The sequence below is a fragment of the Tiliqua scincoides genome, chromosome 3 (genome assembly GCF_035046505.1).
Source record: "Tiliqua scincoides isolate rTilSci1 chromosome 3, rTilSci1.hap2, whole genome shotgun sequence".
NCBI lineage: Eukaryota > Metazoa > Chordata > Lepidosauria > Squamata > Scincidae > Tiliqua > Tiliqua scincoides.
The window spans coordinates 220,165,278-220,237,366 of NC_089823.1; the positions used below are offsets into that span (position 1 = coordinate 220,165,278).

The window sequence follows — 72,089 nt, forward strand, 5'->3', positions numbered from 1 at the left end:
TCCGTAATCTTGGGGCTGCATCAGCGATGGAAAGTTGGATAGGATTGGATCCTCAGGAAATAAGAGGATGATGTATTTAATGTGGTTCCCTTGTTCTTCCTTTTGACTCTTTTGCAGAGGCTGACATTTTATATGGAGGGCCAGTCTTGTGTGTTTGTATTAATGTGCACATGTGCTACATAATTCTTTCCCTTCCTTTGGTAAGCCGAACAGCTGTAGGGTGGGTCTTGTGATTTTGGTTGATAAACAGCAAGAAGGAAGAGGGTTAAGCTGCTCTTTCCCTCACAGCCCTCTTCTCCCAACTGCAATTTCCTGGGTGCTTTTCATTTAAAGAAAGAAATCACACATCAGGAAGAACCCAAAAATTGCCTGTCGTGTGTTGTTTGACTTTAGCAGTAGCAAGACATAGCAGATACAACCTTTGCCTGTGTTTGCCTCTCATAATACAAGGCCTGGAATTGCTTTTGTGAAGAAGGCTGGCCTACTTATGCTGGAACCAATACTCTAGCAATGTACAAGAAGGCGTTCAGAAGCACTTAGATGGAGGATTTGATGTTTTGGCTTTCCTCACATTCCACATCAATAAAGGTTCAGACACCCCCAAGGCATTTTTCATAACAAGAATGGTCTGTATGCCATTCCTGAGTACATTAACTCAAGACTGAAAAACTGATGTCAGAAGAGGTATTTGTAGAAGTTTTGTTGGTTTTAATTTTGTAGAAAAAAATTATTGGCCAAACCTCTCTGGTGAAAAGTGGGGGTTGAATTCAAAACAATTAAGAGAATACTGAACTCCTTTGTTGACAGCATAATACAGTATAGTAAGGTTAGCTTTCAATGAATGATAATTCACTTCGTCAGACATGCAAACCATGTGCACATATATGTATACACACACTTAGAAGTACTAGAGCATAGAGGGGGAAAAATATAAACAGAAAGAGTAAAAGGCCATGAATGCAACAGCTTTGGCAATTCAAGTGTCTCAGAGTCTGGCCTGAAGGCATGTTGGGCAATAACCTGACTGAACCTAAACAGATCTGGGTGTAGCCAAGGGAATGAGGCTGAAGTCATGAGAATCCTCCATCACTGCGGCTTATATCATTTCCATACAGCCTCTTTAATAATAATAATAATAATAATAATAATAATAATAATAATAATAATAATAATATTTATATACCACCTTTCTGGTCATCTGATTACTCCTCTGACTTTATTCAAGGTAGTTCACATAGGCAGGCTATCTCTAAATCCCCAAGGGGATTTTTACAATAACAGAAAGATTCTATCTTTCAAGAACTGCACAACATTTCAGATGGATCTTTCAGGGTCTGGTATCACTTCTGGCCCCGTTGCCTCCCACGCTGGCAGCCAGGCAGCTCCTCCATCTCTTAATTACTTGAAGGGCAGCCAAGACACTTCTTTGCTCACACCAAAGAGCAGGTGGAATAACTCAGCTCAGCTTGTCAGCAGCTTCAAGGTCTCGCCATTCACGGAGCTGCTGGTGGCCTCGAACTGGTGTCCTTCAGATGTTATTTTCAGGCTAACTGAGGCTCTACCCTCTAGACCAGGCCTCCTGCTCTTAAGCTGCATAATATGTTTCCTTATGGAGAAGCTGCTGTCAAATAGCTGGGATTGCATCAGAAGGGTATCAATGACATCATCCAGCCATCAAGATACAGTCATGGCTATCTAAAAATTTGATCATGGGTAGCTCCACTCATTTTCTACTTGGAAGGCTGAATTACAGGTGCAGCCTATTTATCCATGGATTTTTTATCCGAGATTTGTCTCAACGCAAATGGGGTGGGGTACTGAATGTCACACACAGGGTTGCCTTCTCTGCCCTGCGCTGGCTGCCCTGCGCTTTCCAGGCAGCCCAAAACACTGCAAAAAGGCTCCGCCTTGCCCAGCCGGGGAATAGCCCTGGAAGAGGTTCCCCTTGCAAAGAAGCAGTAACATTCCTGGAGCCCCTAAGCCAGCCGAGGCTGAAGAGGGGAAGGGGGGGCAAGAACCTCTGTAACCAGAACATGTGTGGAGGTGGAGGGCGCTCGCTCGTGCTCTCTCTCTCTCTCTCTCACACACACACACACAGGGGGAGGTGCCTTAGTAACGGAATTGCTTTAAAAGAGAAGAGGGGGTTGCTTTAAAGAACCCCGGGAGTGTTTGCTGAATTTCCCCCCCCCCCCATGGTGCAGACTATCACAAAGCCTTCCCACCAAGCAAAGCATGCTATTTACAGCCAAATATTCTCCACACTTTCCTGGGAGTAAGCCCCATTGACTGGAATGGGGCTTACTTCCCAGTAGAAACGCATATGGCTGGACTCTTAAAAGATCAGCATCCCATCTGTGAAAGAAGCCGGGAAGCTAGCAACCAAATTCCCTCCCCCCCCCCTCCCCATGATGCAGGCTCTTGGGAAGCCTTGGAGAGACAGGTGATGGTGAGCAGAACCGGACTACAAGTCCCAGAATGCTCCAGGGCAGAGGAGTTTCCATGATGGTGGTTGGGAGGGTTTCCCCTGGGGGCTGGGGATAAGAATAGGCCCTCAGTTTGGCTGTACTTGTCGTAAGGGGCGACTAAACAGCCACCGGGTAGATGGGACTCGTCAGCCTGGGAAGGCAGCTCATCTGAGAGAAGGAAAACTCTGATCCCAAACCTCCACTGCCTTGTGGCTACATCCAGTTGTGGAAAAGGCTTCAGGAGACAACCTTGAGGCAAAATCCGGAGCCGGAGTCCCTGAGGCAGTTTACGGCTGAACACAGTCACATTCTGGCAACTGCTGCAACACCGCTGGAACCAACCGTATTGGCTTCTGCCTTTCCATTGGACCATTTCAGCGACGTGGAGAGGGGGGATTTGCTGCAAGGGTAACAGCCTATCCTTCATACCTACTTTACCCAGGCTTCGCGCACTGGAGAGGACACTCTGTTCCAGAACACTATTCGGAGCACGATACCATGGTCTTCCGAGACTGAAGGATGCCAACAATGGTTGGGAGGGTTGCAGGAGCAGCAGCAGCAAAGAGGAGGAGGAGAAGAATCTGCAGTGCTGTTGGAAGGCCGCCTAGGAAACAGAGGCTTCCCAAGCAAGCTCACCATTCCAACTGTGAAAGAAGCAGGACAGCTGGCAACAGGAGGGCTGAGTACGGAGGGGAGGGAATTGAGAACAGCTGCCTTAGTTTCCTTCCAACTCAAAGTGTCAGGCTGCAGCCTATTTGCTCTATGGACTCAGCACAATGCTGAGTCATGGAACAGAACTAATGTGGATAAATAGGTTCTACCTGTATTCAGTTTTCAGAACCACGCTGGGCAAGCGCTGGAGCTCCACCACTCGGCCGTTGCACGGACTCAGAGCAGCGGTTAGGCGTTCTGGGGCAGGGGGAGCCAGAGGGGAGACAGGGAGAGAAGGAGGCGTTTCGGGGGAGGGAGCGGAGTGAGAGGGAGGCGGAACTGATGGAGCTTAACCCACCAGATCCAGAGCCTCCATGGTGGGCTCACTGCCTGATTCTCTACCAACCTTTGGAACAGTGGAGAATTGAGTAGCCCCACTGTGGGGCTACTTGCTTTACCCTAGGGAAGTGGATGGAAGTCCCCTTCTCCTGAGGAGCTGCCAGCAGCTGCCTGGAGCACACTGGATGTGGTGGCCGCTGCAGCCCTGTGCCCCGGGCAGCTCAGGATTGGACTGTGAGGCAGATATCCATAGCCAGCAAATTTAGCAGTGACGTCGAATCAGCATGCCAGGCACCACACACCAGGAATAGGCAGTAGACCATGGACCACCTCAAGTCAAATTCACTTAATATCTGCTGGTTGCTAGAACTGCTACAAAAAAGGATGAAATCAGTGGAACTTGGTCTGATCCTGCAACTTCTTAGTATTCAGCAAAGAGCACATAACCAGAACTAAGGGATAACTGAGTTAAAAGGTGGTAAATATGCACTCTTGCTCTATGTTTCACACACTGGTAGATTACACTGATTCTAATAAAAATAAAGCAGACCTGAAGGCAACTGCCCCCACTGTTCATGAACGTCTACTCTACAAGATGGAGTAAACAGAATTGTCAGTCTGAACAATGGAGATGGGAAAGGAGGCGTTCCGGGAGAGGGAGTGGAGTGAGCGGGAGGCGGAACTGATGGAGCAGCAGTGTTCCAACTAGCAGTAGTGCTGCAGGTAAATTGAACACTGGGCCATCTTGTAAAGGCTTTGCTGGAGAACTGCCTTATATGAAGACCAGGGAAATTGCTTGATAAATGAAGAACAGACTATTCCTAAAACTGCATAGTGGGAAATGAAAAGGGGGGGAAGATATAAAAGGGGTCTTAATAGGATATCGGCCAACCTTGGGCAAAGAAAGTTGTCCACGTCAAGATGGATACTGGCCTGATTTGTGTGTTATGGGAGGATTGTAGTTGCTGCCAGTTCTTCATGGCTTTATCCTTCACTGCTCTGCGAATACAGGAACAACATGGGAGGGGTTGGATTCAAGGGCAAAGAACTGAATACTGATGTCAGAGGCTAGATCAGCAACCATGGGAGTGTGGTAACTGCATTGTTCCCATAATGCAAGTAGCAGTCAGGTCCATAAAAGTTGAATAAACCTGTTCTAATAAAATCAAAAGATGAGCAACTAGTTTTAAGCAACATGCTAGATATGGCATGGGCGTTCCAGTTTCAATGTTCCATAATTTTTTTTCTTTTCTGAAAAGCAACAACCTAGGTCCCTGATGTGGTGCAGGGAGGGGGTTGACCTTTTGCTTCCAAGTACATGCCCTGGCTTAAAAATCCCCCAGCGGCTATTATAGCTATGAAAGGAAATTTACAGCAACTCATGGAGGAGATTCAAGCTGGGGAAGCAACTTGGGTTCTACCCTTTCTCCCTGCATTGTAGATTTATCCTAATTAGGATCTTGTGCAGTTGCTCTTGAGAGCAAAATTCAGTGGGAGTTCCAACCACAGAACTTCTAAGTCATGTCTAGTTTGGCCCCAAGCCTTCCTATACTGCCTTCACTCACACCACCCTATATCAGTGTTATATCTTTTACCTGCACAATACTGCATTGTAAATAAGCATTGTGACATCTCATTGCTTAATTTATAGCTAGCCTACACAAACATTTCAATAGTTGTGCTTCTGTACAAGGTAATTCAATAAGGAGGACAAGACTGCAGTGGCTGAAATACCAGCTGGGAAAAAGAAAAGTGGGAAGGCACAACAGGAATGCTTCCTGACAGTTTCTATACTATAACGCAAACATAAGTTGTCTCTATGGCATCTGTCCATTCCATTATTATGGATTCTTTTCAACTGTTACGGCCCGAGGATGTGGATAGGGTCCTCTGGAGTTTGAGACCATCATCATGCCTGCTTGACCCTTGCCCAGCATGGCTAATTCAATCTGCTAGGGCTGGACTGGCCACTTGGGTGGAACACATTGTAATTTCAGCCTTGCAGAAGGGAGTGACGCCTAGCATCCTGAAGATTGCAATTGTGCGCCCTGTCCTGAAAAAAAACTTCTTTTGACTCCACCAATCTAAACAACTACCAACTAGTATCTAACCTTTTCTTGGGTAAGGTGATTGAGTGGGTGGTGGCATCTCAGCTCGAGGGTCCTAGGTGAGATGGATTATCTACACCCCTTCTAGTCCAGCTTCAGACCAGGCTTTGGGACAGACAGCCTTGGTTGCCTTGTTGGATGATCTTCACCAAGGACTAGCTGGAGAAGTGTGTCCTTGTTGGTTCTCTTGGACCTCTCAGCGGCTTCTGATACTATTGACCATGGTATCCTTCTGAGTTGTCTGGTGGAGCTAGGGATTGGGGGCACTGCTTTGCAGTGGTTCTGCTCCTTTTTGGCTGACAAGTCCCAGGTGGGTAATGCTGCGGGACTCCTGTTCAGCATCTTGGCCTTTACAATGTGGGGTGCCACAGGGTTCTATTCTGTCCCCCATGGTTTTTAACATCTACATGAGACCGCTGAGGGGGATCAAATGGGGATTTGGAGTGGGGTGTCACCAACATGCTGATGATACCCAGCTCTATCTCTCCTTACCATCTCATTCCAGGGAGGCTGTGGAAGGCTGTGGAAATCAGTGACAAATGGAGGCAGCTGGGGTCTGGATGAGGGCCAATAGGTTAAGATTGAATCCAGAAAAGACAGAAGTCCTTTTGGTCAGGAAATCATCAATGCAGGTACTGAGTCATGCGCCTGCTCTGAGTGGGATTGCACCCCCCCTGCAGGAGCAGGTGTGCAGTTTCGGTGTGCTCCTGGATTCACAGCTTTCAGAGAGCCAAGTGACAGTGGTGGCCAGGGGTGTGTTTGCTCAGCTCCGGCAGGTGCGCTAGCTGTGACCCTACTTGAGTTGATCGGACCTGACCACAGTAGTCTGTGCCCTTGAGTTCAAGATTGGATTACTGTAATGTGCTCTACATGGAGCTGCTCCTGAAAATGGTTCGCAAGCTGCAACTAGTGTAGAATGCAGCAGCCAGCTTGGTTACTGGAGCTAGGCGGTTTGATTCTGTAGAACTGGTGCTTTGGCGACTGCATTGGCTGCCCATTCGTTTCCTGGCCCAATTCAAGGCTAGTTTTGACCTTTAAATCCCTTCACAGTTTGGGGCTAGATTATCTAAGGGACTGGCCTTCACCCACATATTCCGGCCTGCCCTCTTAGGTCATGAGGGGGCTTTTCTGCAAGTGCCACCTTTCTCCCAAGTTCGGGGGATGGTGACAAAAGCCTTCTCAGGAGTGGTGCCACAGTTATGGATCTGCAGATCAAGGTAGCACTCTCTTAAGTCTAAATTTATCTCCAAGAAAACAGGGCTGCTGTGAAGATGAAGAAGGCAGAACCCAGGGAACGGTGTGACCAATATTTGATCCATTAATAATAACCATTTCACATTCTTTCCTGCTTAGATTAATATAGTTTCACACCGTTTCAGAACTCTTGTTTAATATTTGTACCTCTGTCATAGCAGTAGTGTAAACCGCTTTGTGAACTTTTAGTTGAAAAGCGGTATATAAATACTGTTAATAATAATAATAATAGTGTTATGTCAGAAGATTTTTTAGCCTTATCAGGTGTGGCCTTGAATACACAGGCCCAGTGCTTAATCTTGCACTGACAGAGTGTTTTATAGTGATGAATAAAGATATTGCTATTGCCAAAGCATAAATTAGACAGCAAGTGACTTAACTTTGGAAAAATCTTGAAACACAAACTTAGACATGAGTTTAAATTTTCAAAAAAGTCACAAAATATTCTAAACACCATTAGGGTTTGATACTTTTTCCAATTACTTATCATCATTAATTGTACTTTCCAGTCAAATATATTTTCAGAACTTTAAATCAATCTCCAGTCTGCATAATTGCCTCTCACAGATTTCTGCAGTGACTATCTTTCTTTTAGGAAGAAAAATAATCCTATTAACAAAATCAGTTCATTCCGTCAACATATCAGCTCCTTCTCCACCAGTAGCATCTTGAGATATCTGTAGATCCTCCAACATCTCAGCAAGACTGATCCGGGGAATGCCCTCATCATCTGTATCACTCTCCACTGGAATGACTGTATCTAACACACGAAAAGATGATGTAAGAGCTTCAAATATATCGCCACAATAAACATACAATGACAAAATGCTGCATCTTTCATGAACTATATATTGTATAAACTGCATATTTTATAGAATGTATAGACTTTCTATACTTTCTAATAGACTTGTATATTAATATATAGGGGGAGCCCACAACAAAATACTGTGGGGGTTCCCCCCACACATTTGTTTCTCCCTCCTCCACTTGGCTAGAAAACTTTTATCTCACCCTACAGCAAAATAGCTTCACTCCTCAGAGTTGGGACTAGGTGAGCAGCTTGCTGTAAAGCTTTAACCTTAGCCAAGTATCCTCAAAAGATCCTTTATATAGTGTACAAGTATACCCTGACAGTGAGCACCTATTACCTCAATTTCCACTAACGCCCAGGTACACTAACAGCACAAACTTATGCACACTTACCTAGGAACAAGACCCACTGAACTCAGTGGAAATTACTTCCGAATAAGCATGCACAGGATTGTGCTGCAAGTGCTCTGCATTCATGTTGCCTGTGTGGCATGAAAACAGTGCATACGTATAAGCCCTCCACCTTCTAATATTCGGGTTACCACCCATCTTTTTTGTTTTAAAGATTCTAGAACTTTTTCCAGCATACTAGGAATGTCTAGGAAGAAACCATGCCATTTTCTCTGAGGAACACCATTTCACTGCTGTGCTGGCTGGCAAGGGGCACTCTACTTTCTAATAAGAAGAACAAGATGGAAACCTGTAAGAAATTGTGTGCATGAGGGAAAGAATTGGAAAATCCTTCTTTCTATAGTGCAAATCTACTGAACTCTGACTGCTGAAGTAAACAGGAAACTTCAGTGGTAAACAGGATACTGTTATCTCAACCGGAAAAGGAGCAGTACTCTGCAAGGAATAAGACTTCCTGCCCTTCCTGCAGTGTATGGGGGTGGGAGAGGATGCTCTACACACACACACACACACACAATTGGGGTAAGGATGCTCAACACACAGCATGCATACCACAACCCTACTTTTGTCCCTCTTTCAGTGTGGAGGGGTGATTAATTAGGTTCAGGTAATCACAGAATTAGAGATTAATTAGGTGAGGATAATTCATTCTAAATTATGACCCTACCTCCACCCCTTGGCAGGTTAAAGTGCCAAAGCCCTTAGAATCTGAAAGCATTCTGGAGGACAGAGAGCACACCACCTTCTTTCCAGAATACTATAAAGGCTGCAAGGAACTAACAGCTGCTGAGCTGCTTGGTGCACAAGGCTGCAGCAGCACCGAAAATGGCTGCTGCTACATCCAGCACACCTCAGGCAGCCACTGCTGCCGCCTCCTCCGGAGAATGGGACTTCTGACCCCTTCCCTGCAATGGGGCTACTAAATTCTATGACAACCCAAAGGTCGGTGTAAAGTGAAGAGCCTCCATGTGGACATCCTGACACAGAGGCTCAGGATTCAGTGGAGTGAAGCTCCACCTGTCCCGCCTCCCTCACACTCCAATCTCCCTGGCATGCCTCCGCCCAACCTCCCCCACCCCAGCATGCCTCCCCCTCACCTCCCCCCACCTACCTCTCTGCTGCCTGGCAGTCTGTGCGAATGGCAGAGCTCTGGTGCTCCACCAGCACTAGGGCCTGCAAACATACCTTATGTCATGTTTGCAACAGTGCGTGCTGGCAGTAGGCCAGTGTGCACTTGTTAGGATTGGGCCCTAAATCATTTTTTCCTCCCTGCTCACAACTGGTGTTCAGCTGCCCCCAACATTCTTTGCCTGTCTGAGGGCAATGCTCAGACCTCATAGGACTGCATTTGCTTTGCATTTTGTGTATTAAATTAACAAACTACATTGTGGGGGGGGGGGGGCATACCAAGAACATCCTTTGAGTGTGTAGAAACTCCTACCTTGTATGTGCATGGCTCTGTCCTGCTGGATTTGCATGGGACACTCCTCCTCTATTAAAATAACCCCATGCGAATCCAGTAGGGCTGTGGGATTGGAGGTTTTGTCTACTGACTCCACAGCCCTGCTTTTTCAGATTATCATCTGCTCAATAATGGTATGCCAACTATTATAAACTAGTAAAGTTGTCGAGTTGATACACAAAACCTCTGACTCCACCCAAAATTGCTTTAGACTGACTCCACAGTACTGGAATCTATGCTGCATGCCAAACACCACTACAGAAGTGCTATATTTCTGGGTATTACAATATGTAAAAAAAAAAAAAAGAGTTCAGCTGTTTCAGGCTGTTTTTAACTTACTTTTATAAATATTGATATTTTTCCTAATTGCTTCATCTTCTTCAAGATCTTCCAAGAAGTCCTGATATTGTCTATAAAAGAATCACATTGGAAATAAAATCAGTGATTCAACTATGTGCCTAGGAATTATTTAAATTTTAAGTACTATATCCATATAACGTGTAAACAAGAGTACACACAAACCAAAATTTTTTTTTTCCTGAAAGTCAGTCCTACAACTACTACATAAACTAAGATTCAACTCCAATTGAAGATGAACACTTACAGGATGCAAAAGGACAATCAATCTTGAGAATTCTCTGGAAACCCAAAACAGATGTGATACAGGAGATCTGTGACTGCATCTCTTGACAGTTTTTAGTCTGCACAATTTTCCTGATTGAATTCCCCACCATACCCTCTGTCACTATTAGGCCACAATCCTAACCAACTTTCTAGCACTGACATAAGGGCAATGCAACTCCAAGTTAAGGGAACAAACATTGCCTTACCTTGAGGAGACCTCTGTGACTGCCCCCCAACTGCAGGATGCAAGCACATGCCCCACTGGCACATCTACACCAGTGCTTGAAAGTTGGTTAGGATTGCGCCCTTAGACACACAGCAAAAAGAAGATTGGCAACTGTGACCCGTCTTTAAGTGGAGAGGAAAATCTTCACAGCCCAATCTTAAATCTTGGTGCGATGATTTGGCAGTGCTGGTGCAGCTACCGCTATATCCTGCAGGGAATTTTTGGCTGCTGGATGTCTACTCAGGGTAAGGAGACAAATCTTTGGAGTAGGCTTTGGAGTAAGCCCCAGCAGCTGCATCAGAACTAAGACCAGTGCCAGTTATATCGCTAGTATGAGTCCATGTTGATCCATGCAGTCTCATCAGGTCTGGGAAGGGGGTTTGGATACGGTGCAATATATTTGTTTCATGGTCTCAGCATTTTTAAGAGGTATGCACCACTATCAACCTGTAGCTGAGAACAAATGAACCAAAGCAGCAACAGCAGGCAGGACCATTTAGGTGCACAGAAAATACACTATTTATTGAAAACCCAATGCATTCTGAGAAAAAAACCTCTTCAGGGCACACCTACCAGGAACCTCATAGCCACTGCAAAAGCGCAAACGTCTATCAGGCATGACTTTCAGTGCTGGTGTGAACTATATACATAAAATCCAAATGATAGTTATTTTCTCTGCAACCTTATTTGCTCACAAAAGCATAAACCAATTAAAGAAGGGTGGAACAAACAAGATACAGAAAGAACCTGCACCTTTCATCGCCAGTGTCCATGCCTTCTCTGTCTCTTTCTAATTCTTTCAGTTTCCAGTTCCTGCGACGCTGGCGTTTTGTGCGGTCATAGCATTTCTTGATCAAAACCTACAGAAGAGGGAGGGTACAGGTAGCAGGTCAGACATACTACCCACAGAGTACCTGAAGTATGCATGTATGCCCTGAAGCATTCGCAACTGCAAATACAGAATTATAACTGATCATATGAAAGCAGCATAGAAACTGCCACTGATAATCTCCAGTGCAGAATGAAGGGGGCATGCCTTCCACTGCTACTAAATATTTATGTCCCACTTTTAAAAATGCTTCATACACAGTACCTTACAGAAGTTCTATATGGCAGACCAGCATTATTGATCCAGGGGCGGTCCTGGGCTTTTCTCCACCCAAGGCCACCTCTGCCGCACCCAGCCCGATCTGGAAATAATTGTGGCGATGTCATCATCACCGCAATAACTTCCATGAGGTTGCCTTCCCCTTTGAAAATAGGGAGAAGGAAGGAGGCAGCCCAGGCTCCAATGGAAGTAGTGCCCAGGAGGCATGCACCACCCACGTCCTGGAAGCAGCACTCACCTCTACCTTGGGTGCCACTTCCAGCATCAAAAAGCTCTGATGAAGTGTTTTGCACTGCTTAGAAGTGGTGAAAAAGGCTCCATCGGAGCAAGAAGTGGGCGTGCCTCCTCCAAAATTGGAAGGAAATGTGCATCACTTTCCACTGCTTTGAGGGCTGCCCTCCTCTCCTCCCCTTTCCTTAAAGGGGAGGAAATGGGGGACAGCCCTCAGACTCAGCTGGGAACCATGCAGAGAATGGCTGCAGGCACACAGCCACTCTCGGTGTGTGGTTCCTTGCTGACCTGAGAAAGAAAGGGAAGGAGAGGAGACCGGAGAAGGAGAGGAGAGTGGACCTCAGAGCGGCATGGAACCACACCAACAGTGGCTGTGCTCCTGCAGCCACTGTCGGCACAGTTCTTGGCGTACTCCAGGGGGGAGCGGGTCACAGAGCCACTCCTCCAAGCTCCAGTCAGTGCAGCACCTGGGGCATTTGCACCCCTTGTCCCCCCCAGGTACGCCACTGTATTGGTCCCACATAGCTGACTAGGAAGAGGAGATGGAGGTTGTCACACAGTCAGTTCATGAAGCATGTTTTGAACCAGGAACTGCAAGATTCATTGCCCATACTCTTAACTACCGCATAATCTCTGTATCTATTTGGGTAACAAGTGGCATTTAAGTGGTACTAAATTTCACATGACAAAAAAGGGGGGGCTGGAAAACCATCTGGCCTCAGAAAAAAAGGTATCAAAGAAATATTATGGAGTTGAGTAATCCTATTTTTAAAAAAGTGAATAAAGACAAATCCATGAAAAGCAGGAGAGTGAAAAGGAAAATAGCAGACATTTAATTTAGCAGTATCAATGAAACGGAATACCACCACACTATGAATCCCAGTTTGTTTCTAAATTGTGACTTGTTTCTAAATTGTGGTTAGTACTAGGATTTGCCACAACAAAAATCCTGGTTTGTTTTAAACCACAAATGGAAGTTGAACATCTCCCCTCATGTGTGACATGGGAGACAAACACCCTATAAGCCTGAGGGCTGTGCTAGTAATAGTAATACGAAATTACTATTACTAATTACACGAAAACCCAGCCTAACTGTGATTCTGAACACACCAGTTGAATTAAGATACAACAGCTATTTATTCTAAATGCTGGGGGGGGGGGGCTTTCAACCTCTTTCCAAAGCACATTCAAAGACTTTTGCTTCTAATACTAAACCATGGTTTAGTTCTATCTCTGAACCTGGCCATGATCTCATTTAAGTAAATATTCTTGATCTGTAAAGTTGCTTGTACAGAGGTGTCAGAAACTTACCACATCAGGAAGATTATGAGGGTTCATCTTATTTGCAAATTCATCATTTAGGTTGCAATTGGCCAAGTCAAAACTAGAACAAAGATATGAAGAACACAGTTAGTATTAATTGCATCATTTTCTGTGAGTGACAGCAAAGCAGAACAGGACATAAAATAGCTTTTAGAAATGTCACAAAACCTTCCTAGATGGACGAGCATGAAGCTAGTACCAGGTGAATTTTATCTTTAGTTTACTATGGTGTTCACTGTAAAGACTCACAGCCTGGTTCTAACCTGCACTGGAACAGGCAAGCCAACTGGCCTGTGCTGAATTCAGCAGAGGTTAAGAGGTGATGGAGATCACCTCAGGGTAAGGGGATACATTTCCCCTTACCCCCGAGTAAAGGCCCAGCCACCCCAATGGGACTACTGGATCTGTGCCAGCAATTTCACTGGCACAAATCTGAGTAGTAATCAGTATAAGGCTGATTGGGCTGGGAGCAGGGTTTAGGATTTGTCCTGCACTGCTGCAGGTGATCCCGCTTCCTCCCAAGTGTGATCTAACTCTTGGTCCACTCTCCCCCTGCCTGCCTCTGTTCTGCCCTCCTGCCACTCTCTCCCTCCTCCATGCTAGCCTTGCCTTAGCCAGTGCAAACTTACCCCATCTGGGGCTGGATCTAGCCTCCAGGAGCTGGTGCGGGCCCACATACAGGCGTGCCCAGCTCTTGAGCAGCTGCAAATGTGCTTTATGGCACTTTTGCAACACTGCTGGGTTGGCACAGGGGTCTGTGTTGGCAGAATGAGTGTTGTGGCTTGTGCTCTCAGTTTAAGATCCTCTGTCACCCACCAAGATACTCTGTGCTTGTGACAATATATCAGAGTTCCATACATTTAAACTTCTTACTAAACAGCCTTTATTTGGGATTGGTACCTCCTTCCCATCATGTCTTCTGTACGTAACATTAGATTAGGGGAATGATGGGCATAAATATTCCTCACTGCTCTATGAAATTCTGAATGACCACCCAAGATCTCCTTAAGCTTCTCCTCTTCCTTTTAAATTCCAGTCCCATCCATATAACTAGAACTGCAGAATAAATCAAGAAATCCCACCTGCCCTGTACAGCAGCTCTCACATTTCCTCAGAAAGGCTTCCCACGTCTCTCAGGACTTAAGTTGATCTCATTTGGGAAAATCTGTTACATGTAGAATGTGACACATTCATAACCCACCCACCCATATAGAAGCACTGAACAAACGGAACCAGCGGATAACACTACAAACCCCAGTACAAGATCTCCAGGATTCAGAAGATGCCCCAGGTGAGTGCGACAGAAATACTGATGGTCTGTATTTAGTTCCGATGTTTTCTGAACCCAGGCTTCAGAAAGTGTATGCTTTGAAAAAAAGAAGGAAAAAAAACATTAAAAACTGAAAGGTATGTCATGGTGGAGTTAAATAATTCTAAGACAGGAAGTAAGATTTGCTAAGACTTTCAGAATAGGTGCAGATAAAGGTGCAGAAAAAGATAAATAATGCTTACTTTGTTGGATTTCATGCCTGCACCAGCACCTTGTTTTCTCTCCTGGATCCTGCTGATATCCATTACAATAAATTCCTCCAGTTGCTTTGGATGGAACAAGCTGTTGAAAGGATGACGCCAGTAAGTGTTTCCATCAATTTCAGCAACTGAAAAGGCAAGAACAGAACTCAGGAATTAGTATCTTACAGGATTCACTCAGCAAGGATTTTGTGAAACCAGATATCACATGGGATAGCTTAATAGCATTGATGCTGCTGCTACGATGTTTCAGCGGGAACTTGTTTTATAACATGGCTGTTGACAATATGCAGAGAGAGAGAGAGAGAGAGAGAGAGAGAGAGATGCCTTAAGAAAAGAATCCTTTTCCTTCAGCTTTTACAAGGATAGACTCCTCTCTCGGAAGGTCTAAATTACCCATTACTAAGGGTGGTTTTACATGTTACATGCCAAAAGAAGGGCAAGTTTCCTTCTATACAATTCTTACATTCCAGAGTGGCAATGGATGAAGCCAAGAAAAGGGGTTTTCACACCACTGCTGGTCAATACCGTAATGTTGATTATGTGCACCCATGTGGAATTCAATCAGTGAGGTTTGAGCAAATACAAGTGTTTTGTCATTTATGTTTCCTGCAGATAAATGATACCAAACTTCAGTAGCAGTCCATAAAAGCCATCACTTAAATTCTGGGAAAACCATCCTCCTTTATTCCAAGGAGGGCCCCTACAATACCAGTAGTAGCCATTGGAAAGTTACACAGAAACAGTTTGCACCCCAATCACCTGTCCTCATCATAAGAGACATATAACCACACCAAAGATACAGGAATTGAGAGTGAACCTTCATAGTTTCTTACAGTTTACATTTTTAAAAACGGATATCTTGACATCTTACCTAAAGGGCACATTCGTTTATTTTAAAACATTTATATCCCACCTGTCCCTTTGCTTCCATATCACCCAACACGCTACACAATAATTAAAGACATAAAATATACAATACATAATAGCATGAAGATACAACAAACTCAAAACAAAAACAATAAAACACAGCAAAATAATACAGAAAGTTTATTATTTACATTACTGGACTGAATTTAAGAAGAAAAAAACAGCAAAGAACTTACTCTGCAGTGTGTTGGGATCAATGATGTGAATGGAACTGGTTACTCTAATGCACACACAGATCTGGCTCATGTTCCCAAGGCTCTGAGCCAGTTTTGGAGACAGGCATAAAACATTGTCCTGCAAAGTGAAGACAAAAAGATTTCTGCCAATTCTCTAAACCAGTGGTTCTCACACATTTAGCACCAGGAACCACCGGGACAGAATGAGAATCTGTCGGGACCCACCGGAAGTGATGCCATGACCGGAAGTGAAGTCATCAAGCAGGAAAATTTTTAACTATCCTAGGCTGCAATCCTACCCACGTTTACCTAGGAGTAAGTTTCCTTTACTATCATTGTTAAAAGAATATACATAGTAGTTTGTTAAAAGTACAGGTCTATAACATTTCCCCAAATGCAGTCACATGTCATGGTAGCATCAAGTCTAATATATTAAAAATAAAATATTGAAATGAATGGGGACCCACCTGAAATTGTCTCACAACCCACCTAGTGGGTCCCAACCCACAGTTTGAGAAACACTGCTCTAAACCTTTTGGTAGTAAAATTATTAGAAATTACCTGAGTTAGCTCCTGCCTTCTCTTTTCCGATTGAAAAAAAAGAAGTGAATTCCTATGGCTTTTAAAAAAACAAAACTTTTTTAGAGGCTTCAGAAGCCTCTGCAGAATTCCTCACACCCCGAGGAGACGGCTCAGGTAAGTGGAAATCAGCCCCGGCGGTGGCACGATCCTGGTGATTGTGCTGCTGCCTTTGACCCACCTCCACACACACTTACCTCAGTTCTCAAACTCCTGAGGAGTTTAAGAACCAAGGGCTTACAGCTTAAATTGCCCCTCTAGCTTGAAGGGTTTGAAAGTTTACAAAAATGCTAAAAAGAGAAAGGCTATTTTATATTCAATATATTTTAAATAATATATTCAATATATGCAAATGTTTTTCCTGCACAAAGGGCTGAACTCAAAAGATCTGAAGACATACAATAAATGTTTTGTGACTGAAATTCCAAGAGAATTTAATCTGTTTTGACTCCACAACACTAAACTGCCAGCAGGTAGGAAGGAGGAGCCGGATAAATATTTACTTTGCAAACTGACTAAACTCTCAAAATCTCTGGCCCATTTTCCCAATCTTTGCCAAACATAACCTAGCTTTCATCTTAAAAATATGACAGAATGCAACACAGTTTTTGGAAAAAATCTCAACATATATTTAATGAGTAGACAGAAATGACATACAGCTACCAACAGAGTACAGTAATAAAAAAATTATATCAGGCGATACAAAGAGTTCTATTGGATTGTTTATTCACACAGACAAGCAAGTGCTATAGCGAATAAGTGATGAATATGCAAACTGAAAGATTACATTTTATAATTATACTTCCAATGCAGAGCTGATTACTACTTTCTTGTACAGTAACGGATCTGGGAATATGTAAGTAAACAATCCACGTAATAGGCAAGAACATTTTATTTGTGATTCCTAACCCCAAAAGTTAAGAAGTACCTTGCATATTGGAACGATCTCCACAGAGAAAGTGCTTTTGTAGTTGTAAGTGTTGCTATGAATATCATGAGAGATTAAACGCTGAGATGATTTAGACCTAAAGTAAAAAAAAATCCTAAATCAGAACGAAGTGTAAAAATCTCTGGGAGACTAAAAAGAATTCCATCTGTTCAAAACAATAAAAAGTTTGCAAATGTCCTAATGGTAAAGGAAAAAAACCCCACATGAAAAGCCGGAACTTTTGGGCTACATTTCATAAACCAGTCCTCAGTTCTCAAAATGTGTGAGACAGCTGGGGGAGGATGAACTGCTGCTTTGTCCTAATGATATCTCTCTGTAGTGGTTTCTGAGCAAGCCAGATTTATTCCTCCTACATATGTTCTATCACAGTTTTCTATCTATATCAAACCACAGATCTTCACATGTAGCAACACACCTTCATGTGTTAAGATCTCTGTATAATAGCTGCAGACGATTGGTACAGGCTTGGAAAGTCCCTTAAGGGGGCCTAACAGCACAATTCTAAACATGTTTACTTAGAAGGAAGTCTCACTGCATTCCACAGGTTTACTGCTTAAATAAGTATACTTAGGACTACAGTCTTAGGGCAGTGGAAGGGGGTTTATGGAGAAAATGTCAAGCTATTTCTGTCTCATTAGCCACAGAGGCCACAAAACATGCAGTTTCATCAAGAAAATCCTTACCTACAAGGACAAGAACAATCCTTACCTACAAGGCACTGTACACTGAAGGAAGTCCACCATCTTCTGAGCATGTTGTTTTGAAGCATAATAGAAATCCAGGCCATCTAAAAGCACATGCATAGGATTAGAGTTCACAGTAGTTCATGAGATACTTTAACAAAAGGCTCCATCTTCTTCAGAGTCTTCCTGCAAACCCCAAGCTTCTTGCATTTCCCTTGCATTAGCAACTTACTGGGTTGCATCCTAACCTTTAGTGCTGCTGCTTCTGTGCTGCAGGTCAGAAGTAACTTCCATGAATGTGAGGGGATCCTTCTGTTCACAGAAGGCACTTCCAACCATGGAACACTCCAGTGGGAAAGGTTAGGACACAATTGATTACGTTTATCATCAAACTTTTCCTGTTGTATAAATGTGTAATGAAAGGCAGCTTTTTCCATCATTAAAAACATAATTGTATTATTAAATGTGTAGTCCTCTCTTTGGACCCAGCAAATAGGCTGGAAGCACATAAAGCTACAGCACTGCTGAAGCTAAGCAGGTGTAGCTTTGATCAGTTCCTCAGATACAAAGAGGCTTATTTAAGAGCAAGAAAGAACTACCATGAATATTTTAAGATGTAGTTCTCAATGAAAATTACAAACATGCATGCACCCCCCCATCATTTATACCAGTGGTCTCCAAACTGGAGACTGCTGTGTCCTGAAAAAGCCCTCCCCTTCCCGACTGGCGCTTACAGTGCCACTGCTGCGTTTCTTTCTAGCTAATCTGGGCACAGGGACGCTCTGGGCAGTCGTATTTATGAGTCCCAGAAGGCTATGCAGCAGGATGTCCAGGCAGATGTGACTGTCCAGAGCATCTCTGTGCCTGGATCAGCTTGAAAGTAACAGGGCAGAATGGTAAGCATTGCTCACACGGGGAGGGGGAGAGCTATTCCCAAACCCCAGATCCAGCCCATGGGCTGGGGTTTGGAGAGCCCTGATCTATACCATATGGAGAGCCCTGATCTATACCATATGTCAAAGCATCATTGGCAAAACCTGGTATTTCTTTCATGCTTGCAAGTAAGTATTTTGTCAACATTTAATGCTTCAAAAACAACCCAACATAACTGTTAGTAAACAGTATCGCTTACCATGTATTTCTTTGATTCGGAGAGTGTTCTGGTGAAGCCTATGCTTTAAAATAATTTGTTCCAAGTAGTAAAAAGTTTTCTTATGCGGCGTCTATAAATGTAAAAAATCCAAACAAAACTTGAATGTAAGTATCATTTTTACATACACATAAAGGCCCCCAGGCATTGGAAAATGTAATCAATAAAGCTTGCATTAAAATATTTAGTTTCATTCAAAGTCCAACAGTCCATGAACACGGCACACTATACTACTAAAACAGGAATACATACATTTGAAGCATATGAAGCAATTCTGAGCTCAGCGCGCTGGCTCACCACAGGCATGCATTGTCACAAACATGCCATAAGGCATGTTTGTGGGCTGTAGCACTGGTGCTCTGCGGAGGGAGGACAGGGAGAGCGCAGGGGGGAGGGAGTGGGGTGGGACTGGTGGAGCTTCGCTGGCCAACCAACACGGAGGCTCTTGATTCTACACTGACCTTTGGGTTACTGTAGAATTGAGTAGCTCCACTGCGAATGTTCCCTTCTCCTAAGGAACAGCTGGTGGCTGCCTGGAGTGTGCTGGATGCAGCGGCAGCTATTTTCTGTGCCACTGCAGCTCTGCACAACAGGCAGCTCAGGATTGGGCTGTCACCACCCAGCAAGCACACCGCAGACACTTGCCTATAAGTCGACCCCACAGACAAGCTGAGGGCAGGTTTTGAGTCAAAATAATGGAATTTTCTATGACCCTCGGATAAGTCAGGGGTTGAACTTAGGGGGGTGTCTGATTATAATTTTGTCTGATTTTACCTGAGGCCAGATCCTGAAAAATAACCTACCATTAATTGTTACCTAAGAACTGTAGTCTCTAATTTATTAAAAACACAGTAAAAGATCATAAGATACATTTTTATTCTTTTTAACTTCTGGTCTTCACCACCTTTTTGTAAACACTATCAGAGTAAGTGCACTGTAAACAACATACCAGTAAAACAGTGGTTCCCAACCTGGGATACATGTACCCCCAGGGGTACTCAACAGGACCTTTAGGGGTACTTGAAAAAGAATGGCATAATGCAGGTCATGCTCCAGAAGGGCCAGCAAGGCAGAAAGAGAGGTAGCTAGTCGGCTGTGAAAGCCCCACCAATAGCTAGTTTTTTTTAATTTTTAATTTTTTATTTACTTACTTTAAGACATGGGTACAGGAAAAATCACAAACATATATGTACAGGGTAATACACAAGGGAAAAAACACCAGGAAATCGCAGAACTATAGCCGATACTATTATGTTTCCCTACCTATCATCCTTGAATAACTTATTGTTTATCTAACCACTCATACAATGGTTTCCACAATTTCTGTATTCTCTCTATTTCACCATCTCCCAATCTTTCCGTCAACACATCTATTTCGACCATCTCATATAATTTCTCAATCCACATCTCTACAGTGGGAGTATCAGGGTTCTTCCACAATCTAGCATACACCAATCTCGCTGCAATAATTGCATACAACAAAATATGTCTAAGATCATTATTATAACTTTCAGGAAAAATGCTCAAGAGAAACAGTTCTGGTTGGAAATGTATTTCACAATTAAAAATAATTTGAATAGTTCTATATATTTTTTCCCAAAATTTTTTGGCCTTAGGGCAAAGCCACCACATATGATAAAAAAAACCTTTCACCTCTTTGCATTTCCAACACTTATCGCATGTGCCGGGATACATTTTTGCTAATCTATCTGGAGACAGGTACCATCTATAAAACATTTTGTATATGTTTTCTTTCATTGTTACTGCCTTAATTATCTTCATATTTCTCTTCCAAAGCTGGTCCCAATTATTCATTGTTATATTATGTCCAATATTTTTTGCCCATATAATCATTATCTCTTTTACCGATTCGTCTTCCATTTCCATACCCAACAGATATTGATCATCCAAAAAAATGATATAATTTTGCTCATTTGATAAAAATATTTTATCAAATTCCGTCTCCTCTGGGTAGATTAGTTCTTTCTTATCTTTCAACCATCTTGTTTTAATCTGTAACTCCGTCAACCAATCCAGTTCAATCCCTTTCTCCCACAATACCTCTTTTGAGTACATATCTGCTTTCTCATCTAATAATTCATCATATCTCCTATTCCGTGAACCTCGCAACCACATTGGCCTAGTATCAATTTCTAACGGTGTCACCCATCTTGGAATCTTCTCGTAAACTTTATATCTGATTTGTTCCCAGACAAACAACAATGCTCTTCTTATCAGATGTTGTTTAAATAACTATGATATTTGGCTTTATCATAAATCAAAAAGGCATGTGGACCAACCTGCAAATCGTGTAGTTCTAATTTTAACTCTCTAGATTTTTCAGCTTCTGCCCAATCCTTTATCCAATTTAATGCCGCCGCATAGTAATAAATTTCCCAATTTGGCATTCCAAAACCAGCTCATTCTTTAACATCTTGTAATAATTTCATCTTTATTCTAGCTTTTTTCCCTTGCCAAATGAAATTAGCCATCATTTTATTCAAATCTTGAAAGAAAACCTTTTTTAATAAAATTGGGATTGTCTGAAATAAGAATAATATTCTTGGCAGCACATTTGACTTAACTGTTGCTATTCTACCCAACAATGATATATTTAATCCATTCCATCTTTTTATGTCTTTCTTAATCTCCATCATTAACTTTAGATAATTATTTTCCATCAACTCACTACATTTATCTGATACAGTAATTCCCAAATATTTAACTTTCTTTGTGATATTAATACCAAATTCCTGTAGTTGCTGTTTCTCTTGTTTTCTCATATTTTTCACTAATATTTTCGTTTTATCATAATTTATCTTCAATCCTGCCATTTCACCGCATTCTGTCAGATTCTCTATCAAATATTTTAAAGACTGGTTTGGATTCTCCAAGATAAAAGTAAGATCATCTGCATAAGCTCGAATTTTAAATTCTTCATTTTGGACCTTCACTCCCACAATTCTTCCATCTCTTCTTACTATATTATTTAATATTTCCAGAGTTAAAATAAACAGTAATGGAGATAAAGGACATCCTTGTCTTGTTCCCTGCTGGATTTCTATCATTCTTGTTATGTCACCATTTATCTTTATTCTTGCAGTTTGTTTGGTATATATCTTCTCTATAACCCTTATAAACTTTGGCCCAAAGTTCATCTGGTACATTTGTTGAATCATAAAGTTCCAATTTACTCTATCAAATGCTTTATGCGCATCTACGAAAATTAATCCTAATTTTTTCTCTGAGTGTGCCTCAAAATATTCTATTATATTAATAATAACTCTCACATTATCTTTTAAGTGTCGTTTTGGCAAAAAGCCCGTTTGATCTTGGTGTATTATTTGCAGCAGAACTCTCTTTAATCTTCCAGCCAATATTGATGCAAAAACCTTGTAGTCTGTATTCAAAAGAGAAATTGGCCTGTAATTTCTAATTTCTTTCTTTTCTATTCCTTGTTTATGTATTAACGTAATTAAAGCTTCTGTCCACGAGTCTGGAATATTTCCCGTTTCCCATATATCATTAACCAGATTCTTAAATGGTAATTGTATCGTCTCTTCAAATAATTTATAATATTCCGCTGGAATTGCATCTGGTCTGGGGGATTTCTGATTTTTCTGTCTTTTGATTGCTTCTGATAGTTCTTGCATGGAAATTTTTTGATCTAAAATTTGTTTCTGTTCTGATGTCAATTTTAGCATATTGTTTTTTTAATAAATAATCCATTTGCAGGTCCAGATCTGTATTATATTTCTTGTGTAATTGTTGAAAAAAAATTTCAATAATAAGTTTAACTTCTTTTGTATTTCTCAATTCCATTTTCATCTATCAAACTATTTATAAAGTTCCTCTGTCGTTCTTTTTTCAGTCTGTGTGCCAGCCATCTTCCAGGTTTATTAGCATTTTCAAAATAATTCTGTTTAATTAATCTTAATTTTCTCTCCATTTCTTCCGTTTGTATGATTCTGATCTCATGTTGAAGTTTCTGTATATTCGCAACTAATTCCTCTCTAGATGGATTCTCTTGGAACTCCTGCTCTTTCTTCTTTAATTTTAAGGTTAGTTCTTTGATAAGTTGAATTTCCTTCCTTTTTTTCCTTACTGAAAATTTCATCATAATTCCTCTAAAGTACGCTTTACTTGTATCCCAAATAATTTGTGGTTTCATTTCTGGATGATTATTTATTTTAAAGAACCAGCTCATTTCTTCTTTAGCTAAGTTCACAAAGTCTTTATCTTTCATATCAATAACATTCAATCTCCAGAGCCCTTTCCTCCGAGATCTATTAAATTTTAAACTAATTGGATTATGATCCGCGAAGGTATTTGGTAATATTTCTGCTTCAAATGCTTCTGTTGTTGCTGTAATCCAACACATATCTATTCTTGACCATACTTTATGTTGTGTTGAAAAATAAGTATATTGCCTTTTCTCTGGATTTTGGACTCTCCATGTATCAATCAAATTAAATTCTTCTGCCATTTGTAAGAATGATTTGGGTAGATTACCTCCTTTTTTTTCCCTTTTAACCGATCTGTCTAGCTTTATGTCAAACGTTGAGTTAAAATCACCTAACAAGATCAAGTCAAATTCATTTAGAGTAGCCAATTTTCTATGTAATTTTTCAAAATATTTTTCACGAGTGTCATTAGGAGCGTATATATTTACCACCAATAATTTCTTTTCAGCATATGTGATTTCTATATAAATATTCTGGCATCTTCATCTGTATAAATCAATTTTGGACTCAACCAAGGTTTAACATATAAGGCTAAGCCTTTTTTCTTCCTTTTCGTTTCTGCTGTATAGAATAGTTCACCTAACTTCTTATTTTGTAAAAATTTCCAATCTTTTTTCAATATATGTGTTTCTTGAATTGCTATTAGATCTTTATGCTCTTTTTCTAACTGATGAAAAATCGTTTTTCTCTTTCGTGGTGCGTTTAATCCATTAATATTTATGGATAAAATATCAAGTTGGGTATCTGAAGCTATCATTCTATACTTTTCCTTTTTATTTTCACTTCTCTTCTTGGTTGACATCTTTGTTGTTTAATTTAATGGGAGGAGCTACAGACCAGGCAACAAGACGCAGCTTTTAGAGCTCCATCGGTCCCTCTGATTTGTAAACTCCTCCAAGGATTTGGAGGGGCTTTTTCTGGCTAGGAGAGGCCAGGAAAGTGCTTGAGACTGGAGGCTAGCTAACTCTTGGGGAAAGCAACCCCAGGAGCGGGGCAAAGCCTGTCTTCATAGCAACAAATCGAAGGAACTCTGTCAGCCATTTCTGGCAGAGGCAGCCTGGTTTCTCCCCTCCTTCTTCCCCTATCGCTGGGACTGCAGCTCCGAAGGAAGAGAAAAAACGTTTGGGGCCGTTTCTCAATTCTTCAGTCAAGGAGTGAGTAATCTCCCAGTTTGATGTCTTTGAAGACCGGGTTATTTAGAAGATACAGTTGCTTAATAGACTGAGGGAATTTGTTCTTGGTGGAGAGAGGAGGAGCTGAACAGATATGCTTGGCGTTCCCTCAGAAACCCGCATCAAAGACGCTGTGATTTACAATTTGAAAGACTAAAGATAAGACTAATTAAGGAAATAATAACTTTGGGAAATTCAGAGCGACCTGCTGAGATGGCCTTGCTGCCTTTTTAAGCTGCAATCAACAAGTAAGGAAAAATAATCTACAGACTGTAAGGGACATTTCAAACACTGGATAAGGATGCCATGAAGTAGAGAGACATCTAGTGGAGAAAAAATATAACTTTGAAAATTTTTTTTTTGTGTGTGTGTCTCCTTTAAGAAGATTCTAGAAGAAGGAATGCTAAAAAGACTGTCTGTGTTGGAGATTAATGAGTGTTAATGCTGAGAAATCAATATTGTAAGCTTTAATGAGACTTTGATTTATTGAATTGATACGGTAGTTATTGGTATAAGAGTAACTGAAATTATTTTGTAGGGATATATTGTTTTGGATGCCCTGTCTATTTTTATTTATCTCAATGTACAATGGAATATTCTAGGAAACAATCTTTAAAAGCTCAGAAAGCCTCACCAAATACCAGTACTTCCATTCAGACAATGTTAACCCTTGAGAAGAGTACAGAAAGAAAGAAAGAGGACCAAGCAGGAATTATGGATGTTCTCAGAGAGATCCGCGAAGAGTCCAGACAGATGAAAACCCAGATCTCTAATCTAGATAAAAATCTGACTGAGAAACTAGACCAGTTATCATTTAAACTGAAGGAGATGGATGAGATGGTGAAGGAGACATGTAAAAAGGTCAATAGAAATCAGAAAGAGATCAACAAGATGAAAGAACAAGCAAAAAAAGACCAGGTAAAGATTGAACAGCTCACTCAATGCGTGGAGGTTGCTGATCAGCGAAACTTAGTGCTTGAAAGAAGTATTATGGTGCTGGAGCTTCAACAGGCAGGCTACATGCTCCTCGTTCAGAACTATCCAGAAGAAAAACAAGAAGATATCAGAGCAACGATGATTCATTGGTTGGGAGAACAAACGGAGTTTGAGACAGAACTTTTAGAAGGTGGATTGCATGCAGTGTATAGACTCAGATCTGTATATGCAAAAGCTCACAATGTACCAAGAGAAATAATGTTGAAGTTTACACAGAAAAGGGTGAGAGATATGGTTCAACAAGCATTGATGGAGAAAACATTAACGGCTGGAGGAAATCCTGTGAGAATTTTAAGGGAAATACCATGGAGCATAAGACAAAAGAGATTACAATATAGGACTCTTACATCATTTTTGAGAAGAGAGAATGTTAGATATAGATGGTTACTCCCAGAAGGATTAGTCTTTACATCTCAACTGAAAAGATATAGTATAACATCAAGAATGAAAATGAGAAACTTCTTGGAGACTTTGCAAAGAGATCAAGAGGAACAAGAACCACCAAAAGACGTAAGAAAGGATAACTATGATCAAGGAAAAATTAAAGAAACTCTAGAGGATACAACACCCTTAGAGAAAGAATCAGAAGTAGGATCGGACCACAGCATAGAAGATGAAGAAGCAGAAGGGGAAGAAGAAGATGAAGAGGAAGAGGAGCAGGATGATGAATCTGAAAAGAAAGAAACCATTAAAATAAAACCAATAGCTAGTTTTTGGTCATCAGTTCATGTATGCACCAGTGACTGAAAACCAGCACACTAAAAAAGCTGAAACATAATATGGAAAGTGATCAATCACCAAGAATTTCTCAGGACACTTCTGGCGCAAAACAGTGCAAAGGCAGAGTCTTCTGTTCTTCAAACAGATAAAAAGAGAAAACACTCTGATGAATACATGAAGTCTGGGTTTTCATATGGAGAAGACGAGGGTTTGTACTATTAATTACAACATTTTGCTAATAGGAAGGGTACAATTTATGGAAATGGGCTGCCAAGGGATACGCAAGTGAAAATGGTTGGGAACCACTGCAGGAGATCCATGAATCAAATCCACCTTTAAGCTGTCTGGTGTGTTAAGCCCAAAGCTCTACATACAACTTATAACACATAACTGAGAGTGTGCAATTCAGTTCACAGCAGAGAGATGAGCTACATACCTTAGATACTCGCCTATAGGGCGATAAATTTGTCCCAACAGATAGCTCCTGAATCTACCCTTCGCTTTATCTGCGGGGCCACACGGGGTCAGGGCTGTTTCAGGCACACTGCAGAGCAGCTGTGGTGCTGCTAGGGAGGGTGACGCGCCACTCATTCCCCCACTGCGTAAGGAGAGACGGCTTGTGCAGGAGGTCTGGTCTAGAGGGTAGAGCCTCCATTTGCCTGAAGATAACATCCACAAGGTCCCATCCACAAGGTTGCCATCCTGAAGATGACATCCACAAGGTTGCCAGTTCGAGGCCACTGGCACCGTGCGACCTTGAAGCAGCTGACAAGCTGAGCTGAGCTATTTCCATCTGCTCTGAGCGTGGGAGGATGGAGGCCAGATCAGAATGAAACATCTGAATTGTTGTGGCTCTTGAAAGATAGAGCCTTCTTTCAATTGTAAAAATCCCTATGGGGATTTAAATTAGCCTGCCTATGTAAACCGCCTTGAATAAAGTCTTGAATAAAGACCAAGAAAGGCGGTATATAAATACCTGTATTGTATTGTATTGCTTCCTCCTTCCCACCTGGAGCAGGGAGACTGATAGAGCTGCTCAGCTCGCCTGCTGCTCCCTCCTTCCCACCTGGAGCAGGGAGCCTGAGGGAGCTGCTCCGCTTACCTGCTGCTCCCTCCTTCCCACCTGAGCGGGGAGCCTCACAGAGCTGCTCCGCTTGCCTGCCTCCCTGCCTTGTTGCTGCTCCTGGGCATTGCAGTCCCGCCCGCTCAGGCTCCCCGAGCCTGGTCTCCTTGGCTCTGACTTCCTCCTCCTCCACCCCTGCTCATCTTTGCAAGGACAGGAAAGGGGAGCAGGAACCTGGAGCGTGTTGTCTGTTGTCAGTGGGGTTTATTCCCAGGAAAGTGCGCATAGGATGGCAGCCTTTGAGCCCAAGCCTGTGCATGGCTACTCAGAAGTAAATTCCATTGTCAATGGGGCTTACTCCCAGGAAAAGATTGTAGCTTGAAGATGGGGCGAGAAATGGAAGGGCTGCTTCTTCATGCAGCCTCCCTCCCTCATGCCCACACTCCTGCACTGCCTGCTTCTCTCTGCCCTTCAGCTCCAGCCCCTCTCTTCCCTCCATGAGCCTTCACTCTGTTGTACTGTTTTCTCACCCTTCTCTTCTCCCTTCCCCACTGTCCCTCTTTCTCTGCCCCCTATTTACAAGCCATGCAATCAGGGAAACTGAACAGGAAACCCCGACAGTCTTGATCCTGCTGTAAATCAAGAGGAGGAAACAGCCCTCAGACCAGGTGAGGGTGGGCAGGATGCACCTTCCCTGAAAGTGGAAACACTCCCATCAAATGTCTCACAAACTACAGTTCAGAGCACCAATACTTAGGAATAACACCCAAGAAAAGCAATGGGTCTGCTTCTGAGTAAATAGGGTTTCAGCTATGTGCAGTTGCACTCGGTCACAGCCATTTGCTGTTGCTTATCTCTGTTGTGAACTGAACTGCACACTCCCAGTTGTGTTCTAAGTTGTATGTTATATGTAGAGCTTCTGGCTTAAGAGCAGAAGACTCTGCCTTTGCACTGTTTTGCATCAGAAGTGTCCTGAGAAATTCTGAGTGATAGATCACTTTTTTACGTTTTAGTTTTTTTTCCTATGCAGTCTTCAATCACTGGTTCATAAATGAACTGATCACTAAAAATTAGCTATTGGTGGGGCTTTCACAGTCAACTAGCTACCTCCCTTGCTGGCCCTGCAAGGCATTCTGGAGCACTGCCATTATTCCATGCTCTTTCAAGTACCCCTAAAGGTCCTGTTGGGTGCCCCTGGAGGTACATGAACCCCAGGTTGGGAACCACTGTTCTATTAGTATGTTGTTTAGAGTGCAGTTACTCTTTGATAGTGTTTACAAAAAGATGGTGAAGACCAGAATTTAAAAGTTTATGAATAAAAATGAATCTTATGATCTTTTACTATATTTTTAATAAATTAGAGACTGTCAGTTCTTAGGTAACAATTACTGGTAGGTTATTTTTCAGGATCTAGCCTAGGGTAAAATCAAACAGAACTATAATTAGACACACACACACCCCAAGTTTATGGCCCTGACTTATCCGAGGGTCATAGAAAATTCTATGATTCTTGCCTCAAAACCTGCCCTCATCTTATCTGTGAGATCGACTTATAGGTGACTATCTACGGTATATTTGCAATCCTTTTTACTCAAAAGTAGACCTACTGCTTTCCATGGGAGTTATTCTTAAATAATGGTGCACTGAATTGTAGCCTGGGACTTTACTTCTAATGGAAAGGAGGATCCCATCCTGGTGTTGAAAGAAAAAAAAAAAGACTTCTGCCAAATGCATGCATTTCCAAAAAGGAAGCAGGCTGCAGCAGCATTTTCAAAAGAGGAGAATAAAAGGTTAACTTTGGTTGGAATTTCCCAGGAAAGTTACTATAGAAACAATCTCTGTATTGCTTCTGCTGGGCAAGAGGTGCCTGCCTGAGCCAGAAACTTTTCAGAGTTGAAAGGCTCTGCCCTCTGATAGACCCGGAGATAAGGCGAAGTGATAATTGGAACTTGATTACTTCGCAAAAATTTTACGTACTATAGGTGAGTATCTATGGTACTTAGATTTGTAGCATTTGACTGACTTGAGTGGGTTGGGATGGCATGGTTTAAGCAGCTTGCAACTTACATGAATGCTGTGCAAAACCTTGAAAATAAATTAACCACATGAGATTTTATAGCACAAGCCTATACATGTTTACCTGGGAGCATGTCTTATAAATTAAATGACACATTCTCAGGAAACTGTATATAAGGTTGCAAACAAATGCATAAACAATTACTGCGCAGTTCAAATTACATCTACTTTCAACACAAACTCTTGTGCTTTATTAATACTCTAATATTGGCAGCATTCATGGCTCTTAAGCCAAATTCTAAGGCAGCATCAATCCAGATAGGGATAGTCCATCCCTACTTAACACAGCTGCCTTTTAATGGTAAACAGTAAATCTTTATGTGATAGAAGAGTGATGATGTTGTTTGTTCTCTCTTTAGTGAAATATCTCTCTCATTCATACCTTTTGTCTGACTTGAACCACTGCTTTCCAGAAATCTTTAGCTTCTACTCGATGGCAGTCATCACACATCTGAGAATGAACAACATACTCTACCACAAAGACTTGCTGAAGAATTGCACCATTCATCACCTAGGGAAGAAGCAACGTCTCATTGTTTGTCATCTCTTCCAGAAAAGATTTCCATACTACATAGATTAACTGGCATATACAGAGATTTGGTTAGTAGCCAAGCCTTGGGTCAGTATTTCATAACTTTCCTATCTGATTACTACCAATTTACAAAGTAAAATTTTTTGCCTTGTTTGACCTTACAACTTTGCTATAAAGTAGAATTGATGAAAGGAGCCCAAAGATAATGTCATGCCACTAGTTCTAAAATGAGACCCCATAAATAAATTAACCTCTACAGATAAAGATGCAATCTGATCCTATGCACATTTATTTGGATATATTCCATTGATTTTAGTAGGACTTGCTCACAAGGAAGTGCAAGAACTGCAGGATAATTCACAGTGCCCTATGTCTAGTGGTGTGATTTTTCAGTGATAACGAAATGAAAACACATAACACACTTTCTGCACTTCTTATTTTTATAAAAAACAAACCTCCAGAAATTTGTTAAAAAAAGGAAACAATTTTCTAATACCTAACTGACTGTGTAATGAGTGTGGCTGCATCTGCTGACACTAAACCACATATAACACCTACCTAGTATACTTTTAAAGCTATTATAATTTATAAAAGTAATTTATAAAAATGTGTAAATTTTTAAGAGTAAAAACACATTACACCGCATTCTGCACTTTTTCCTTGGGAAAAAATGGAATCTGTGAAAAAATAAAAATGTTTAACATCTATATCTATTTCATTGACAGAAAGCATGTGGCTTCATTGCTCCTGATAACTAATCAAGGTAAGCCAAAGCATATGCTAAGCTCCTGTAGGAAACAAGCCATATTCTTATCATAACACATTTCCCCATTCCTCAACAAATAATACTGTTTAATAAAAGTTAAAAAGTTTTACTCACTTCTTTTTGCACAGTCAGTTTTACTTTCAGTCTTTTAGAGTGTGGTTCGGTCCATACAAAACTTGCTTCAATCAGCCGAACCTGTTAGGGAAAAAAATAGCTTGCCTGATTATTATACATCTTTCCAAAACAATCACAGTATTTGGGTTTTTATAAAAATGTGATCTTCTATATATAGTGTTAGGGAAATATCACTGAATGAAAAAGTGCCACAACACAGAACTGGAGCATTTCAGCTAAAATGCATCAGTTTGCAGAATCAATGAAATCAATCAATTACTATCTGCTGAGAAGTCACAAATGAAAAGTCCATGTTCAGCAAGAGCCACAGCTTTCATAGCTGGAACAGTTTACTAAAATGTGTTAAGCTTCACTTTAAAAACCAACAATAAGACTAACCTTACTAAGGGAAGCTTTGATTTTTTTAAGGCATAAAGCCAGAAGTTCTCTTGATTCTAAGGCACACTGTACCCAACATCCTGGTGGCTGAAGATACCTAGAATAAATAATGCGTGAAAACTGAATTATTAAAATAAGTTTGTTTTAATTGAAAGTTAATCCATTTCTCCCATTAAATGCCACAAAAGAGTTTTATTCACTGTTTTCTGGTCATAAATATTCACAACATATATACAATAAATACAGGTGAATGTTCATAACCTGGTGCATACATATATTACATCTTGTTCAAATGATCTATGTGTACAACAGACATAAGTGGTGAAACATGTTAAATTTAGACTCTTAAGCAATAAGAACATTAAAGGTTGTGTATAATTTATTTATTGCACTTTCATTGCTGATCCATAATCAACTGCTATGTCCACCTTTAGAGAACTCCATCAACATTTAATTGAGGCTAGAGAATTCAATACAGGTAAGTGACAGCCTACCAACAGGTGACTGCAATCATCTTCACTATAACATACAAATACACAGGAAATACCTTGAATAAAACAAACTGATTCTCAAAGAATACTATGCAGAGTTAATCCGCACACAAGTTTCTGTAGATATGTTCACAAGTTAGATTGGTACAACATAATGTTTACGTTTAATTACGTTTGTGTCTTATTACGTGTCTTATGCCAGAAAGAGACAAATGTTTAAGAACATAAGAACAGCCCCACTGGATCAGGCCATAGGCCCATCTAGTCCAGCTTCCTGTATATCACAGAGGCCCACCAAATGCCCCAGGGAGCACACCAGATAACAAGAGACCTGCATCCTGGTGCCCTCCCTTGCACTGACATTCTGACATAGTCCGTTTCTAAAATCAGGAAGTTGCACATACACATCATGGCTTGTAACCCATAATGGATTTTTCCTCCAGAAACTTGTCCAATCCCCTTTTAAAGGCATTCAGGCTAGATGCTGTCACCACATCCTGCGGCAAGGAGTTCCACACACACTGAGTAAATAAATATTTTCTTTTGTCTGTCCTAACCGTCCCAACACTCAATTTTAGTGGATGTCCCCTGGTTCTGGTGTTATGTGAGAGTGTAAAGAGCATCTCTCTATCCACTTTATCCTTCCCATGCATAATTTTGTATGTCTCAATCATGTCCCCCCTCAGGCGTCTCTTTTCTAGGCTGAAGAGGCCCAAACGCCGTGGCCTTTCCTCATAAGGAAGGTGCCCCAGCCTAGTAATGGCTTTACTTTACCTTACCCAGTAATGGCTTTACCTGGTGCCCCAGCCCAGGACCAGTTTAGTGGTCCAATGCTCTTCCTGCCCCAGCTAAGTACCCCATGAGGAAAGTGACCAAGAAAGAGGCTATTTAAGTTATTTCTGCCCAGCATTGCATATAAACAACAGGGACCAAATGTGTATACCTGTGGGCTGAGCAGAAATGGATTAAGTTATCTCCCCAAAAGCTCTGCCATCTGTGAAAAAGACACTGCAGTGTGCAACTGAAATGAACAGAAACTCAACTATCTTGTGAGTAAGCAAAAAGTGTCTTTCTGGAATTTAACAAAAGTGAGAGATAAGATTTTTTTTAAGTGCTGATGTTTATATAAACAGTTAAGCAATAACTATTAAGTCAGGACCCCAACATCTAGGAAATACATAGTACATAAGAACATAAGAACATAAGAACAGCCCCACTGGATCAGGCCATAGGCCCATCTAGTCCAGCTTCCTGTATCTCACAGCGGCCCACCAAATGCCCCAGGGAGCACACCAGATAACAAGAGACCTCATCCTGGTGCTCTCCCCTACATCTGGCATTCTGACTTAACCCATTCCTAAAATCAGGAGGTTGCGCATACACATCATGGCTTGTACCCCATAATGGATTTTTCCTCCAGAAATTCGTCCAATCCCCTTTTAAAGGCGTCTAGGCTAGACGCCAGCACCACATCCTGTGGCAAGGAGTTCCACAGACCGACCACGCGCTGAGTAAAGAAATATTTTCTTTTGTCTGTCCTAACCCGCCCAACACTCAATTTTAGTGGATGTCCCCTGGTTCTGGTATTATGTGAGAGTGTAAAGAGCATCTCCCTATCCACTCTGTCCATCCCCTGCATAATTTTGTATGTCTCAATCATGTCCCCCCTCAAGCGTCTCTTTTCTAGGCTGAAGAGGCCCAAACGCCGTAGCCTTTCCTCATAAGGAAGGTGCCCCAGCCCCGTAATCATCTTAGTCGCTCTCTTTTGCACCTTTTCCATTTCCACTATGTCTTTTTTGAGATGCGGCGACCAGAACTGGACACAATACTCCAGGTGTGGCCTTACCATCGATTTGTACAACGGCATTATAATACTAACCGTTTTGCTCTCAATACCCTTCCTAATGATCCCAAGCATAGAATTGGCCTTCTTCACTGCCGCCGCACATTGGGTCGACACTTTCATCGACCTGTCCACCACCACCCCAAGATCTCTCTCCTGATCTGTCACAGACAGCTCAGAACCCATCAGCCTATATCTAAAGTTTTGATTTTTTGCCCCAATGTGCATGACTTTACACTTACTGACATTGAAGCGCATCTGCCATTTTGCTGCCCATTCTGCCAGTCTGGAGAGATCCTTCTGGAGCGCCTCACAATCACTTCTGGTCTTTACCACTCGGAAAAGTTTGGTGTCGTCTGCAAACTTAGCCACTTCACTGCTCAACCCTGTCTCCAGGTCATTTATGAAGAGGTTGAAAAGCACCGGTCCCAGGACAGATCCTTGGGGCACACCGCTTTTCACCTCTCTCCATTGTGAAAATTGCCCATTGACACCCACTCTCTGCTTCCTGGCCTCCAACCAGTTCTCAATCCACGAGAGGACCTGTCCTCTAATTCCCTGACTGTGGAGTTTTTTCAGTAGCCTTTGGTGAGGGACCGTGTCAAACGCCTTCTGAAAGTCCAGATATATAATGTCCACGGGTTCTCCCGCATCCACATGCCTGTTGACCTTTTCAAAGAATTCTATAAGGTTTGTGAGGCAAGACTTACCCTTACAGAAGCCATGCTGACTCTCCCTCAGCAAGGCCTGTTCGTCTATGTGTTTTGAGATCCTATCTTTGATGAGGCATTCCACCATCTTACCCGGTATGGATGTTAGGCTGACCGGCCTATAGTTTCCCGGGTCCCCCCTCTTTCCCTTTTTAAAAATAAGCGTGACATTTGCTATCCTCCAATCTTCTGGTACCGTGGCCGTTTTGAGGGACAAGTTGCATACCTTAGTCAAGAGATCTGCAACTTCATTCTTCAATTCCTTAATAACCCTTGGGTGGATGCCATCAGGGCCCGGTGACTTATTGATCTTTAATTTATCAATGAGGTCTGAAACATCTTCTCTTTTAACCTCTATCTGACTTAACTCCTCGGTTAGGAGGGGCCGTTCGGGCAGCGGTATCTGCCCGAGGTCTTCTGCCGTGAAGACAGATGCAAAGAACTCATTTAATTTCTCTGCCATCTCTAAGTCTCCTTTTATCTCCCCTTTCCCTCCCTCACCATCCAGAGGGCCAACCGCTTCTCTGGCGGGTTTCCTGCTTCTAACATATTTGAAGAAGCTTTTATTATTCCCCTTAATGTTGCTGGCCATGCGTTCCTCATAGTCTCGCTTGGCCTCCCATATCACCTTCTTACATTTCTTTTGCCACAGTTTATGTTCCTTTTTATTCTCTTCATTAGGGCAAGACTTCCATTTACGGAAGGAAGCTTCCTTGCCCTTCACAGCCTCTCTAACTTGGCTGGTTAGCCATGCGGGCACTCTCCTGGATTTAGTGGAACCCTTCTTTCTTTGCGGTATACACCTCTGCTGGGCCTCTATTACTGTTGTTTTAAGCAGCCTCCATGCACTCTGGAGAGACTGGACTCTTTTTATCCTCCCTTTCAACCTCCTTCTAACCAGCCTCCTCATTTGAGGGAAGTCCGCCCGTCGGAAGTCAAGGGTTTTTGTTAGAGATTTGCCTGGTATTCTTCCCCCAACGTGCACGTCAAAACGGATCGCAGCATGATCACTGTTCCCCAATGGCTCAGTAACGTTTACATCTCTAACCAGGTCCTGCGTACCGCACAAAATTAAATCCAGAGTCACCTGTCCTCTGGTGGGCTCCGTGACTAGCTGATCTAAACCACAGTCATTTAGCACGTCAAGAAATCCGGTTTCCTTATCGTGACCAGAACACAAATTGACCCAGTCAATATGAGGATAATTGAAGTCCCCCATGATTACAACCCTGTCCTTCCTTGTCACCTCCCTGATCTGTTTCCTCATTTCATGGTCCCCATCAGATTTCTGGTCTGGAGGACGATAGCACACCCCCAGTATTACATCGCTGCACAAGCCTGGTAATTTAACCCACAGAGATTCTACGGTGGAGTCGGACCCACCTTCAATCTCTACTTTGCTGGATTCTATCCCTTCCTTAACATAAAGGGCCACCCCACCTCCAACACGCCCCTGCCTGTCCCTCCTGTAGAGTTTATAGCCCGGGATTGCGGTATCCCACTGATTCTCCGCATTCCACCAGGTTTCCGTTATGCCCACTATGTCAATATTTTCCCTTGTCACCAGACATTCCAGTTCTCCCACCTTTGCTCGTAGACTTCGGGCATTCGCATAAAAGCATTTATACACGGAATGCCCCAGGATGGGCTGCTTATTCGCTCCTTTGTCCCCGCATCCTCTCATTTTGCCAAACCGTCTATCACATCCCATCTCCCTACCTTTCCCAATTTCTTCTCCTACCCTGCCTTTGTCTTGTTGTTCTCTAACCTCCCCATCCTCATCCCATAGGGATGAGGAGTCCCGAACCGGATGCCCCTCGGCTCCTGTCGGCCTTCCCCCAGGGATCAGTTTAAAAGCTGCTCTGCCACCTTTTTAATGTTATGCGCCAGCAGTCTGGTTCCATTCTGGTTCAAATGGAGCTCGTCCCTCTTGTACAGGCCCCGCTTGTCCCAAAAAGTTCCCCAGTGCCTAACGAATCTAAACCCCTCCTCCCTACACCACCGTCTCATCCACGCATTGAGACCCCTGATCTCCGCCTGCCTAGCTGGCCCTGCGCGTGGAACAGGTAGCACTTCAGAGAACGCTACCTTTGAGGTCCTGGCTTTCAGCTTCCTGCCTAAAAGCCTAAATTTGGCCTCCAGGACCTCCCAGCTACACTTGCCCACGTCGTTGGTGCCGACATGCACCACAGCCGCTACCTCTCCCCCAGCACTGTCTACTAGCCTGTCTAGACGAGAAGTGATGTCCGCAACCTTCGCACCAGGCAGGCAAGTCACCATGCGGTCCTCACATCCGTCGCAAACCCCCCTCTCTATGTTTCTAATAATCGAATCCCCCACTACAAGAAGCCCCCGACCCCCCTCCCGCCGAGGAGTATCCCGTACCTTTCACATTGCTTACAGAAGTGAATCATGACTTGCTTAGGGATTCCTTCAGTGATATCCACCTGAGTCCGTAAACATGCTACACACATGTTGGCAGCATTCGGTGGAATTGCAATGCCACACTGACAGCACAGGCTACGAGAAAAAGAAAATATATCATGAAAAATTAAAATTTTGTTTTGTTAATTAAAAATATGGTATTAGAACAATGGCTGCTTTCAGTCACAGAACAAAACTAAACACACACTCTACTATTTTTGTTAATAAAAAAGTACATACTGTAATGCTAACACCAATTTAAGAGTCATCATAGTTTTCTGGTTAAGGTGTTGGGATTTAATCACAAAAAGCCAGAGTTCAAATCCATGCTGAGCTACCACAATTAATGATCCTCAATATCAAGTTCAATTGCTTACCTTGCAAGATCACCACAATGACCAACTATCAGAGTCGTTTTCAAGAACAAAGGTTTTGAGTTGAGCATATACAGTGCTAGTCACACTGAAGTCATTCTAACATTTCAAAATTCAACTGCAAGGACTTTGGATTCTGAGACAGACAAAAACTCTCTCTTTTCAATAAAGAGGTTGTGTATTTCTTTATATATACCATGATTAATTCACACATGATTAATATACATGATTATATTTACATATTATATACATGATTAATTTACTGTGTTCCAGAGCTTTCCTTTGTTCCTGCTGAATTATTCTTGATTCCAAGACACTGGAAACATCCCTCCTTTGGATTAGACAAGGTTGCATGTAGCAACTGTCAATATTTGACAGTAACTGTCAATATTTGAGATAAGTCTGTTGCAGCAAACTCAGCAAAGAAACCTGAGAACATGTAACACGAATTGTCACAAGTGACAAACTTGTAGTTAGAAGCATTTAGTGCTCTGGTCTATGGAAGCTTATGCTACAATAAACTTGTTAGCCCTTTTAAGATGCCACGAGACCCTTTCTTCCAAAATGAATTACTAATGGTTTGATATTCTCACACTGCAATATCACATGTAGGACTATAAATAACCAGAGAGTATTTAGATCTCAAAGCCAACCCAAACATGCAGGGAGACATGCTTATGCAGCCCTCATGAAATTGCACTAAAAACAATACAAGGGAAGAAACAATTGTTTGAAAGTAGTTCCATGTGAGACTCTGTATGTATATAGTTAGCTTAGATCTCTCTTTGATCTCTTGGCTTTTCATGTTCAGGGAGACATGAAAACACCTCACATATAGTTGCTTTCAATCAAGCAAATTCCACAAACATTAGTAGCGACATATTCATGTGTAGGTTGGTTTGTATGCATGTTTGGTTGTTTGGTTTGGCTCAAAGACAATGTGTCACTCACATATTCCCCTGGCTGAAGGTTGCAGGCTCCTTCATGTATTCCATCTTGTAGTTTCTCAGAAATACACACAAAGGACCTAGTGAAGGAAGATCATAGATCAGGTACAACAAATTCAGAGTGAATGGATCAGCATGGATCAATGTAGTCAGGAGCTCAATTATACACAAAATGTCTAGTGGGTGAGTGACCCAAGATCATCATGTGCACCCAATGGCTGAGAAACGTTCACACCTCACTTTTCTCCCTTTTGAAAGGGGGCTCAAGGTGACTTACAAAATAACTAAAAACACAATCAGTACAAAGTAAAGGAATCAAATAACAGCAACTAAGGCTGCAATCCTAAGCACACTTTCCTGAGAGTAAGCCCCATTGAACAAAATAGAACTTACTTCTGAGTAGATCTGATTAGGATTGTGCCCCAAAACTTGTATAAAGAGCCAAGTCTTCAGACTCTGGTAGAATACAAGCAAGGAGAGAAACAGAAATACGCTAAAGGCAGAAAATTTCGCATTTTGGGGGCCACTATGGTCCTCTTGTGCATGGGTGCCCAAACCCTGGGCCTGAGGCCACTTGCGGCCCTCGAGGCCTCTCAATGCGGCACTCAGGGAGCCCCCAGTCTTCAATGAGCCTCTGGCCCTCCAGAGATTTGTTGGAGCCCACATTGGCCCAATGCAACTGCTCTCAGCGTGAGAGCAACTGTTTGACCTCTTGCGTGAGCTGTGGGATGAGGGCTCCCTCCAATGCTTGTTGTTTCATGTCTGTGATGCAGTAGCAGCAGCAAAGGAAAGGCCAGCCTTGCTTTGTGCAACGCCTTTTACAGGCCTTGACCTATTGCATGACCTTCATTCATTCATATAAGTTCATCTTTAATATATTCATTTATGTAAACTTATGTAAATTTGTTCAAATTTTAAATGTAAATTAATTCTTTTTTTCCCTGTCCCCCGACACAGTGTCAGAGAGATGATGTGGCCCTCCTGCCAAAAACTTTGGACACCCCTGATCTTGTATGTCAGCACCATTCAAATTTCAGAAAGAATGAACAGAAGAGCCTCCCTATCATATCTTTAAGGACAGATTGTTTCTTACGGCAGGAGAAAGTCTTGGTCCTAAGCCAGGGTTTTAAACATAATACCTTGAATCACGCCAGGTACAAAACAGTAACTGGCCAAAAAAAATTGACCTACATCAGTGTTCTTCAACCTCAGGGCTGGGACCCCAAAGGGGTTTCAAAGCCTCAGTTGTGGGGTCAACTTACAGGAATGAAAAAAGTTTTAAGACTACTGAACTAGAGCACCACCAGGTGAAGGGGAAGGCACATTCAGGTACCAGGCAACTGTATTCTAATCCTGCTCTGATTCCTAGCAATTATGCTAAAATAGCTTTCACTAGTGCCAGGCTTCACAGTAACTTTCTGCTCTTTCTAATAACAATACCATTTCAGTAAACAGTGCTAGGAGGGTGTAAAAGGATGGGAAGTGGGCAGATAGGGTTCCGGGAAGGAGGTGGAACCAACCGTGGGTCCCCACTCTCATACTTCATTGGGACCATGGCATGAAAAAGCTTGAAGAACCCTGATATAAGACTATTCTTCATTAATTGCAACACAGAAGTGCTTTCCCTTAGGTACTTGGTAATCTTTGAAACATCCCTAAACTTAGTGGTTCCCGACATTTTTAGCACTGGGACCCACTTTTTTAAACGCTGTATCAGGATCTACTTAGATTTATCAGACTTTAAGAAAGGAGATATAGAAATAAATATTTATCTATTATTAATAATAACCTGAAAAAGAACCTCAAACGTTTATCTCCCTATATTTACAGGAACTGCAAGAACTTAGCTCCTTCCAGGGTAATTAGCAGCTATCTTGCAAACTGCAGGAGTTGAGCTCTTTGCAGGGCAATTAGCCGTTACAGCATCCGAATTTTGAACAGCTTCAGGCAATTAGTTATCTGATCTTTCATCACCCTTTGGTGACCCACCAAAAATCAGGTAGAGTCCCACAGTTTGGGAACCACTCCCTAAACATCCTGAGAGACCTAGCTGCTGAGGGAAGCTGAAGCCAATAAACTATTTTCTTTATTTTTTTTAATTGTATACCTGTTTGTAGGATGTTTACTTTTCAAATAATAAAAAGGGCGGGAGAGAAACTTCACTACTTAAATCTATGTAAAAACCATCCAACGTAGAATATAACAAGAACCCTGCTGGATCAGGCCATAGGCCCATCTAGTCCACCTTCCTCTCACAGTGGCCCACCGGATGCCTCAAGGAGCACACAAGACCACAAGAGACCTGCATTCTGGTCCCTCCCTTGCATCTGGCATTCTGGGGCAGCCTACCTCTAAAATCAGGAGGTTGCACATACCCATCATGGCTTGCAACCTATGATGGACTTTTCCTTCAGAAATCTGTCCAATCGCTTTTCAAAGGCTTCCAGGCCAGACGCCATCACCACATCCTGTGGCAAGGGATTCCACAGATTAATTACATGCTGGGTAAAGAAAGATTTTTACCAACTGAAACATAACATGAGAAGAGCCGTGCTGTATAAAGAAACAAGCCAAAGGCCCATCTAGTTCAGCTTCCTGCATCTCACAGTGGCCCACCAGACAGATGCCCCAGGGAGCACACAAGACAACAGGAGACGTGCATCCTGCTGCCCTCCCTTGCAGCTGGCCTTCTGTGTTAACCTACCTCTATCTACTCATCTAGGCAAGGTGTCATCCAATGGCAAGGAGTTACATAGACTAAGGCCAAAGGCCCACCCAGCCCAGCTTCCTGTATCTCATCCTGTCGCAAGGAGTTCCACAGACTAAAGGCCCACCTAGCCAAGCTTCCTGCACCTCATCAAGTGGCAAGGAATTCCACAGACTAAGGCCAAAGGCCCATCTAAGCCAGCTTCCTGTATCTCATCCAGTGGCAGGGAGTTCCATAGACAGGGGCCAAAGGCCCACCTAGCCCAGCTTCCCGTGTTTCACAGTGGCCCACGGCCTGTGCCAAGGAGTTCCACAGGCCAACCCTCCACCAGAGCCCCTTTCCTCCCCCTCTGGCCACCCATGAGGGCCCACCCGGCTGGGGCCGCCCCACTAGGGCGAGGGGACTGCCCTCTGCACTCCCGCAGTGACACCGGGGTGGGGGGACACCGGGGTCTGCCAGCGCCTAGAGGGAGGTCGCCCTGACGACGCGCGGCCACCGAGCCCGGGGCGAGGGAGGGCCAAAGCGGCCGTCGCGCGATGAGGTGGGCCCCGCCCCCACACCGCGCTCTCGCCAACGGCCCCCACTCACCTGGGGGCCGACGGGACCGCGTGCAGCCCCCTCCTCGTGCTTCCCCTGACGCAGCCGCAGTGCCACGAATAGAAACTATCGCGAGACCTCCTCCTCCGGAAGTAACTTGAAGTTATAGTGATAAGGAGCACTGGCTGCCGATCAGCACTTCCGGCACTCAAGCGCGCACCGCCATGTGCGGGGCAGGCGCCTGAAGCAGGCAGACTGTGGGAAGGTATCACTGCGCAGAGGACGTTGACGAGTGACGTCAGCAGAAGACTCACAGGCCCCTCAAGGGGAGCCGGTCCTTTCAGCAGAAACCTTCTGTCCCTCTGGGTGTCCAGAGGTGCCGCCCCTTGGCCTCGGACAGGCGGAGGAGGGAGGCACTGGCTGCAGGAGGCGCTTGGTGACGGAGGAAGGAAATGCACTCTGCACATGCTCAGGGGCAACTTCCTTCCTAAGACATACAAACTTCATAATGTTTTCTTAATGACCAAAATTTTAAATAAAATTGTTTTAAATATAATTTTAATTTTTTTAAATATAAAGTTAATATGTATTAATTTTAAATAATCAAATGTCAAATTATTAATAATAATAATAATATAATATCAATTTGATAATTTTAATTAAATAAATAAATAATACTATTATTTTACTTAATTATTAAATTGCATTGGCATCCTTCAGTCTCGGAAGACTATGGTACCGCGCTCTGAATGGTGGTTCTGGAACAGAGTGTCCTCTCCAGTGCTCGAAGCCTGGGTTAAGTAGGTATGGAGGACAGGCTGTTACCCATGCAGCAAATCCCCCCTCTCCACGTCGCTGAAATGGTCCCATGGAAAGGCAGAAGCCAATACGGTTGGTTCCAGCGATGTTGCAGCAGTTGCCAGAATGTGACTGTGTTCAGCTGTGAACTGCCTCAGGGACTCTGGCTCCGGATTTTGCCTTGAGGTTGACTCCTGAAGCCTTTTCCATAACTGGATGTAGCCACAAGGCAGTGGAGGTTTGGGATCAGAGTTTTCCTTCTCTCAGATGAGCTGCCTTCCCAGGCTAACGAGTTCCACCTACCCAGTTGCTGTTTAGTCACCTCTTAGGACAAGTACAGCCAAACTGAGGGCCTATTCTTATCCCCAGCCCCCAGGGGACATTTAATTTAAAGGGGATAAATTAATTTAATTTATTAAATTAATAAATTATTAAGGACCCAATCCAATCCAATTTTCCAGTGCTGGTGCTGCCATGCCAATGGGGCATGCCCTGCATCCTGTGATGGGGAGGCAGTCACAGAGGCATCCTCAAGGTATGGGAACATTTGTTCCCTTACCCCGGGGCTGCACTGCAGCTGCATCGGTGCTGGAAAGTTGGATAGGATTGGGCCCTAAATAAAATTAATATTTCAATAATTTTAATACTAATTATTGATTTTAAATTATATTCATTTTAACTAGTACTATTAATAACTATCATTAATTATTAATTATTTTTATAATTAATATATTATGTATTAATTATATTAATATAATTATAACTATCTTAATACTATATTTTTATTTTAATAAATATTAAGTATTATTAAATGTTATATTTATATTTATATAATTATCTATATAATATTTATTATATTAATATTAATATTTATATAATTATATATGTAAATATATAAATATTTTTATATTTATATAATATTTATATAAGTAGTACATATAATAAATAGTATATTAATTATTTTAAAATTATATTGATATGATTTATAATAATTATTTATTAATTATTATACTTATCATTAATTATTATAAGCATTTTTACTAATATTGTTATTTTTATTAATATTAATATTAAGCAGTATGCTTTAGGAATAATATAATATTAATTACAGATGCCCAAGGGCCCAATCCTATCCAATTTTCCAGTGCCAGTACAACTGTGCTAATGGGGCATGCACTGCATCTTGTAGTGGGGCAGCAGTCATAGAAGCATCCTTAAGGTATGGGAACATTTGTTCCCTTACCATGGGGCTGCATTGTGGTTGCATTGGGGCTGGAAAATTGGATAGGATTGGGCCCTTAGGAAAGAAGGTGTTTTTATTAATAATAAGTATAATATTTTTAGTGCTGGGACCCATATTTAAAAATGACACTCTATTGAGACCAACCTAGTTTCACAAGACTTCAAAAAAGATGATCTAAAAAATAATATTTTTATTTATATATTACAAGTAATATGTTTACTTGTTTATATGCTAAAGACATGATCTCTTTCTCATAATGAGGTAGTCCTAATAAATAGCTTCAAGGCACGAGGGGCTTAGGGCCCTATCCAACTTTGGAGCGCCAATGTAGCCACAATACAATCCCAAAGTAAGGGAGCATCTATTCTCTTATCTTGAGGAGCCTCTGTGACTGCCCCACCACCCCAAGATGCAGTGTGTGCCCCACTGGCTCAGCTGCATCAGTACTGGAAAGTCAGATAGGACTGGGCACTTAGGGCCCAATCCTATCCAACTTTCCAGCACCGGTGCAGCTGCAATGCAGCCTTGAGGTTAGGGAACAAATGTTTCCATACCTTGAGGAGGCCTCTGTGACTGTCCCACCACCCCAAGATGCAGTGTGTGCCCCACTGGCTCAGCTGCATCAGTACTGGAAAGTCAGATAGGACTGGGCACTTAGGGCCCAATCCTATCCAACTTTCCAGCACCGGTGCAGCTGCAATGCAGCCTTGAGGTTAGGGAACAAATGTTTCCATACCTTGAGGAGGCCTCTGTGACTGTCCAACCACCACAGGATGCAGTGCACACCTCATTGGCATGGCTGCACTGGCACTGGAAAATTGAATATTGGGCCCTTAGAGCCCAATCCTATGCATGCCTACTCAGAAGTAAGTCCCATTGTATTTAATGGGGCTTACTGCCAGGTAAGTGTGGATAGGATTGCAGCCTCAGTTTGTGACCCAGCCTTCATCTGCCCTCATTACTTGTCACTGACGGACTTGGAGAAAAAACACACTAGAAAAAAAGATGCTTAAACATTCATCTCCCTATATTTATACAAGCAAACTGCAGGAGCTCATAACATAACATAAGAACATAAGAACAGCCCCACTGGATCAGGCCATAGGCCCATCTAGTCCAGCTTCCTGTATCTCACAGCGGCCCACCAAATGCCCCAGGGAGCACACCAGATAACAAGAGACCTCATCCTGGTGCCCTCCCTTGCATCTGGCATTCTGACATAACCCATTTCTAAAATCAGGAGGTTGCGCATACACATCATGGCTTGTACCCCATAATGGATTTTTCCTCCAGAAACTTGTTCAATCCCCTTTTAAAGGCGTCTAGGCTAGATGCCATCACCACATCCTGTGGCAAGGAGTTCCACAGACCGACCACACGCTGAGTAAAGAAATATTTTCTTTTGTCTGTCCTAACCCGCCCAACACTCAATTTTAGTGGATATCCCCTGGTTCTGGTATTATGTGAGAGTGTAAAGAGCATCTCCCTATCCACTCTGTCCATCCCCTGCATAATTTTGTATGTCTCAATCATGTCCCCCCTCAGGCGTCTCTTTTCTAGGCTGAAGAGGCCCAAATGCCGTAGCCTTTCCTCATAAGGAAGGTGCCCCAGCCCCGTAATCATCTTAGTTGCTCTCTTTTGCACCTTTTCCATTTCCACTATGTCTTTTTTGAGATGCGGCGACCAGAACTGGACACAATACTCCAGGTGTGGCCTTACCATAGATTTGTACAACGGCATTATAATACTAGCCGTTTTGTTCTCAATACCCTTCCTAATGATCCCAAGCATAGAATTGGCCTTCTCAGCCATTTTCTGGGCAGTTAGCAGCTACCTTGAAAACTGAAGGTGTTGAGCTCTTTGCAGGGCAGTTAGCAGCTATCTGATTTTTGAATAGCCTCACAGCTTGAGACAATTAGGGCGCAATCCTAACTGTGCCTTGGGACGGGCCGCCCCTTGGCTCCACTGTGACGTCACCGCTGCTGGGTTCCAGCCCTACCCTCCGTCAGGGCGCCCCCTCCAGGCTCTCCGCAGCTCCCCCTTCAGGTGGGCTGCGGCTGTGATGTCATTGGAGGCGGGGTGCCCCGCCTACCCCTGTCCAGCCTCTGGGTTCAGCCCCTCATTTAGACTCTTTTCCCCTTCCTGACCCGCCTCCGGCTGGGTGACTCTCCTCCTGGGAGAGGAGCCACCCAGAGGGAGGGAGCCAAGAGGCCCTCCTCTCCCACTCCCCTGCCCCCCAAGCAGGACTGGTCGCACCTGTGTCTGCTGGTGCAAATAGACAGCAGCCCCCAAGGAGGCGTCCCTGCCTCCAGCAGGACATGCGGGCTCAGCACTCTTCACCCCTTTACATCCTGTTGGGCGCTTCCAGTCCCCAAAATGATGGCATCTGGGCTGGGCTCCAGACACACAGGCAGACCCAGATGGGGTGCTTCACCACTCTAGAGAGCTGGCCACGAAAAGGCCCACCTGCTTACCTGTGCAACACCACAAAAAGCTCCCCCCGACCCTGAGATCCAAGGGCAGAGGGAGAGAGTCCCGCAGTCAGCCAGCCAGCCCATTTCCAGCACCCCTGTCTGTCCAACACCCTTTGAAAGATATCTGGGCAGTCAGGTGCCATCCCCACACCTCCTGTGGCAAGGAGTGCCACAGACCAATCAGAGCGAGGCAGCCCCCCTCCAGCCTTCCCATCCAACACCCCTGTCTGTCCAACCCGCTTTAAAAAGCATCTAGGCCTTCAGGGCAATGGCGTCACTAGGGTTTGCATCACTCAGTGCAGGAGGCCAACGCTTCACCCCCATGATGGACTTCTTCCCATGCAGTGAATAGGGCAATGACCTGCATGGTGGGCGTGGTGATGTTCCATTGCCCCACCCCACTGAGTTTTTGGCTATACCTTTTGATAAAACACAGATATTTCAATGTGGCTTTTTTCATTGCATTCTGCTATAAATTATGCATCAGATGGTATAACTTGATGGTATTATTCCAAATAACTGCGATTTTAGCAATTTTGGTCAGTAGTGGGGTCACTCCCCGGTGTCACTTTACTAACACCTTATTATTTCCATGCTGTGTCATAATAACATCTCATTGGCTCTTCCAACAATCAGTCTCATAGGTCTGTTTTGAATTAAGAAAATGTACATTTTTGTTACATAAGACACTTGCATTTTTGTTTACTGGTTATTTGGCCATAACTTTTAAAAGTATTGAAATGTTTCGCTCTGACTTGTTCATTGCATTGTGCTGCAAATTACTTCACCTTGCCAGATGAATGTTGTAGTAATTTTATCATTTCTTCAAAAAAAGTTATCTTCAAAATAATCGGAATACTCTGGAATAAAAACATTAATTTTGGTAATATTTTCATTTTCAATAGAGCTATTCTTCCCATTAGGGATAGTTACAATTTATTATATTTCTCCAAATCTTTTTTTATTTCTTTCATTAATTTAATATAATTGTCTTCCATTAATGTGCTTGTCTTTTTGTTAATTATAATTTCTAGATATTTTATTTTGTTATTTGTAGTCCAAATTCTTTTAATCATTCTATATCATTGTCTTTTATATTTTTAAGTATCATTTTGGTCTTCTGGTAATTTATTTTTAGGCCTGCCACTTCCCCATACTCTTTTAAGTCTTCTATCAAAAATTCTATGGAGTTGAGTGGATCTTCCAAGATAAATACCAAATCATCCACAAACGCTTGTAATTTGTATTCTTCACTTTTAATTTTGAGCGGTTTCATTCTATCATCTTCTCTTATTACATTATTCTATATTTCTAGTGTCAAAATAGACAACTGCAGGAGAAATGCAGGGAACAACGACAGCCACTCTTTATAGCCTTCATAGATCTCACGAAGGCTTTCGACCTGGTCAGCAGGGATGGCCTCTTCAAGATTCTCCCCAAGATTGGATGTCCACCCAGGCTCCTCAGCATCATCAGATCCTTCCACAAGGACATGAAGGGCACTGTTGTCTTTGATGGCTCCACATCAGACCCCTTTGACATCCGAAGCGGCGTGAAGCAGGGCTGTGTTCTTGCACCAACCTTGTTTGGGATCTTCTTCGCTGTCCTGCTGAAGCAGGCCTTTGGAACTACAACAGAAGGCATCTATCTCTGGACCAGATCAGATGGAAAGCTCTTCAACCTCTCCAGACTGAGAGCAAAGTCCAAAGTCCAGCTGAAATGTCTGCGTGACTTCCTCTTTGCCGACGATGCAGCTATCACTACCCACTTTGCCAAAGATCTCCAGCAGCTCATGGATCGTTTTAGCAAGGACTGCCAAGATTTTGGACTGACAATCAGCCTGAAGAAAACACAGGTCATGGTTCAGGATGTGGACTCACCTCCCTGCATTACAATCTCTGCGCATGAACTGGAGGTTGTCCATGACTTTGTGTACCTTGGCTCAACGATCTCCGACACTCTTTCTCTCGATACCGAGCTAAACAAACGCATCGGTAAAGCAGCTACCACGTTTTCCAGACTCACAAAGAGAGTCTGGTCCAACAAGAAGCTGACGGAACATACCAAGATCCAGGTCTACAGAGCTTGCATCCTGAGTACACTTCTGTACTGCAGCGAGTCATGGACTCTTCACTCACAACAGGAGAGGAAACTGAACGCTTTCCACATGCGCTGCCTCCGACGTATTCTCGGCATCACCTGGCAGGACAAAGTTCCAAACAACACAGTCCTGGAACGTGCTGGAATCCCTAGCATGTATGCACTACTGAAACAGAGACGCCTGCGTTGGCTTGGTCATGTTGTGAGAATGGATGATGGCCGGATCCCAAAGGATCTCCTCTATGGAGAACTTGTGCAAGGAAAGCGCCCTACAGGTAGACCACAGCTGCGATACAAGGACATCTGCAAGAGGGATCTGAAGGCCTTAGGAGTGGACCTCAACAAGTGGGAAACCCTGGCCTCTGAGTGGCCCGCTTGGAGGCAGGCTGTGCAACATGGCCTTTCCCAGTTTGAAGAGACACTTGGCCAACAGTCTGAGGCAAAGAGGCAAAGAAGGAAGGCCCATAGCCAGGGAGACAGGCCAGGGACAGACTGCACTTGCTCCCAGTGTGGAAGGGATTGTCACTCCCGGATTGGCCTTTTCAGCCACACTAGACGCTGTTCCAGAACCACCTTTCAGAGCGCGATACCATAGTCTTTCGAGACTGAAGGTTGCCAACTAATGGTGAAAGTGGACAACCTTGTCTTACTCCTTGTTGAATGTTAATCTCTCTCATCAATTCTCCATTTACTCTTATCTTTGCTTTTTGATCCGAATATATTCCTTGTATCATTGTAGTAAATTTTGGACCAAAATGTAATTCTTGAAAACAATTAATCATAAAGTCCCAATGTAATTGTTTAAAGCTTTCTGGGCGTCTAAAAACACTAGGGCTAATTTCTTATCTGGATGCGCTTCAAAAAATTCCAGTATATTTATTATAGTTCTCACATTGTTTTTCAATTGTCTTTTTGGTAAAAAACCAGTTTGATCATCCTTAATTATTTGGTTTAATATATTTTTTAATCTTGTAGCTAAAATTGAAGCGAAAATTTTATAGTCTGTGTTTAAAAGCGAAATGGGTCTAAAATTTTTAATTTCTTTTTCATCCGTGTCTAATTTGTGTCAGCTTAGCTATAGCTAAGCTATGCAGTCAGACAGCCAGCAGCAGGGTGGGGGCTATCCAGTGTTCTGCATCGAGTGCCACATGTATGATTATATGCCTCTGGGGCATAAGTCATGGGTGTGTCCTCGATGCAAGGAGCTCCAGGCTCTCAGGGAACGCGTCCGCTCCCTTGAAGCCTTGGTGGCCGACCTGGGGAAGCGCAGGCAGCCAGAGGAGGACCGTGGGGAGACTTCTGGGGACGATCAGGCTTCGTCCCAACCTCAGGCGTGCAGCTCCTCGGCTGCCCGGGTGGGAAGTCTCGGGACTGGAGGACGTCATCCTGGAGAGGAGGGAAACAATCCCCTAGGGGGGATCCCTTCTCCAGGGGATGGGCCCGTATCCGAGCGCACTCGGGATACTCCTCGGCGGGAGGGGGGTCGGGGCCTTCTTGTAGTGGGGGATTCGATTATTAGAAACATAGAGAGGGGGGTTTGCGACGGATGTGAGGACCGCATGGTGACTTGCCTGCCTGGTGCGAAGGTTGCGGACATCACTTCTCGTCTAGACAGGCTGGTAGACAGTGCTGGGGGAGAGGTAGCGGCTGTGGTGCATGTCGGCACCAACGATGTGGGCAAGTGTAGCTGGGAGGTCCTGGAGGCCAAATTTAGGCTTTTAGGCAGGAAGCTGAAAGCCAGGACCTCAAAGGTAGCGTTCTCTGAAGTGCTACCTGTTCCACGCGCAGGGCCAGCTAGGCAGGCGGAGATCAGGGGTCTCAATGCGTGGATGAGACGGTGGTGTAGGGAGGAGGGGTTTAGATTCGTTAGGCACTGGGGAACGTTTTGGGACAAGCGGGGCCTGTACAAGAGGGACGGGCTCCATTTGAACCAGAATGGAACCAGACTGCTGGCGCATAACATTAAAAAGGTGGCAGAGCAGCTTTTAAACTGATCCCTGGGGGAAGGCCGACAGGAGCCGAGGGGCATCCGGTTCGGGACTCCTCATCCCTATGGGATGAGGATGGGGAGGTTAGAGAACAACAAGACAAAGGCAGGGTAGGAGAAGAAATTGGGAAAGGTAGGGAGATGGGATGTGATAGACGGTTTGGCACAATGAGAGGATGCGGGGACAAAGGAGCGAATAAGCAGCCCATCCTGGGGCATTCCGTGTATAAATGCTTTTATGCGAATGCCCGAAGTCTACGAGCAAAGGTGGGAGAACTGGAATGTCTGGTGACAAGGGAAAATATTGACATAGTGGGCATAACGGAAACCTGGTGGAATGCAGAGAATCAGTGGGATACCGCAATCCCGGGCTATAAACTCTACAGGAGGGACAGGCAGGGGCGTGTTGGAGGTGGGGTGGCCCTTTATGTTAAGGAAGGGATAGAATCCAGCAAAGTAGAGATTGAAGGTGGGTCCGACTCCACCGTAGAATCTCTGTGGGTTAAATTACCAGGCTTGTGCAGCGATGTAATACTGGGGGTGTGCTATCGTCCTCCAGACCAGAAATCTGATGGGGACCTTGAAATGAGGAAACAGATCAGGGAGGTGACAAGGAGGGACAGGGTTGTAATCATGGGGGACTTCAATTATCCTCATATTGACTGGGTCAATTTGTGTTCTGGTCACGATAAGGAAACCGGATTTCTTGACGTGCTAAATGACTGTGGCTTAGATCAGCTAGTCACGGAGCCCACCAGAGGACAGGTGACTCTGGATTTAATTTTGTGCAGTACGCAGGACCTGGTTAGAGATGTAAACGTTACTGAGCCATTGGGGAACAGTGATCATGCTGCGATCCGTTTTGACGTGCACGTTGGGGGAAGAATACCAGGCAAATCTCTAACAAAAACCCTTGACTTCCGACGGGCGGACTTCCCTCAAATGAGGAGGCTGGTTAGAAGGAGGTTGAAAGGGAGGATAAAAAGAGTCCAGTCTCTCCAGAGTGCATGGAGGCTGCTTAAAACAACAGTAATAGAGGCCCAGCAGAGGTGTATACCGCAAAGAAAGAAGGGTTCCACTAAATCCAGGAGGGTGCCCGCATGGCTAACCAGCCAAGTTAGAGAGGCTGTGAAGGGCAAGGAAGCTTCCTTCCGTAAATGGAAGTCTTGCCCTAATGAAGAGAATAAAAAGGAACATAAACTGTGGCAAAAGAAATGTAAGAAGGTGATAGGGGAGGCCAAGCGAGACTATGAGGAACGCATGGCCAGCAACATTAAGGGGAATAATAAAAGCTTCTTCAAATATGTTAGAAGCAGGAAACCCGCCAGAGAAGCGGTTGGCCCTCTGGATGGTGAGGGAGGGAAAGGGGAGATAAAAGGAGACTTAGAGATGGCAGAGAAATTAAATGAGTTCTTTGCATCTGTCTTCACAGCAGAAGACCTCGGGCAGATACCGCTGCCCGAACGGCCCCTCCTAACCGAGGAGTTAAGTCAGATAGAGGTTAAAAGAGAAGATGTTTCAGACCTCATTGATAAATTAAAGATCAATAAGTCACCGGGCCCTGATGGCATCCACCCAAGGGTTATTAAGGAATTGAAGAATGAAGTTGCAGATCTCTTGACTAAGGTATGCAACTTGTCCCTCAAAACGGCCACGGTACCAGAAGATTGGAGGATAGCAAATGTCACGCCTATTTTTAAAAAGGGAAAGAGGGGGGACCCGGGAAACTATAGGCCGGTCAGCCTAACATCCATACCGGGTAAGATGGTGGAATGCCTCATCAAAGATAGGATCTCAAAACACATAGACGAACAGGCCTTGCTGAGGGAGAGTCAGCATGGCTTCTGTAAGGGTAAGTCTTGCCTCACAAACCTTATAGAATTCTTTGAAAAGGTCAACAGGCATGTGGATGCAGGAGAACCCGTGGACATTATATATCTGGACTTTCAGAAGGCGTTTGACACGGTCCCTCACCAAAGGCTACTGAAAAAACTCCACAGTCAGGGAATTAGAGGACAGGTCCTCTCGTGGATTGAGAACTGGTTGGAGGCCAGGAAGCAGAGAGTGGGTGTCAATGGGCAATTTTCACAATGGAGAGAGGTGAAAAGCGGTGTGCCCCAAGGATCTGTCCTGGGACCGGTGCTTTTCAACCTCTTCATAAATGACCTGGAGACAGGGTTGAGCAGTGAAGTGGCTAAGTTTGCAGACGACACCAAACTTTTCCGAGTGGTAAAGACCAGAAGTGATTGTGAGGCGCTCCAGAAGGATCTCTCCAGACTGGCAGAATGGGCAGCAAAATGGCAGATGCGCTTCAATGTCAGTAAGTGTAAAGTCATGCACATTGGGGCAAAAAATCAAAACTTTAGATATAGGCTGATGGGTTCTGAGCTGTCTGTGACAGATCAGGAGAGAGATCTTGGGGTGGTGGTGGACAGGTCGATGAAAGTGTCGACCCAATGTGCGGCGGCAGTGAAGAAGGCCAATTCTATGCTTGGGATCATTAGGAAGGGTATTGAGAACAAAACGGTTAGTATTATAATGCCGTTGTACAAATCGATGGTAAGGCCACACCTGGAGTATTGTGTCCAGTTCTGGTCGCCGCATCTCAAAAAAGACATAGTGGAAATGGAAAAGGTGCAAAAGAGAGCGACTAAGATGATTACGGGGCTGGGGCACCTTCCTTATGAGGAAAGGCTACGGCGTTTGGGCCTCTTCAGCCTAGAAAAGAGACGCTTGAGGGGGGACATGATTGAGACATACAAAATTATGCAGGGGATGGACAGAGTGGATAGGGAGATGCTCTTTACACTCTCACATAATACCAGAACCAGGGGACATCCACTAAAATTGAGTGTTGGGCGGGTTAGGACAGACAAAAGAAAATATTTCTTTACTCAGCGCGTGGTCGGTCTGTGGAACTCCTTGCCACAGGATGTGGTGCTGGCCTCTAGCCTAGATGCCTTTAAAAGGGGATTGGACGAGTTTCTGGAGGAAAAATCCATTATGGGGTACAAGCCATGATGTGTATGCGCAACCTCCTGATTTTAGGAATGGGTTAAGTCAGAATGCCAGATGTAGGGGAGGGCACCAGGATGAGGTCTCTTGTTGTCTGGTGTGCTCCCTGGGGCATTTGGTGGGCCGCTGTGAGATACAGGAAGCTGGACTAGATGGGCCTATGGCCTGATCCAGTGGGGCTGTTCTTATGTTCTTATGTTCTTATGTGTATCAAAGTAATTGTTCCTTCCTTCCATGAGTTTGGTATTTCTCCGGTCTCCCATATGTCATCAATCACTTTTTTGAATGGCAACAACAACACTTCTTCAAATTTCTTATAATATTCGGCTGGTAATCCATCAGGGCCTGGCATTTTTTGGAGCTTTTGCCTTTTAATCGCTTCTGTTATTTCATTTATAGTAATTGTATTTTCCAATAAATTCTTTTGATCAGCTGAAATTTTAATGCTATTATTTTTCTTCAGATAATCTGTTTGTTTCTGGTGTTCTATATTTTTCCTCCCATATATTACCTGATAAAATTGTTCAATAATTGTTTTCTTTACTTCTAATTCTGTTTTCTCTTTTCCAGTCAAATCTTTCAATGTTTTAATATAGTTTTTTGTCTTTCTTTTTCAGTTTATAAGCTAACCATCTTCCTGGTTTGTTTGCATTTTCAAAAAAGTTTTGTTTTGCCATTTTCAATTTCTTCTCCATCTCCTGCCTTTGCATTATTTTAATTTCATGTTGTATCTTCTTAATCTTTTGTTGAATTCTTTGATTTGTAGGTTCTTTCTGTAATTCCATTTCACCTTTCTCTAATCTTTGTATAAGATCTTTAGTTTTCTTCTCTTGTTCAATTCTTTGTTTTGCTGCATTTCTTATTGCTAATCCTCAAAAAAATGCTTTACTGGTATCCCATACAATTTGTGTTTTAGTTTCTGGATGAAAATTGGTCTTAAAAAAAATTCCATTTCTGTTTTTGCTTGATTCAAGAATTTCTGATCATTCAAATGAGTTGTATTTAACTTCCAACTATTTCTCCTTAATTTTTTATTTGTTATTAATAAAATTGGATTATGATCTGCAAACGTATTAGGTAAAATTTCAGTCTGAAACATTCCATCTAAATCGTATATTGAGTCCCAGCACAATCAATTCTAGACCAAGAATTATGTGAATTTGAATAATATGTGAACTGTTTTTTCTCCGGGTATTGTGTTCTCCATGTGTCAATCAACTGTAATTCTGCCATTTCCAAAAAAAGGTCTGGGTAGGGTTCCTCCTCTTTTGTTAAATTTTCTGTTCCATTTAGCTTGAAAAACTGCATTAAAATCTCCAAATAAAAAAAGATCCCTGTCTTCTCCCATGATTAATTTCTCATATAATCTTCTGTAAAACTTATCTTGATGTGTGTTTGGTGTGCATAAATATTGACAATTAATGCTTTCCTTGTTTCAACTTGAATCTCTACAATCAGAATTCTCCTATCTTCCGATTGCCATTTCAATTCAGGTTCCAATTTGGGGTTAACATATGTAGCTACTCCCCTTTTCTTTTGATGTGGGTCTGAGGCAAAAAAAGTTTCCATTTTTCTATTATTAAGAAATCTAACATCATTTTTTCTAATATGTGTTTCTTGAATACAGATTACATCTGCTTTGGTTTGGTATAATTGATGGAATATTTTTCTGCGCTTCTGAGGAGAATTCAGTCCATTAATATTTACAGAAAAAAATTTCACTTGTTGTTCAGCCATTTTCACAGAAATTTTTTTTGTCTTTCTTGATATTTTCCTTGTTCTCTGTCTTGTTTGTATTTTTCTTCTTCCTCCCACAAAGGAGCAGATGTTTAGTGTGTCTCAGAGCCCAATCTGGGCTGTGGAACGGGAGGCGGGGAGGGGATAGGGGTGTGGGGGAGGCGTTCCGGGGAGGGGGGAGGCCAGCGGGAGTGGGCGGGAGGTGTGCTGGGGGTGGGCGGGAGGAGGATCCACAGAGCTGAGCTCCGCAGGATCCAAGGTGCTCATGGAGGGCTGTGCGCCCTACATGAGCGCCTTTACCACCGATCAAAAGGCCCTACTCAAGACCAAAAGTGAGTAGCCCCATTGCAGGGCTGCTTACCTTACTTGGGGGAAGGGGACAAACATCCCCTTCTCCCGAGGAGCCTCCCGTGTTAGCGTGGGAGGCGCAGGATTCAGTGGTAGCCCTTTTTGGTGCCGCTGAGCCTGGGTGCTCTGGGCAGCTCAGGATCGGGCTGCCCTTTATTTATTTATAATCTTTTTCTCCCGCCTTTCTTCCACTGATGTGGGTGCTCAAGGTGTTCAACAAAAAATATACATAACAAAAAAATGGAACAATTAAACTATCCAGGCTGGATCAGACCATCTTTCAGGTGCTTGAAATCTTATTTGGAGTTTTACAGTTCCTATTAAAATGCTCAAGGTTGTGCCCAATTGAATTAAACAAATATTTTATTTTTCATGCTTTTCGTGATGCAGAAACAATAATATATAGAAACACGTAATACAGAAACATAATAGAATCAGAATAATGTGAAATTTGAAAAGTAACAAAAGAAATGGATTATTTATTTATTTATTTATATCCTGCCTTTTTCCTCGAAGGGACCCAAGGCGGCTTACAACAATAATTAAAAAACACATTAAAACATAATTTAAAACATAATTTAAAGCAGGGTAAATTAAAACATAATTTAAAACATTAAAAGCATAATTTAAAACAAGATAAAAACATGTTTTTATATGTTTTGCTCAGTGTAAGTAACTATGACAAAAGACGAAAGAACCTGGGCAGCATGTCAAGTTCTCCTCCTTTTCCATTATCTAGTCCAAGAAATGCATGATGTGTCATCATCAAGTCACACACTTGTCCTGTCCCATCCCATCCAGGGATGTGGAGTAGCAGCAAAAAAACACATGACCACTTCACACTTTTCCTGAACTTCTCATTACATGGAGAAAAGGGAAGACAAGACCAGGTTTCCATTTTTGGCAGCAACTCCATTCTTGGCAACACATTTCATTCCTGGCATTAAACAAAGAGAAACTTGTTCTTTAAAGGTTTTACTACGTTGTTATTCCCTTTACCTGCATATGAAAAGGACTGAGCCCAAGTCACCAAAAATATAATGGGATACTTGCTGCTGAGGGATCTTTTTCATGATTTCCAGATTCCTGCAAACCCAGACTATGCCTTAAAAGACTGTGCCAGACCCCACCACAGACACACCTGCGCTAGAGTGACATTTTCTATTGTCAGTTGGATTGGATCATCAATCCAATACCGTTATCAATACTGGTCTTGGAAAGATTGCAGTTGTGTCACCAACATAGAAAGCACCTTCGTCATTGCTTGAATATTTGTGTATTGCTTTGTGAAAACTCTTGGAAAGTGCAAAGAGACTGAAAAAATACAAGAGGTTCAGTCAGTGTGACAAGCTTCAGAGTTCCTGTTTTAACAAAGCAGAGCCTTTGGAGACTTTAAAACAGCCAAGCCTTTGTTCATTCATAAAGAAGTGCTGTCCTCCACCACCATGTAACCTGGTCGACTTTCTGGACCAACTGCCAAGTTTCTGCGGGAGATATTCTTTTCCTAGCCATCATAATTTCAACAGTGTGGACATAGTGAAGAATGATCTCCACATTGTTGCATAAAAATGCATTATTAATTATTTTTTGCTGAGCGTACTTAAGGGACTAGTGCCTTTGTGGCACTTGTTTGCCGCATAGCTTCCTTATTACAGAAGAGCAGGCAAGTCTCTCGATATATGAAAGTGGATGCCCTCTATGCACATTGGGATTCCATATTCCATGTAGAACATTCCTGACAGATGATAGTGGGAAAACCACAGTGCATTAAGGTGTTCATTGATAAACTGCATACAGTTTCTAAGAGCTGTCCAGGGGGTTTAAATGTCTTGTAAAATTCTGTGCGTGAAAGACATCCCGCCATGTTGCAAGGACACGTGTGTTTTGAGTTGTGGGAATTTATCTCAAGCGTGCTCTGCCTTTGAATGCCATATTGGTGTACCCTGTCGTGATAAATACAAACAACAAAAGTTTTGTCAGTATTCAACAGAGAAGAGCTGCACTGAAGCAGGCCAAAGGCGCATCTAGTCCAGCTTCCTGTATCTCACAGTGGCCCACCAGGTGCCTCAGGGAAAGACAAGACAACAGGAGATCTGCATCCCAGTGCCTTCCCTCGCATCTGGCACTCAGCCTACTTCTAAAGGGGCCAGAAAGCCCCAGTTTCAATGGTAGAGTATCTGGTTTGCATGCAGAAAGCCCCAGTTGCAGCCTCTGGCCTCTTCAGGTAGAGTACAGAAAAATTCCTGTCTGAAACCTGGGAGAACCACTCTAAACAGTACTGACCTAGATGGACCAATGGTTTGGCTCAATACAAGAGAGCTTTCTGAGTTCCTTTCTCTGTCTCAAAAAATGAAGAGAGCATTGGTCCAGAAGCCATGGACAGTCATGTTCTTAAGTGTTTGGGAAGCTGGGTTTGCATTTCAGCATTTTCATGTTTATTCCAAGAAACTACTATATCAGTATACCTGAGCACAGTGGTTCTCAGTGGATATTAAGCCTCATTGACCTGCTAACATGAGTGAAACTGTAGTTCTAAAGAATGCCTGCAGATGGCACAAGCGGTGTGCCTGAAGCCAGCGCATCAACACCAGCTGCCTTAGATAACAGTTTTGCAATTAGGACTGAACTGAGGGCACCCCAGTGTTAATGGATTTTTAAAACATTTTTCAGATATATTTATACTTTGTACAAGGAGAGCAAAAACCAGTAGACATTTGCACATATCACTTCTGTATGCATTATTTTTTAATTTTAATTTTTTAATTTACTGTTTTTCAGAACAGCATTTCTCATATTTTATAACTAACAGTGGTTCTAAACTTTTAGTACCGGGACACACTTTTTACAGTGAGAATCTGTCAGGAACCACCAGAAGTGATGTCATGACCGGAAGTGACGTCATCAAGCAGGACAATTTTTAACAATCCTAGGTTGTAATCCTACCCACACACACTCAGGAGTAAGTTCCATTGACTATCATTGTTGAAAGCATATACATAGTAGGTTGTTAAAAGTACAGATCTGTAACATTTCCCCAAATGTAGGCACATACCAAGGTAGCATCAAGTCTAAAATATTAAAAATAAAATATTGAAATGAATGGGGACCCACCTGAAATTGTCTCATGACCCACCTAATGGGTCCTGACCCACAATTTGAGAAACACTGCAATGCAATTGCATTATTATTGAATGCAATAATAGGAAGAAGAGTCTGGGGGGGGCGGGCTGGGGGAGAATGGAATTGACATTTAGCCCTCAAACAAATTTGACTGCTACCCATTGGGCTAGCATGGGTGTGAGCCTGGCGGTGAGGCTAAGAAACGTGCCTTATGGAACATTTGCAACAGTGCTCGGCAGCACAGAACCGTGTCGCCGAGCACAGGATTGGGCTCTAAGAGTCCAATCCTATCCTCCTGGCCCCGCTGGTGTGGCCATGCCAAAATGGAGCATGATGTATCCAGGGGGGGGGGGAATCCTACCCTCCCAGCCCTGCTGGTGCAGCCATGCCAAAATGGAGCATGCTGTATTCAGTGGGGGGGGGGGGAATCAAGAGGCTTCAGAGGGAAAAGGAGGTTTAAATCCCTTTATCCCACCTTAAACCTCCCACTTTGCAATGGGACTCCTGCACCAGCTGGTGTAAGCTGGTCTTTAGCTGGTGTAAGTCCATGGAGAGAAAGGATCTGGTATCACTGCTGGATTCACACCTCCCACAGCCTTTGTTCTTCCCTCTCTTGGCTGGTTTTGCCTCCTCCCTGCCCCATCACTGCCTTACCTGCTCCGGCTGCTGCAGCAGGCTTTCCCGGCCCTCAGGAGGTCCTCTGGATTGCTCTGGTCACGTTCGGAGAATTACAGGGTGCCTGATCTTCAGATTTCATTATCCCCGGATTTTGACATCTGCAGGGGTTCTGAGAACAGAACCCCCATGGATGCTGAGGCACGACTGTAATGTTTGACTATATATTATAGACCAGTGGTTCTCACACATTTAGCATCAGGACCCACTTTTTAGAAAAAGAATCTTGTCAGGACCCACCGGAAGTGATGTCATGATCAGAAGTGACATCATCAAGAAGGAAAAATTTTAACAATCCTAGGCTGCAATCCTACCTACACCTACCTAGGAGTAAGTTCTATTTACTATCATTGTTAAAAGCATATACATAGTAGTCTGTTAAAAGTACAGGTCTGTAACATTTCCCCAAATGCAGTCAGATGCTATGGTAGCATCAAGTCTAATATATTAAAAATAAAATATTGAACTGAATGGGGACCCACCTGAAATTGGCTTGCGACCCACCTAGTGGGTCCCAACCCACAGTTTGAGAAACACCGTTATAGACTATTTAACACTTTGAGCATTTTCCGTTAGGGATACATCCATTCTTGTACATCAAAAAGGAATTCCATTGTGCTATGTCGTCCTTTTCACATTACTCCCATTCCAAATCAAGTAATTTTATACATAATAATCCAGTCCCAAACCTTTCTTCTCCATTCTTCTATCATCAGCAAAGGCTGCTGTTTCCAGTTCCAAGCAATTAATCATCTGCAGCGAATATTTCACTATTCCATGATGTGACTGCCATATATACCTGTAATCTCTGACTGAATTACTATAGCACCAACATATCATATTTATATTTTCTATTTATATGAGCTGGTGTTAAATTCTAACAATACAAAAATCTAAATACCTGTATATTTTCCTCAGTGGCCTTGTAGTGCTCCTGTTAATCCCTATGCTTACTTTTGGGGATTAATATAATCAGGAAATCAAAGTAATTATTTTCTGCTGCAGATCAAAAAGACGCAATACTTGCAGTGAAGACGCTGATTCAATGTACTCAAAGACTTCCTTAGAAGCTGCCTTGGGCATTTGCTTTGGCATGGGAAAGATGGGATATAAATTTTTCAGGTAAATAAATATTGCTTGAACAGCCTAGTTCCCCAAGTGGTCTTTGGTATATATTTCTGATTCCAATCTTGTAAAATGAGCCATTTGGCCGCTAGAAAACCTTGGAGCATTTAGTCTCTGGCTAAATGAAATATTACATTCCAGCAGCCTAGAATCTGCAAGGAGGGCTCAAGTATCATAGTAATAACAACAGACATCTCATAGAAAGGGGCAATTTGTAAGGAAGCTGGAGGCAAAACAGGCACAGCACATAGTGGTTAGTGGTAGAACCCTTCTCTCATGCTTCACTTTTCTTACTGCTTAAACTGGGAATAACTGGAAAAAAGTAGACCTTTGCAGTCACTACCCAAAGCAAAGAGGTCACTTTGAGAAAACCTCTCTCCCGGGTTAATAGGGTGCCTCCTGATCCAGGGGGTCCTTAAAACCAAGCAATACAGTCAACCAAGAACCTGGCAAACCTGTTTCCTCCCAAGTGACCTTAGATCAGGATGATTAAACAGTAAAACAACAGGAAGTTTAAGAAAAGCTGGAAAATTGAAACAAGGCGGGGAGAGGGGAATGCACGTGATAAAAGTGTGACACTGATCAATTAGCAAACAAAGTAAAGAGGAATGGCAAACAGAGGTTAGAAGACAAAGTGGAAAACAAACACAAACCCTGGCACTACTAACTGGGCATGGTCACTACCCTAATTTCCCACATTGCTCCAAAGTCCTGGTCCTTATGTTCACTTGTGCAGCAAGGAGAGCAGAAGATCCCTTGTGAAGAAGCAAGTGCTTTCACTGAGGAACCTATGCAAAAAAGAGCATGTGCCCCCTTTTATATAGCTAGTGGACATTTATATAGCTGGGACATTTATATGACTATTATACATAGTCATTTGGAAGTCACCTAGATTTTTGGAATTTTCTATCTTAGACATCATGTGGGTTTCACAATGCAACGGGCTGGCTTAAACTCAAATTTCTTTGTTTACCAGACAAGAAAAGGGAGAGAAGATGGGCTCAAATGGCAGCATCCTAGGGTAATGGCTACTGTATCAGGATGACTCAGCAGCCTTTTCCAGTGCCGAGGCATCTCAGAAGTCTGTGGGCCCATAAAGAAGAGCCCTTAATAAAGAAACATCAGGGATTTTCGCTGTTACATCTGCATACAATAAAGCTCAACTTTAACTAAAACCAGTGGAAGAGAGGAAGAAAAGGGAGGGCACCAGGATGCAGGTCACGTGTGCTCCCTGAGGCATTTGTTGGGCCACTGTGAGATACAGGAAGCTGGACTAGATGGACCTATGGCCTGATCCAGTGGGTCTGTTCTTATGTTCTTAAAAAAACATTGTGGGGAGGGGGGCCTAACAAATTTCAGTCATACAATTAAATTAAAACATTGAGTCAATACGAAATAGGATGCTCGCATACATCTCATTATTCTTCTAAATTACCTATAGATGATAGAGGAATATTCATAATTGTTTTATAATTGTGTTATATCCAGAATCAATTAAAAGTTGCCTCTTGCAAGGTACATTTTTCTCCCCCAGCCTCTTTTTTGATGCATAAGAGACTCATATATTGCTAAGCTTGATAATTCCATGAACAGATTGGATGGTATTGATTTGATGTTGCCTTCACAATCCCCTTGCCAGCTCAGACTAAAAGGGACCTGCCCAATATATAGGCTGTGTTTTCTGCATCCCATCAGGAACTGCCTGCTGATCTTGGTTGAGGCACCTGGCTGCTGTTTCGGTTTCAGCAGTCCTTTAGCAGCCAAGAAACAAAGGGATTTCCAAGAAAGAGGCACTCTGCTTCCTGTGCCCACCTGATTCCCTTCAAGATCTGGTCACTGCTTTGGACTAAGGAGTGTGTGCTGATGTTTTGGCTTTCTCAGCCCTTGGCTGCCAGTGTCGGTTGAAAGTTGATGCGAAAGGGCATTGTCCATTTGGTATACAATCATGATTGACTGAGATCAAGACACTTTGCCTGGCAAGCAGCACTTGACCACATGCACCTCTCTGCAGAATTCCTCTTTCAATTTCAAATCTGTCCATCCTTTTCTCCTTTTCCTCAGCTTTTTGGTGCTTTTTTCAGGCATTATGTCACACCCCCCCCCCCCCCCATCTTCTGTCTCTCATTCTCATCCCTGTTCACCACCTAATTTACTCTTTCCCTTCCCTTTCTTTGAACTGGCTGCTCTTTCATCCACAAGTCACATGCCATAACTCTCCCACACCAACTTCCACAGCAGCCTGGCTCCCTCTGATACTGGTACTCTGTGGTAGATTTCTCAGAAGTCTTCTCCCACACATCCTGTCCCAGTGGTCATGGTAGTAGTAGGGATGAGCTTCTTCTTATCCAGTCCTAGCAGTTCTGTTCCAGCTTGATTATTCCTCACTAACTACTTCTCATGGTCCAACATTCTATTTGTGTGTCTTTGCCACCCCTTGCATCTCTGGGTTGCTGTGGTATGCCATTCTCCTCCTTCCACATTCTGATCTCAGTGCTGACCTTGCTTTCCTTCTTCCTCTGTATTGGAATCTTGGAAGATCTGGCAAGGAGGTAGATGTGTTGTCAGCAGTGGCCCCTTTAAGGGTAAGGCCTGGGCATCTAGCAGAGTGTGCTGCATAGCTGCAGCCACTTGAAGGCAATAGGGCCCTCAGGCATAAAAGCACCTGATGAAGGGAGAGTTTGGTGTGGGTAGCAGAAGGAGGAGAACTTGAGGAAGGATAGGCTGGAGTAATGGGCTGCTGATGTGTGAATGAACTTTGGAAACTACTGGAGACACTAAGACTGACGTTTGGCTGCTGTGCCCAAGACCTGCTGAGGACCAAGGGGCTGCTGTAATGGTGGGAGGCTGCTGGCAGGAAGAAGGACCTCTGTAGGTTAAACAGGTGAGCTACCCTGGTGGTGGGGTTCAGCAGTACTGCAAGGCAGAACCAGGGTCACTTTTGAGGAAAGAAGGGGAGCTAATTAGCTAAAAGTGGGCATAATTCTCCAGGTGGAGCTTGGACTGGGGATCTGGCAGAACATCCTCTGACCACATTCCCTCCTTGATCTGTGATTATTTCAGTATTAATATTGATAATATCACTAGTCTGGTAAACTTCCTGCCTGTTCTTCTTAACCTCTCCTTTTGCATGAGCATGTCTTATCTAACTGCCCTTGCTGAACCTCTCCAGAATGGAATCCCCTTCTCTCTGAGCATCCCCTTGTGTTCAAAACTGCACACTTTCCAGGTTCCCCAGCCCTTTCTCCTCTCATGGCTTGCAGCTTATCAATATAATGGATTTCCTGGAAAAGTTGTCCCTCCATTATCCCACAGTTCACTTCTGCATAATTGCTAGCTTTAGAGGTCCTCACCTTCAGCTCCTATCTGTCCTCAGCTGTTGACTTGCTTGACTCACTGTCCTACCAAACGGGACATCACCCTAATCCCCAGCTCTGGCTTTATCTCTCCTTTCATTATCTGTTCATGCTATTTGGTGGCTTTGGAAGAAAGAATCCAGATGATACTTTAACTCCATGTTCTCTTTCATCTCTTCAGCTATTTCATTGGCCAAGCAATAGTGGTTTACAACCTAAATCCACAACCATGGTTACAATTCTTGGAAATTCTTATTTACCTTTGACTTCCTGCTGGTCTGCCTTTACTCTCTTCACTTTCCTTTCAAGAATTTGCAGTTAGGGGTTGCACTGCCTCTTTTGACAAAGGGTTCCTTAATACCCAAGTGGATCATCAAATAGAGCTAGAAAGTAACAGATAGTTGAGACCCCTTGACTGTATATGTGAAGCTAGAATATTTTGCCCCAGTATGCACTTATGTATGCATTTACATAAGGCAAACCAAACAAGAAAAATAAAATCCGAGGAGCACTGAAAACATCAAGACAGACAATGCGAAGGTCTTTGCATCTTTTCAGACCACATACCAGACCAGGAGGCATTTTTGCTGGTATCAGTGAACATGGCCACCCTTCTGAAAGTTGCATTAGCAACAGAGGTGCATGCACCTTGATCTTGTCTCAGTCAAAGTGGTTTCATATGCCATTGCTATTAGCATCAGTGCATTGTTTTATTGCAGACCTAAACACTTTGCCCTGCAGTGAATACCGTACACATCTTTTCTTTCCTCTTGGATTCCCTTGATGCGTGAAATAAGACATTCAAATTATAGGCTTTCACTTCATGCAGAAATAGAGAGGGAACAAAACCTATCATTTGTGTGAACCAGGTCTCCTGTGAAGTCATGTGAATAGAACTGCTTGAGATAATCCTCTCTGCATCCATCATCAGTTTATATTTTAACAGCCATGCTAAACCTCACTTTCCCCTTCCAGACAAATAGACTGAGATTTGTGACTCTGCATATCAACATGTCGTCTTTTTGTCACTTTAAAGATGAATAAAGAGACTTCTTGGCATTAGGGAGTTTGGGGCAAAATTTGCTGAGAGAAAAAATCCTGGCCAAAAAAGGGCTTATTTGTATAAATTCTGGACCGGGTAGTAAAGTGTAATATCAAAGTTTAATATTCTCTGCCTCCATTCCCACCCCAGTTCAGCTACACCAAAGACAGGACCAGCACTAAGATCTGAGGGTGTCCCTCGGCAAGACCCACCAGTGGGACCCCTTAGAGTGCAATCCTAACAGAGTGCTTGGCTGGTACAAGTTCCTTGCACCTGCCTGGGATGGTTGCAAAGTGCCATAAAGCATGTTTGTGCCTCCTTGAGTGTTGGCTGGGCTGGCACAGGGACATGCGCCGGCCTGCAGAGGCTGCATCCAGCCTCTGCACTGATAGGTTCTCACTGGCCTAGCTTGGCTGGCTTGGAGGTCTGGGGGAGCGTGGGGAGGGCAGGAGGAAGGCAGGGAGAGGGCGGGCGGGTGGGGGGAGGGGCCAGGACCCAGCACTTGTGCTGGATCCTGACCCTTTTCCCCAGGCAGCGTGCTGTGGCTCCAGACTACTTGGATCTGCAACACCTCTTTAGGTGGTGTAGATCTGAGTAAACCCATTGGGGCTGCAGTGGCTCTCCCCAGGGTAAGAGTTTCCCCTTGCCCCAGGCTGCTTGCAGCCTGAAACTCATGCTGGATAAGGGGCAAGACCGTTGGTCTCTCTGTTCCAGCGCAAGTTAGGATTGTGCTGCCCATCAGTGAGGGATATTGGGAACAGGATGCACAAATGGAGGGAGTGCTTCCCACCCTTGTTTGTGGCAGCCTTAGTACAAAGATAAAATGGTGGCGCACTTGGCTTGGTGGTCCTTTGCAGGTCATGTTTACTCAAAGTGGGGCAAAGTGGGCTTTACTCCTGGGGGCTTGTGAGATATAGAGCAGGTGAACTGCAAAAGTGGGAAAGGGGAGACACCTGATGCCTCAAGGTTTTCCGATCCTCATTGTTCCTCCAAAAGAAGCAGCTTTTCCTGCTTAAAAAGCACCATCAGAAAAGCATCTTCGGGTACAATCCTACCCTGCTCTGGAACAGGCAAGCCAAGAGGCTTGTGCTGTATCCAGTGCAGGATAGGGGCCCAAAGTGGCTCAGCGAGAGGCAAGGAGAGACTTTTCCCCTTACCTCTGGGTAAGGTGCCCTTGCCCCTATGGGTCTCCTTGGATTTGTGCCACCTCCTGAGCTGGTACAAGTCTGAGGAGGGTGGAGCAACTTGAAGCAGCATAAGTGCTGGATCCCAGCCCCGCCTCCTGCTCCCCACCAGCCCACCCCTGGGGTTGCCCACCGCCCACCCAGCCGGGCTGACACAAGGCTCACAGAGGAAACTGGTGTGGAGGCTTGTGTCAGCCTCTGCAGGCTGGCGCACCTGTGTGTGCTGGTCCAGCTTACTCCTGAGGACGCGCAAACATGCTTTATGGCTTATAATAGATTGAAATAAAATATAATAGATTAAATAAAAGTCTAATAGATTAAAAATAAAATATTGAAATGAATGGGAACCCACCTGAAATTGGTTTGCGACCCACCTAGTGGGTCCTGACCCACAGTTTGAGAAACACTGGATTATACAATCCCAGATCCACACTATTCCCACCCTTTCCCTCAAAACAAGGGTTTCTAAACCCAGGCACATGGGCCAAATCCGGCCTTCAGGAGGATTTTGTCCAGCCTGTGCTGTTCCCCATTGTCTCGGGACTATAAATAATTCAAAAGACACACTTCCAGATATATTCCGCATTCGGCCACTACAGGTGCTGAATGTAATGCAATGTAATGGAAAGAAATTGTCCTATAAGACTGCATTACATTCAGCACCCCTAGTGGCTGAATAAGCATCTATATTGATGCTATGAGACCTGGAATATAAATATAAATTAAAGTTTGTTAAACTAAAAACGTAGCAGAAACTGAGACCAAAAAAGTTTAATTTGCTTTGTAAGTTGCTTGATGCTTTTTCAAAATCCATTCTCCCTTCTTCCTGTGCAAATCAGTTTTGTCCTCTGCTCCCCTCCTCCTTCCACCCCCACCCACTTACTGTTGTCAATCATTGGTTGTATGACTCCACATATTTATTATTTTCTAGCCCTCAACACTGAGTCAGAAATAGGATGTGGCCCTCATGCCAAAAAGTTTGGAGACCTCTGCCCTAAAACACAGAGGTGTCCCTGAGGCGGAATGGAGATACAGGATGCTGTGCTGTGATAATCTAAGATGTGTCACTTGGGAAAGCTGGACCTCAACAATGTCAAATATTTATTCACCACTTTTGTGATAAGGGTCTATATAATAATACTGGGCAGTGGTTTATCATGTTGTCTATTTGCTTTTGCAAACCTGTGGAAACTTTTGCAAACCTGTCAAAACTTTTTAAAATCACAGACTTAAAAACAAACCAAAAACACCATACACACATACACACACACAATCTGAACATCTCTCTCGGAACAAGATAAAACAAACCCAATAAAGTTCCCTGTGGGAAAGGAAAGGTTGGTATGCCACAGGGAGGAGCAGAGTCCAAGGGAATGCGTTCAAACAAGACCAAACTGGAACTCCCAACTTTATCAGGCTTAACCATCGCTAGAGCAAATACAATGCATGTGCCATATACATTGTTTCAGGTTGTTGTGTTCAATGAGACTACAAGCATAAGAAATAGGTATGGAGAAATACATCCACATTCCCAGGTCATTAAAGAAAAAAGAAAATAGAAGAGTGAAGGGACATTACTCTTTTGGCATTTCCGCTGCAATCTTGTTGATGTATTGTTAACATCTTGTTGACAATGGATCCTATAACTCTTAGCAACTGTCCTCCCTTCTTGGCAGCCATTTTCTGTGTGTTGCCATCTGCCATTCATTGGGAACTATCTGCTTTCCCACTGGATTGTTCCCATGAGAAGCTGGGCCCAAAACAATGACCTCAGCAGCTGCAGCTGCCAGATGTTATGATAATGGGCGATAGAGATGCATTCCTGTGTGTTTACACCAGAAGCTCCAGGTTGTGTTTATTCTTCACATGTATCAGCTCAGCTGCACCTGCTTAATAGCCCTTCTACCAAGTGAGGGGAACATGCCGTGTTGTGCCTCTTTAGCAGTAAACGCTTACATCTATATAAGCCCATGTATTCAGCCATTACTTTGCTCCTGGGCCTTGTTAATGACACTAGCAGGCTGCAGAGCCTGGTGGGTCACCTGGAAATGCTGTAAGTCTTATGCCTGGAGAAGCCGGTGTAAGTTTTATGCCTGGAAATAAAGTAAATCAGTGGATTTACTGACTTAAATAATAAAGGATTCGTGGCCCACCCAAGTTTTGGTGGTTTGTCAAACTGACAGGGTAGATTAGGCTATGTGCATCCAAGGTTAAACAACCTGCTACTTGTGGGGAGCACTGCTGCCCCATCACCATTATAGCCACAGGAGCTTGAGCGGCTGATAAAGTGAAACATTTTTTTAGGTGGGTCCCAATGCTAAAAGGTTTGAGAACCACAGTTGTTAAGTCTTATGCTTGGAGGTTCTCCTGATGCGCTTAGATTTTAGACAAATAAAGCTCTTTTATGATAGCCTTGGATGAGGCTTGCTTCTTTCTCAGAACCCAAAGAACCTCCTGCCCACAGCCAGAGCTAGGGCATGGAACGAATCCATAGTAGGAGTCTTCTGGAGGCACAAAAGGAATTCAGAGGACCATAGGAAACTGCATAGGAAGGAACTTCATAGGAAGGGAATTCAGAGGACCATAGGAGACTACTGATCGCTGGTTCATCTAGGTCCGTATTATGCTGACTGGCAGCAGTACTCTAGAGTTTCAGATGTGGGGCGGTGGTCTTTCTCAGGAATACCTGTGGATGTCAGAAATTGAACCCTGGACCTTTTGCATGCAAACCAGGTGCTCCACCATCTTCCTCAGACTATTTTGGACTCAGTGTTTTGATGCCCAGGCCTCCTTTTTTATCCATGGCCTGGGTACAGTTTACCTTCTGCACTCCCCTGGCATGGGTCCTGATGTCTTGTATGTTCCAAATCAACTAAACGCAGATGCCCAGAATATTAGTGCCAATGTGGCCTTTCTTCTCCAGACAAATAACAGTTGCTGGGGCTAGGGTGGCGGGGGGATCTGGATCAAGATCATGATAGGAGCAAAGGGGTCAAACCCTCCTCCCAGTTCCTGCCATAAACCCAGTACAAATTGGGGCTCCTTAAACTATTTACAAAAAAACAAACAAAAAATCTCAAATACATAGACCAGTGGTTCCCAAACTTTTTAGAGGTCCTAGAGGTTGCTGCCTGATTTATAAATGCCAAGGTGTGTGGCTATAATGGTGATTGGGCAGCAGTGCTTCCTGTCCCATGTAGTAGCTTGTTTAACCCCTGATGTACATAGCCTAATATACCATGTCAGTTTCACGACCCAACAAAAATTGGGTCACAACCCACGGGGGGGGGGGGGGTCCCAGACAGTTTGAGAACTGATGACAGTGACAGTATACAGTCCAAGTATTGTGTCCAATCCTCAAACAGGATTATGAGCATGTTATAAGAAGGACAATGATTCAAGGTCAGAAATGCACCATAACAAGTGAAAGTGTCCGGCTTGATGCTTGCTTTCCCTCTTGCCACTACAGGAAGCAGGTAACCTGGTTTTATGGTTGTTTTGCTCAACAATGCCTCACATATTGTTGAGTATGCTCTCTAGGGTGAAGGCCTGAAGTGTTGCAATTTCTCAGAGTAGGATGCATTTTTACTGTTTTATCACAGTTTTCCTATTAGCTTTTGGTGTCTCTCCCAGAAAACTTGAACCCCTTGTCCTATCCTAATTTTTGAATCCTGCCAACTACGCCAATTTGTCCCGTCCAAATATCCCAACTCCCTTCTAATGCCCGCTTTTTGGCTAATTAACACCCTCCTTTTCCAAGAAACAACAGCTGTGGTGTGCAAAGGAATGAACACAGAACTCCTTATCTATAGCAATTAACAAGAATTTATTGCTACAAACACAGACACTCCCTGCAAGTCCTCTTGTCCAGTGGCTTTCTCTCCCCAAAACTCCACTTAACTCAGTGGGTGAAGGTTTGACGCCTCCAGTCCAAGTCCACAGTTCAATCTCCAAAGCAGTCCAATCTTCCCAGTCCAGTATTCCCAGTAGCAGTCCAATGTAGCAGAGTGTGTGTCCAGCAGTCTCAGAAGTCCCTTCCTTTATCTTCTCCAGAAGAGTGTTTCCTCCAGCAGGGTCCTGGCAGTCCTCTCCTCTGTGTGTCCTCCAGCAAAGTTCTGGCAGTCCCCTTCTCCCAGTGTGAGGCCGTCCAGGTCTCCCTCTGGGTCAGGGTCCTCCATCTGGTCAGCGTCCCACTCCTCCTGGCTCCTTTGGTCCTTCTGAAGCTGCCTTTTATCCTTGGAGCCCCTTGTTAAGTCCAAATGCAGCTCAGCTGTGAGCTACCTCGTTAGCTCGGGTCCCATCAAGATCAAATGAAGCTCAGGTGTCCAACCAGGTCTCCATTGGCCTTGATTGATTACAGCTGTGGAGCCAGCCCTGCCCTTCCCAGAGCTGTCAATCAGCTGTCAAAACAGGGAATCGCTGTCAACATCACATCATCCACCTGATGATCTTCTGATCTTCCATTACACCCCTGGCTCCTCCACCTGCAGCCTCGCCTTCTGACTAGGCCTGTGATTGCCCTTAGGTACACTCTCAGGTCATCCAATGCCTCCAATTTGCTGTTAGCCATTTGGGAGGGAAACAGCTTTTCTTGTTTTTTAGTTTAATTTAGAAGTTTTGGAGGAAAGTCTGCAGTTTGATTTCTGGCTGAGTTCCACCAAGTAATTCTTATCTCACAGAAGGAAAAAGACACAAAATATTTCATCAGCTTTTGCTTAAGAGGGCAGGGTTGAATTAGTTCCCATGAGGGTTTTCTTCCAAGGGCGTATGATACGTACAGACACCTTGCCGAAGCTAAGCTGGTCTAGCTCTGGTCTGGTCCTGGATGAGAACCACATGCCATCTGATGTGGGTTGCCCTAGTGGCAGATTATGGTGGTAGTGGTGGTGGGGGGGTCAGAGGTGGTGTAGTACTCAGGATGTACGCCATGTTTGCTGCCTTGAGCTCCAAGATGGAAAATCAGTGAGATATCAATGTATTAAATAAGGCAGCAATTTTCAACATTTTTTTTCTCACTGACACTGGCACACTGACCTTTATGGTCTTCTCTATGACCTCTGACTTGTGATGTCACTTTCAGGAGACTCTCCAATGAGCCGGTGGAGGATGAGGGGCAGACAATTCATTACCACAGACAGTTGTCCAGAGCTGCAGAACTTGTGGTCCAAACTCCCACAGCACATCTGTGGACCTTTTGTGACATGCCAATGTGTTGCTGCACACTGGTTGAAAATCACCGCATAGAGGGAAGAGCCTGCACTGAACCATTAATTTCCTGAAGAGATTGCTATTCTGCCCCATATATCTCCATTATCAAAGTGTACAACACTGAGCATTTTAGATGTAAATCATTTGGGGGAGAGCCAACCTTGGTTGAAAGCAGAGTATAATTATACTTTATAACAGCAGGAGTTGCTCCCCCCCACCCTGTTCTCAAGTCACAGAAAGTAAGATGGATGTATTTTAAAATAATTCAAGCTTTATTTTTGTTTCTGCAAAACAGCACATGTATTCAGATCTTTGGAACCTTCAAGACATGGCTTGGCGACAGAAACAGCACTTTCCTTCTGTAGTATGCAGAGTCTGATGCAATCTAAAAGAATTTCGTCATACTGCAAGGAACTGTGCAAACCATCTGAGAGCTACTTACATGTGAGGCAAAATCACCTTTGCTGGTAGCTGTGAGAAGCATATCTACTGTCTATGCAAGTTGAGTCTTTGGCATTCACATTTCATTTAGATCAAGTGTAGCATTGGCACTTTTTAAAAAGAAAAATTAAACCTTACTGTTCCCACAAGGCTCATTTTTTTCTTTTCTTAGAAAGCCTTAGAATTGAGGTCTTCTATCCAATTTTCTCTGTAAACTGCTTTTGTGAACTTTGTTGAAAAGTGGTATATAAATATTCTTCGTAATAATAGTAATAAATGCATTTTGAGCCTTTGCAGTTGTTAGGACAATACTTTCACACTTTTCTAGTACTAACATATGCTTTTATCACCTCCTTTGAAACAGAACAGAAGTCAATGGTATTTGATATTAAGGTTCATATCACACTGCAAAATTCACAGTAAACATCAGTCACTGTTCTGAGTCTGTCTTTATTTAAAAAGAAAGAAGGAAAAAATAAAAAACCCAACATATATGTGAAGGATATGTGAGTTACTCCTCCCCTAAGCTCCCTTCATAAAAGCACAGAGTAATGCGGGATATCTATGAATGCATCATCCAATGTTTTACTTTTCCTAAAATCAGCACAGGGAGCAATTTGGATTGGGGCTACAGCACTGGGCCCAACCTTGACCCAGGTACAGTGCTCTGGAGCGGGGGAGGATGGCTACTGCTCCTCATCTGCTACTGTCCCACCAATGGCTCTCCCTGAAGCTGTTATTAGCCATGGAGGGGAAATCATACCAGCACAATAGGTGTGCCCATAAGTGGCTAACAGCTTCTGAGGACTCACTTAAATCAGGGAGGTCGAAGGGTCAACAGTCTCCAAGCCACAGTCTCTCTCCAAGCCACAGTCCGAATCCAAAATTACTCCCCAGCAGTGAGCTTTTAACAACATAAAAAAGATGCTGGAAGATCCATTCATGGGTCACCACATCACAAGAGATATGGACAGGAATACAGACTCTTTTCAAAACCGAACACAGGGCATCCAGAGAACCCTATGTATCAGCTGAAGTGATTTCAATTCTTGCAAGAGATGCCCCCTTTCTGCAGATTTTCTCCCCCTATTGCAGGAGCTCTCTGTGCTACATCT

At 43.4% G+C, this 72,089-nt stretch overlaps 1 protein-coding gene across 4 annotated transcripts; it reads right to left on the reverse strand.

Annotated features, from left to right (window-relative positions):
* Window positions 1-6,936: 6,936 nt before the first annotated feature.
* NMD3 (NMD3 ribosome export adaptor) lies at window positions 6,937-41,247 on the reverse strand. Of its 4 annotated transcripts, none has more exons than XM_066620489.1 (17): window positions 41,176-41,235; window positions 40,256-40,348; window positions 37,885-37,960; window positions 36,521-36,655; window positions 31,092-31,188; window positions 30,693-30,773; window positions 29,663-29,791; window positions 18,992-19,082; window positions 17,885-17,963; window positions 17,156-17,252; window positions 15,649-15,766; window positions 14,525-14,670; window positions 14,266-14,378; window positions 13,001-13,073; window positions 11,104-11,210; window positions 9,840-9,910; window positions 6,937-7,577 (listed from the first exon to the last, which is right to left on the reverse strand). In XM_066620489.1, the coding sequence occupies exons 2-17, from the start codon at window positions 40,260-40,262 to the stop codon at window positions 7,444-7,446; spliced, it is 1,554 nt and encodes a 517-aa protein (XP_066476586.1). In that variant the 5' UTR covers window positions 40,263-40,348; window positions 41,176-41,235; the 3' UTR covers window positions 6,937-7,443. The 4 variants fall into 4 exon arrangements, with proteins under 4 accessions (XP_066476586.1, XP_066476588.1, XP_066476589.1 ...); XM_066620491.1 differs by having other exon boundaries at window positions 40,230-40,348; XM_066620492.1 differs by lacking the exon at window positions 40,256-40,348 and having other exon boundaries at window positions 41,176-41,247.
* Window positions 41,248-72,089: the final 30,842 nt, after the last annotated feature.

What these genes read in the sequence shown, in the direction of transcription:
- NMD3 (XM_066620489.1), bottom strand. An exon ending in TGGTTCAAGTCAGACAAAAG is followed by an intron (nt 19,083 to 29,662) that starts GTATGAATGAGA and finishes TTACATTTATAG; the next exon opens with ACGCCGCATAAGAAAACTTT. An exon ending in ATGGACACTGGCGATGAAAG is followed by an intron (nt 9,911 to 11,103) that starts GTGCAGGTTCTT and finishes ATTCTTTTATAG; the next exon opens with ACAATATCAGGACTTCTTGG.